This window comes from Ruditapes philippinarum, unplaced genomic scaffold (genome assembly GCF_026571515.1).
Source record: "Ruditapes philippinarum isolate M1 unplaced genomic scaffold, ASM2657151v2 ctg1349_1_1_1_1, whole genome shotgun sequence".
Lineage (NCBI taxonomy): Eukaryota > Metazoa > Mollusca > Bivalvia > Venerida > Veneridae > Ruditapes > Ruditapes philippinarum.
In genome coordinates, this window is record NW_026852031.1 from 386,269 (window position 1) to 443,654 (window position 57,386).

Below are 57,386 nucleotides of genomic sequence, written 5' to 3' on the forward strand. Positions count from 1 at the left end.
TTGTGGGTGCGTGTGTATTTATGCTTGCCTGACTACTAGTATACACGTGTGTTGTTATTTTTTCTCTGTAATGCAATTTTAAATGGAATGATTCAAATAATAAATATGTTGCCGTAACATATACATGTACGTTTTATAGATCTACGTGTAATTTATACGTTTTGTATATGAATTTTAGTGCGGATACTTCTAATGAGTTCGATTTTTTTTATCTCATTTACATAAATTAGAATTGAGTTACTTATTTATATTCAAACATAATTTTATTATTTAAAGTAACATCGTTTAGCAGTCATCAAACATATCATAACAACAAAGTACAAAAATGCTTATCAATTTTAAAAATATCGACATTTTTTCCAGCTGTGTTCATGTTTCAAATTTTGTATATGTACTTATAAGTTATACTTATAACAAAGTTACAGCTATGGCAATGATTCAGGGATGGTATGATGGTCTACTGAAGTTCCAAGATGAAGTACCAGACTTCAAGAATCTTCTTAAAGATCCCCGAAGAATGTTCAACAGATATGAAAGTGGTTTTCCTTTATCTTTGAAGACAGGTAAAGTTATAGCAGAGAAAGGGGCTCGTCATGTCTATCATGTTACATCTAGTAACAAACAGCAAATCACTGGTTTACTTTAATGCGTTCGGGGATTATATACCGCCGTTAATTGTATATATCCCGGTGAAAGGTTCGAGACACTGATATAGAAGCTTTTCCTGCAGCTATCTATGGACATACCAGCAACGGCTGGATGGATAACGAACTTTTTGTTGCTTTTTGGAGCACTTTACAATGCAAATATAACAAAGCCCGTGATACTTTTTGTGGACGGACATACAACTCATATGTCTCGTGCTGCAGCTATATTCTGTGTCAATAATGGCATCATTCTTTACTGTCTATTACCTAACGCCACTCGTGTTTGGCAGCCGTGTAATGTCGGTTTTTCTTTTCCAATGAAATCAGCATGGAAGAAAAAAAATGAAAAAATGGCAACTAGAAAACATTGGCGAAACTCTTACAAAACGTCAATTCCCTGCAGTTTTTAAATCAGCCTGGGAAACTGTGAGCACCTTAGAAAATGCATTCCATGGGTTTATGCGCTCGGGCTTGTTTCCACTTGATGTAGCTGGAATTGATAAATCGAAATTAGAACCCTCCAAGATTGCTTATCCTCCAAGAGCTCTTCCATTTTCTCAGAACAAGGAAAACCTTGGAATAACTTCTATTTTTAGCCCAGAGCCCAGTGTTATAAATATGTTTTCAGATTTGGCCACAATAGCTCCCGGAAATGTTTCTCCTGTTACGACAGAGTCATTTTATGTTTCCTCTAGCATTGTTTCTGATAGCCAACATTTCTTGGAAAGGCAAGTTCTTTGTGTTGTAGCCGTCCATTATTATCGTATACGGAAACAAAATCTCATCCAGAAGAACCGCTGGCGTTATGTCTTTCATCGTTAGTTACTCGGAAGTCATTTGTCTCACCAGCATTCAGGTCTCTTTCCATTCCTGAACCAAAGAAGAAACGACATGGTACTAATTTTTACACCAAACTTCCTAAAGCAGTTTCTGGCTCTGCAGCTCTCAAGATGGTTGAGCAAAGGGAAGCAAGTAGACGTCAGAAGGGAATACAACAAAAGAAAAGAGAGAAAGAGGAAATGCAAGAACGCAAAAAGAAGGAAAAAGAAGAAAAGAAACTAAAAATGGATGAACAAAAGAGGATTAAACAGTTGGAAAAATAACTGAAACGTAAAGAGACAGATGATAGCTTTGACGAGAGTAAATTGTGTCCTGGCCGTCAGACAGATGATGTTTATGAAGACAGCGATGAGTGGGTACAGTGCGTGAAATGTCCTCGTAAATCGCATGTTTTATGCACTGTTGATGACGTATGACTTTGACCCTAAAATCAATAGGGGTCATCTGCTGGTCATGAACAATCATCATACCAAGTTTGAAGTTCCTAGGCCTAAGCGTTCTTTAGTTATCACTCTGAAACCGTTTTTACCTACAAGGTCAATGTGATCTTGACCTTTGACCCCAAAATCAATAGGGGTCATCTGCTGGTCATGAACAATCATCAAACCAAGTCTGAAGTTCCTAGGCCTAAGCGTTCTTTATTTATCACTCGGAAACCGTTTTTACGAAGGTCTATGTGACCTTGACCTTTGACCCCAAAATCAATAGGGGCCATTTACTGGTCAAGAACAATAACCATTCCAAGTTTGAAGTTCCTAGGTCTAGGCCTTCTTTAGTTATCACTCGGAAACCATTTGGTCTACGGACCGACAGACAAATGCAAAGCAATATACCCCCTCTTCTTTGAAGGGGGGCATAATTATTTCAAACACATCCACACAGAATGTTGACACATCAATCCACAATTATGTGTCAGTTTATTATCTGAAGTTTTATCCACAGGCGTCCATATATATATCAAACCTTTTATTTACAAACAACACTACAACAACAATTTTTAAAATTTTATTTGAAAAAAAAAGAAGAGAAAAACAATTCCCACAAATGTTCACATACTCTATGAGAGGATTTAATCATACAAAATGGTGAGATATCTATAAAGCTGTGCTTCTCATACATTCTCATCATGATTTTAATGTTGTTATATGTTCATGTTTTAATGACTAATCGTGACATTAACAGCCAATTGTCATCTTGTGATTACAATCATAGAAAAATAACTTCACATACTTTATTACTCCTATGCTTTGTATTTCTATCACTTTATTAATGAAAACATTCAATTTCAAATTAATGTAAGATGTATATGTCAAAGAAATATAAAAGTCTGATGTACAAGTAAAGTGACAAACTTTGTAATCTTAACTATTAAAGCTATGATATCTGAACCTAGATAATAAAATTACAAGGGAATCTTTTAACTGCCATTTTTTATATCTTCAAAATTGTATCGTAACAAATTCTTAACACAGAAAAACTTTAAAAACTTTCAAACACAACATGATTATTATAAAAAGTATCAAACGAACATAAATATTAGAAAAAACACAACCAGTAACTATAGTAACTCTATGTCAAAACTTTTTTTACATTTTTTTTTCATCATCACTAGATAAACGTTTTGAAAAAAAAACCACAAGAGAGCTATGATGGCCTAACATCATTCACCAGATTTAGTGTTACATTGGTTTTCAAAATGAAGTTTTTTAAACCTCTATTTTAGCCCTTTATGATCAGTCCAATCTATTATATAAGTATATTTTTTTAGCTCTGAGGGTCCAATACCTTAAACGGACAAACAAAATTAATTTACAACCTCCCAAAACTACAACCAGAATGTTGGGATGATTAATCAAAATTGGTTAATGAGAGGATGAATACAAATATTTTCCATTGTTTATTCCTGTAGCACCATAAAATGATCCAACTAGAAAAAGATGAGCAAAATGCAGTTCAAATGTAACATTGGTGCCACAAATGAAATCTCAAGTATGGAATACCTAAACAATACTGGTGAAGACTGATGGCACTGGTTGTCATAGTAATCCCCCTTTACATATTAATATAGGTCATCCTAGAACTTGTGGTCAAGGTAAGATAATGAAACAAGAGAACAGGTAATGAAAACATCTGAATATTCAACTTTTAAACAACAATTAAATTTGAAATATAACATAACATTTTTACATTCAAGATTAAATACTGACCAATATAAACACCTTTTTTCTGCAGTTGTAGACAGAATTAACAATTTTGTACTTAACATTTAAAATTAGATAAAATGTACCTGCTTAACTATTGCAGCAAGACAAAGGTTTAAAATCAAGCCATGTTTTACCATTCAATAGTAAATTAATGTATAATTACAAAAATTAGGAAAACAGAACACACATAATGGTATTTTGTGTTGATAAATGGTGTAAAACTTTATTATTTAAGTCTGCTAACAGAATTAGTATACTGATAAAATAAGATTCAGCTTTTCAACACTTCTCTGAAGTGAACAACTATTAATTTACATGTAAATCTATGGCCAGCACTAACTATCCTTAGGACACTTTAACTATAATCATATATCCTTCATTTATACATGATTTTAGGTTTTATTCTTACCCATATACTTCAACTTTCAATACATCAATGTAGTGTTTCTTCCATTCTATAAAATGATCAGTATTTACTTTAAACACATTATCAAATGAGCTGTGTCACACAAAAATTTTTCTATCATGCTTAATTTTTATGTTAATGTAAAAACCTGTTCAACAAGTTGGATACAATTTACGTCTGTCACTCTGTGTATATACAACAATACCCTGGTATAAAACACTGCTTAACCAACTTACATACATACATTTACTGAAGGCAGTTTCTTTACGAGAAAACACATTTGAATACAAATCTAAAATTCCTGTGTATGCAAACACAAGTCTTCAATTCTTACAACTTTCTGTCCAACAGAAACAATGCGTTCTCTCTCAGAGTATTCATTATCAAATGTCTTTCATTACAAAAATACAAAATTATCTTTGAAAATGTGAGTAGCAATATACTATTTAAAAATGTGAACTGAAAAACTTGAGAATAAAAGAACTAGAAATTAATAAAAATTCACATTTCTATCAACTTTTGAAGAACAATCAAGACATTCTTCACATAATTTCAAGATTAATAAAATCTTGATAAGGAGATCACACAAATTGAAACATAATATACAAAATGCTTAACTTATTTTCAAGTAACAGTCTTGTATCAACTGTCAATACTAAACATTCAAACATACATTATATAACTTCAGTATATTAGACTATATATAGTTTGTTTTTGTGGTAATATTTTTTATCTACATGTACGTGCTAGTTTTTGCTGTAAGTATAATACTTATATATTTTCTTTACACATATACGTAGCAAATATCACCTTGATATAATCTAACTTACATAGTGGTAATTAACTAATGTTGAAAATCATGTCAACAAACATTTCTATCTACAGAATACAATATAACAGAATCTTAGACATTAAGAAATCTCCCTGTCAAAGAGAGGATAATGGGAGGATCTAACAGGAGAACAAATTAACAACTGTACACATATAGTATATAAAACATTAAGAAGGGGAGAGAATGTCAGGATCATTGCTTCACTAACAACAGAGTAACTACCCTTTCACATCAAAGTCAAGGCAATGACTCCAGGACACTAAAATACCTATCCTTTAAATACCCTCTCTTCCTATTACAGTTTCACATTATTACTTCTACTTTAAATGAAAAAGTTTAAAATTTCAAGTACTAAAGAACTTCTCATCTTAAAATTAAATTAAAATCTGTATTTTTGGTGTTTATTTCAAGGAAAAGTTAAAGGTCAACTTATCATTATTCTGAATTTCACGAACTTCTTTCAAAACATACATACATATCACACAACTTTCACACTGTAATAATCATACAAATTAAGAATATAAAAAGAAAAGAAAACAAAATTAAACTGTAAATTAAATAGTATGCACTTTGGTATGAACATATCCAACCAATAAATAAGATATAATAATAATTTTGCAAATGTTAACACATGATTTATATAATAAATACAGCCTCTCTGAGACCATGATGTAAAAACAATGATGTATTCCTCCTTGTTGTATATATGATGTGGTTAATGATGAGGATATTTTATATGATGTGCAAGATTCTGCTATATTATACTGCAATAATTTATACATATACACATGATTACTGTCTACTGCATTCAAAGCAAAATGAACTTACTGTTTGCTTAAATTTTGGCATACACAAGCATCTAAATAAAAAAAGCATACATAAAATGTGTATGTGGAGATAGTACTTTTACTTTTGACTATGGGAAAAACAAATAAAAGTTTTAAAGAAATTAAAGAATGAACAATAAAATCTACAGCATGAAACATTGTATTGTAGTATGTATGACATACTACTGTCAGTAATAACAAACATTCACATCAGTATACTGTAATAACTCTTACCACACCAAATATCTTAAAACAGATTTGTCCCATCTTTCAATCTGGACAAAACCATTTAACTATTTTTAGAGTAAATCTTATAATGTATATTGACTAAATAGCCACCAGTTCAGACCATGTACAGACGGCTGGGATGCGCAGATTGATCTTGATGTGTTCAATTCACATGGCTATATTTATTTATACAGCTGGCATGGTAAATTTGTTTGTTTCGGGTTTTCCGTCACATCGAAACAGTATAGGTTGTATCGCGACATTCCAGCTTTACTGGAGGAAGACCTCAGGTGTCCCTCTAGGCATGGTAAAGGCTAATACATTAAAATAAATGGAAGCATACAAACTGTGTAATAAACATATATACACTGTACAGTTACCTTAACAACTGTGTAATAAACATATATACACTGTACAGTTACCTTAACAACTGTGTAATAAACATATATACACTGTACAGTTACCTTAACAACTGTACCTGCAGTATTCATATATTTACACAAATACAAAAATATCAAACTTTGGGATACTAGGTGAAGGTGGATAATATAATCATTTATAATATAATTCTTACATGAATTATCAATTCTTTCACTGTTTGTTGTGTAACCATGGCAACCTTCAGCAATTAAGGTAATCCTGTATATGTTTATGATTTCTGTATTTCTATTAGAGTTTTCTAACCTTATACAGCCAAAACAAAAATATTCTTTTGTCAATCTTAATTTCTTAAATTTCAAATCTGATGAGTCATGCAGTCAAGTGTAAAACCATGCCATGCACATTAAACACTACAAAATAACAGAAATATACAATCTATTGTCCTTTAATAATCTAGAGATCTTAATAAAAAAAATAAATGAGAACACTGCAACTTAATCAATATATGGTATCTGAATTCAAGTAAATGATGGGATGATTTACTATAGCAACTAAATGTATAAAAAAAACTAGAAAGCACCTGATTTCAATAATACTTTTATATAAGTGAAGAACGTTAAAGCAAACATATAAAACAAGATGATGTTGTAAGTATGGCACCTTATGATAACTTACAAAAATTAACCACTATACAGTTGTTTTTTTTATCTATATCTAACATAATTAATTGTTCACTAAAACATTAAAATTTGTCATACTCTCAGCAATTAGTAATACATTTGTCTCCCTTTTTTAAATTGTTAAACTAAATTTCCTTCCCTTTTATTAATTGTTAAGCTATATTTCTTTAAAATATTTTCCTTAAATGAATTGTTAAGCTGTATTTCCAAAAGTTGTTTCCCTTTTATGAATTTTTAAACTATATTTCCTAAAAAATGTTTCCCTTTTATTATTGTTAAACTGTATTTGCTGAAGTTGCTTCCCTTTAAACAATTATTAAATTGTAGTTCCTAAAGCTCATTGTTTTTAATCTCAAACCTCAACATTTGTGTTGTGTATTTAACTTTTTAATATCTGCAAGGAAATCCATCATGAAAACTTTAGTTATTTTTTTCATATTGAACTAAAATTAAAATAAGCAAACCTGTCATTGACTTTACACCGGCCCCTTGTCAGCTATCAACTTAATACTTTGTTATAACAGAAACTTATCTTTTATATATTAGCAAAAATTTGCTGAAATTACAGTTTATAAAACAGAATTCAAAAGCAAAAGGTAAAAATAATTTAATTGTCTTAATTTTTGATATCTAGCCACTAGCCAATACATCATCATCATCATAATAACTTGTAAATAACTTAATTTCTGTTTAGTTAAAATAAGTGTTAGTTGCGTGATTGAACTAAATAAACTGGGTCATTTTTTTGGACATTAGTACAAGCCTGTTATAACATCTATAAAAGTTTGTGAATATACAATGTTGAAGTATTCCATTTATTACAACAGATGATAAGGCACTTACAGACAACCATTTTATAGCAAATCTTTAAATAAGAAAACTGGCAGATAACCTGCATACATGTGACAAATGAAATGGGCCAAATCTGGATTTTCAGCTGGATTTTGAGGCTCAAAACTGGATTTTTCATCGACTCGAATTTCAATGCGTGTTTGACACATTTGGTTCAAAGAATCTATATTACCCTCAAAATCATTAAATGATTATACTTTTTATGATTTTTTTGTTGATCAATATTAATTTATTTCACCAAAAAATAATAAATAGATAAATAAATAAGTGTAGTCATACAGGCTATTTCTAAAACAGTCACATTTTTACATTTCATTATTTTCAGTTTGAAAAATTATATCTGTCTTTTCAGTCATTCAATATTGGCTACAAGCTATTTGAAAACGTGCAACAACTATTCATGAACATAAGACTATGACAGTTAAATTACGTAACATAAGTAGAAGACTCAAAATAAATGCAAGAATCGTTCCTTTAATTAAATCCACATTTTTGCCTCGATGATTGTGTCATTCCTAAACAAAACAGAAAAAATACCCACTCACTAAAAATAGGTTAATTAGACATCTCGAACAGGTTGTTGAATGATCCACTTTAAATGATTCTGCTCACCTTTTATCTTTATCAGTGCGGCACTAATCAAAGAAAATGAAAGGTTGAGCCGAATTCATACATGTAAATTTACAGGGTAGTTTTGATGACGTAGCGTGTAATACCTACTGCCAAATTACAAAAGAGGTCAATTGACTGACACACGACACGTGTTAAGTTAAACATGTGAGAATAACTTTGGGTATTGGAACTGTTTATTACGTCACCTTGCTGTCAATTAGCGACTCAACATTTAATCCGCTATAATTTAGGATATGGACAGATAACAATCAATGCCCGGAGGCACGGTTTACATTTTAGATATAGGTGCTGTGTTTGTTTTTTTTTTAAGTTGATTTTATTTTTAAATATCGGGAATTCAAGCTGTAATATCGGGAATCGGGATCAGTGTCGAAATATCGGGATTTTTTTAAATCCCGCCGGGATGTCACATGTATGAACCTGTCTTAGAAAGCATTCAAGATTTTTTCTAAACTAAAAGTCAAATAATACAGAAAAGAATATCATGTTACACCTTATAGGTATAAATTAATTTTTGAGATCAAAAAAAATATTGGTAACGCAATCATTGTTTTTTTTTATAAAGAGAGGATATTTGTTTGTATTCAATAAATTTGGATTATATCTCATTGAAATATGAACATTTAGGTATACGCACAAACTTCTAGCCTTTGAGAATCAATAAAAACATGAAAGTTGAACCAATTTGATGTGATATATATCATAACTCACCAACAAATACTTGTATTTCATTGATAAGTATAAAATAATGATCAGTAATGTTGTAATATCATAGTTAGAGTATACAGTTATAGTGTTGGTAGGTTGTTGTTTTTTTATCTTGCTTTACCTATCAGCTTATATACCAATAGATTGCTGACAACCAAGAATAGTCTGATTAGATGAACACAGACTAGTTACAAAATGGTTGACAAACTTAAATCTATCCCACACTGAACACTATAAGGTGAGACCTGATTATAAACAAATCATTTTTTTACTGCATACTGATTGGTGTAAAGTATTATTTTATATAATTATCAAAGTTGATGATGAGCAAGATGTTTTCATTAGTTAATTATCTACCTATCAGTTTACATCAATAAAGTTTTCTCTATTTCAAAGAACCTACAAACAAAGAAATTACTTCAAAAGCAAATTAACAAGGCAATATGACTTGTTTTGTTTTACCCATGATTATACTTTTTTGCCTTGTTGAAAATATTGTAAGAAGACAATTTTTTATTGAATTTAAGTACTAGTCTTTCAGAATATGACACATGATTAAATGTTAATTTACCATACATTAATCTTTTAGGATATCAAAAGTGCCAGACTATGATGTTAAAATAAAGAAGAAAAAACATCTGAATAGATTTGTATTGAGATTGCATCATGATTTTTTAAAATAAATAGGTACATTTAACATCTTGTCACCACATATATGACATAAATAAGTCTACCCTAACATTTTCCTATGTTACATTATCAAAACTCAAATATATTATAACCACCAGACCTACACTTACAAGTTTTGAATGTCATGTTAAAGTCACTCCTTCGTTAAACAGGCTCCACTGGGTTTTTTTTTTTTTTTTGACATGACAGGACCAGAAATGATTTTTCAACATTAATATTCCATTTGATGTAGGTCTAGACCAAAAACTTGTGTGCAAAATTTCAGATCTTTCACTCTCTCTGTTTTTCAAATGTATTTTTTCTAATTGTGAAATTAACCAAAACTGAAAAGCATTGCAACGCTTTTCACTTAAATCAGGCTAAGAAAAACACAAAAATACAATCTGCGATTTAATTCTGAGTATATGTTTTAATTATCATTCACAAATCTTTCTGTTTCAAGTGCCTCAGTTGATAAATGTAAGAAATTTAAAGTTCATGTGTTTAGGATATTGGACCGCAGTGGAGCTCCTTTAAAAAGAAAAATTAAATTCTTATCAGATTAACTGATTGTTTAGAATAATCAACAACAAAAATTTAACACTTAAATATTTATACAAAAATGCCAAGCTACAACAAAATAAAAAACAAAATTTTAGTTTCTTTTTGGAACATCTAATATTTGCCACAGATTATTTAGCTTTCCTTTAAATATTTAGATCCGGGTATAGATTATATAAAATGTTTGTTAACTCCCTTGAACAGTATTCTACTGAAAACATCAATCACCTTGACAATATCATATCAGTAGTTAATCACATTATTGTAATTTATTTTCACTTTGAAATATACAGAGCTAACTTCTGATTTAGAAACATAAAAGCACCTTAAAAACTGATACTTTCAATGAAAGTGGAACATTGTGATCTGTGAAATATTGACAAAATACACATCATAGCTTTCTAATCAAACACAGATAAAAATCACAAGTGCAGAGTTTAATTATTTAAAAAAAATTAAAAAGACACACAATGTGGCAAAATGTATTGAGCACTGTCATAGAGTAAATCTACAAAAAGTTTGTTCACCACGCCAGTTTATATTTTAATTAAAAAACAAATACAAACTTGTAGCACTATAACCAATTAGTGGTGTTAAGTATAAACAAGACATAGAAAATGTCAGTGTAATTTTACATAATGTTGATGATGTTTTAACCTGTATTCTTTATAAACTTACCAGAAATTACTGTTCATAAAAAATTCATACATGAATCTTACTCCATTCAAAAATCTGGCAACAAAAATTGAATCTTGCCACAGAAAAACAACTGCATATTCTAAAATGACTTTATAAACAAGTTGTCTTTAGTTTTCTTATAAGAAAAGGAAAAGTTAATTGATGAAACATATCAAAAATAATTATGTCCTTCTCAGAAGGTGTTTAATTACCAGATAATCATTTTAACTTTTACATTACCCTATTTCATTTTATTAGTACTGTAAGTACTGTATTTCAATACTCCTGATAATAAACAATCTACAGAAAAATTTGTCGAGGTTACCTCTGTTTCACAGATTAACATTTTCACTTCTAAAATTCATTGAACGAACATTTTATTGTAAACAGCTGAAGAAGACTTGATTTTCTCCTCCACACATCAACACAGGATCTGTTTCTGTATCTCATTGTTAGACAATGTTTAAACATGTTGGATTTCTCCTCGCAATATTTACAGCATATATTTTATCACTCATTGATTCATATATAAAGCACTTTTAGTGTTCATTTATAAGATTTATCATATAAAACAACAGTTTTTGCTGGTCAGTAGGCCGAGCCCCGCTCATTGCCATCTGAAATTACAAAACAAAAACATGTCTTATCAATACGAAAATTAATTAAAATTGATGAATATTAAGATGTAACATAAGTAGAATATAGATCATTGTTTAACTGATTCACAGTATATAAATAAAATCACTGTAGCCTGTCTTGCGAGCCTATACAATTCAATATGTACCCTGTCTCGCGAGTACAAACACATTATACTTCTGATCACTGTACCTTTCTTGGGAGGCTATATATTTTTACTTGTATCTTTCTTGCGAGTACAGGAAGTAGACAGGTTTATAAACTGTGTGATTCAAATTTTACATCTCTAATGTAGGCAGTGTGTTGAGACCATGTGAATATATCTATGAATAGTTTAACAGAGCATCAGAGAACTTATAACCACTATAGCCTCAAATCAATGCTATATCTAATGATATACTTTTATAAAAAATTATAAACAGTAAAATTATGTTGTTTCTATAATGTTATGGTTGTAACATAGAATGTTATTTCATACACATGAAATATTCAGAGTTTTAAATGTTTGGCAAAAATTTTGAGCATGCACCATCCGCTCTTAAAGAATAATACAAATATAGATCTTTCATACAGGTATTATGGAATTAGTTTTTTTCTAAAAGCTAAAAGCTAAATGGAAAAGAAAAGTACATGTACATGAAGAAATTTCAATAAATAGTTTTTTTTATTGAAAACTCTGACAATCAACATTTAATATCCTTGTAAATAAGTGTATATTGTTATAATTATGTATAATGTAAATGTATATTTAAAATGTGACATGAGTATTTCAAAACTCTCCCAAAATTTTAGTCTTGCCATGTGTCTAAGAAATAGTAGGGATCAAATGATTTTCTTAGACCACATTTGAATTTAAAGCCACACAAATGCAGATCATGACTAATCAACCCAAGAAATAGCATTTATAGCATTACTTTGTTATCGTTACTTTAAAGGTAATAAAATCTGAAGAATTTATTTGTAAGAATAGGAAGTATTGACTTTTATACCTGATCCAGCCAAAGCACATTCTGTGACACTTCTACAGAGAGAATCTAGTCTTGCATTGATCTCGGTGTCTGTTGCCTGTGACTCCGTCATAGGTATACCACCGTACAGTGCACCGTGGGAACGTAACGGGGCAGACTGTGTACGCGTCACTGGTTGCTTTATTGTTTGCTGAAATATCAACATAAATACTCCATTACAATACTGAAATATCAACATAAATACTCCATTACAGTACTGAAATATCAACATCAATACTCCATTACAATACTGAAATATCAACATAAATACTCCATTACAATACTGAAATATCAACATAAATACTCCATTACAATACTGAAATATCAACATAAATACTCCATTACAATACAGAAATATCAACATAAATACTCCATTACAATACTGAAATATCAACATAAATACTCCATTACAATACTGAAATATCAACATAAATACTCCATTACAATACTGAAATATCAACATAAATACTCCATTACAATACTGAAATATCAACATAAATACTCCATTACAATACAGAAATATCAACATAAATACTCCATTACAATACAGAAATATCAACATAAATACTCCATTACAATACAGAAATATCAACATAAATACTCCATTACAATACTGAAATATCAACATAAATACTCCATTACAATACTGAAATATCAACATAAATACTCCATTACAATACTGAAATATCAACATAAATACTCCATTACAATACAGAAATATCAACATAAATACTCCATTACAATACTGAAATATCAACATAAATACTCCATTACAATACTGAAATATCAACATAAATACTCCATTACAATACTGAAATATCAACATAAATACTCCATTACAATACTGAAATATCAACATAAATACTCCTTTACAATACAGAAATATCAACATAAATACTCCATTACAATACAGAAATATCAACATAAATACTCCATTACAATACTGAAATATCAACATAAATACTCCATTACAATACAGAAATATCAACATAAATACTCCTTTACAATACTGAAATATCAACATAAATACTCCATTACAATACTGAAATATCAACATCAAACTGTTCTCTAATTATCACTTGTACAAGCTGTGGTCTATGGAAAAACAGAAGGATGTTGTAACGAAATGGCACTTGTGAGATAACCTCATTGTCTTATTAACAACATAAACCCTTGACTAATGATTAGCACCAAAAAAAATTACTGTTACCTATAGGCCTTACAGTCATCTAAGAACCTATTGTTCTGGTACTAAGGACTGATGTGCAAAGCAATACAGACTTTCTTCTTTAATGACAATATTTATAAGTATAAAAGAAATTTTTTTTATCTTTTTGTTTTTACATTTTCTCCTCATGGATACATTTAGAATTTCACATATTATATAATGGCAAAATAATGACAAAAATCATGATGGAAACACTGAAGATGGTAGATATTTATAACTGTATTACCAGGGCTTCTATCAACCTTACTGATCAATTATTGTCTTTTATTGTATATAAATAATTTATGTCAGAATGTCTGGTTTACAGCTCTGATTTGGTAACCCTATAAACAACTTACTTCTAGAACAATATAAAGTCATCATCAAAAACAACAGTGATTATTTATGACTGATATACACACAGGCTACTGATTTCCATCTATAAATTGCTCAATTAATATCATCTAAAATATCATCAAGGGGTTTAGCCAGACAAAGTTAATTAACCATCAACTATCTAATGTCTACAGATTATACAAACAAACTTCAAAGGTATGTCTAGCATTATTTATGACATGTAACATAATGTTGAAATTCCCCTGGTGGTTCTCAAGTTTTCTAGGGTTGCAGAAGATTCTGAAATTTGAAACAGTTTACAATTAAAATGGTTACATCTTCTTGCAGCAAGAGTTAGAGCTGATCATACATGTATATGTATGACCACTATGAACCATTATATGTCCACCAGTCTATGAAATTACAGTGCATTTATCAAAACTATATTTTACTATAATATACCTACTATCAATATACATATAATTAAGGCGATTCCAATTTACGAAAACACATTAATGAGAGTTGCCGAACTTAAGCTATGGACCCCAAGAACCAGCTGTCCAATCACTGATCCATGCTGTTTCGCTTTAAGTTAACCCATTTATAAGACGACTAGAAATGATACTAAACAGTATGGCCAACTGATAAAGACAGTAATCTCATATAAAGGCTTTACCTCTACAATTCCTGGACGTGAGAAGACAGCTGTATTATGAGAGTTGTTTCTCTGTAACTGTAAATGCCCTGTACTGTTTGTACCACCTACTAGAGACCGCTTAGCTCCAAAACTCCACTGCATACCACCCTGCTGCTGCTGCTGTACAGGCGGTTTGGGTGAAGTTTTTACACCCATTCTCTGTATAGGACGACTATTAAATGTATTACCCATAGGAAATGTATTACCCCAACTGAAATACAAGACAGTTAATCTCAATACTTACTTCGTATAAAAAAATCTTACTTCTATTGCCATTACAAATCATTATATAATGCTTTATTCAGCTTTTAAACACATGCAGTTAAAAATATTGTATAATCATACAATACAAAATAATTCTGAAACCTGATACTGTCAATCTTTGTTATATGTAATTTTCTTAAGTGATTTATTTCTTTTTATGCTGGAAGAAATCAATCATTCCTTCCTGATACAATAAAAACACTTGTGTGAGACAATTCAATCAGAAATTATATGTTTTTTTTTTAGATCTTTAGTTACTGACTATAAAGTAACAAGTAACAATACATTATAATACACAAAAAATATGTGATTTTTTTAGCAATGATTTAAGATTCTAAGGTTTTTATTGATTTATGTACTGGGTTGAACTATCACAAAACAGATTGAAATTTAACATTAGTTAACATTACAATATAATCAGTTGTCACTAGACAGGTAAATTATCTCCTTTTTTCTTTAGTAAAAAACAATGCAGTATTTATTAATCTAAACTTTAATTATGAACAACATACTGATGTTATTGTTTAATAAAATCAAACTGCCCATGAAAAAATAGAACTTTCTATAATGCTGGCATTGTATAACATTACAACCAATATTTAAAGGATTTTATTTTCATAAATTTATCATATTCAATCACCACTTTATTTTATCACCACTTTATTTTACCTATCTTGGCATACAATTTATGTTGTTTTTAATAATGTCTAGTTATAATTGACATCATTTCCATCTTATTATTTCTAGAGGCTAGAATGAAACTTCAAGAATTTACCATTTACAAATGTTGTATAAATACATATAAATATTAAACCCTAGGACAGACATAAGGACATACTTTGGTCTAGGTTTTTTGTCATAACTGTATTTAACAGGTGCTGGTTGCCAGATCTTCCTTGCCTGTTGTTTAAATGAGTCTAATAACCTCTTCTGTTTCTGTGAGAAAGCCTGGAAAATAAAACAACAACACATTTTATTATGTATGCATAAAAAATAGATTCTTAACTCCAAACAGAAGTTCATTGAAAGAAGATTCACAAAATGAGTCAAATAAAAATGGAATACAGTCTATCATCAGTCTACTAAACACAATCATCTATTAGACACAGTCACATTGACTAAAGCTTTCACTTTGTTACCTTACACGAATACTTTTAATATTCTAATATAAAATAATGGAAACAAAAATACATCATGTATTCATTTTATTTATTCTAGTCAAAATTTTTTTGTGTTTAGTACATAAAAATATTAGTGAATTAATGACAGTTTACAGTATGAAATTTTATCTTAGATACCCACAATAATCTAGGTTTGCTTGTATGTTTTTATGAAGAAGGATTTGAAACTTTTGTTTACCTCATGATTAATGCATTTATCAATGAGTTGTAGGTACATGTTGAGTCCCTCATCATCATAGGGGCTTGTCAACATTAACTGTGTGAACACTGTAAATATAGATACGGATTTGTCAACATTATGCATAGGTAAACACAGAAAGTTTTTTTTTTGCATGCAGTATTAATGCTTATATGTAAAAAATTTAATAAGGGCAAAAATAGTTCTTTCAGAATTATGCCCCTAGTCTCACACCTGCACCTTGTCATGATAATAAAGTATTCCAACTTTTATGTTGATAACTTTTAAAATCTTTGAATAATTGGCTACATTTAAAGTTTTTGTATGATGACAACCACTTGCCCGCAGCGACAGTAAATTAGCTCAACTTTTTTCTTTAAAACACCCTAAAAATGAAAGTGTTTAAACTTGAATTATTTTTTTGCCTTACACAAGGTGAATTGCCACAATGGACAAATTTGACAAAACCTTTACCTTTAGTCATAAGTCTAGTGAACTGGCCAGGAATATCTCCCTCCTGTATGGTATTGTCAGCATCACCAGCGGAGCCCGGAGAGTTGAGGGAAGCGGGGGTATCTGTGTCTACCTTGTGGAACGCTTTAAGTGGAGTGTTGAGCATTAACCTCATCTCAGTGATACAACTCTTGATAGAACCAGCCTCTGTTATATCCTGATAAATATAGAATACTGATAGAACCAGCCTCTGTTATATCCTGATAAATATAGAATACTTATAGAACCAGCCTCTGTTATATCCTGATAAATATAGAATATAGAACCAGCCTCTGTTATATCCTGATAAATATAGAATACTGATAGAACCAGCCTCTGTTATATCCTGATAAATATAGAATATAGAACCAGCCTCTGTTATATCCTGATAAATATAGAATATAGAACCAGCCTCTGTTATATCCTGATAAATATAGAATATAGAACCAGCCTCTGTTATATCCTGATAAATATAGAATACTGATAGAACCAGCCTGTTATATCATGATAAATATACAATATAGAACCAGCCTGTTATATCCTGATAAATATAGAATGTAGAACCAGCCTCTGTTATATCCTGATAAATATAAAACAAAGAACCAGCCTCTGTTACATCCAGATAAATATAGAATATAGTGCCAGTCTCTGCTAATTCTGATATATATAAAATATAGAACCGGCCTCTGTTATATCCTGATAAATATAGAATATTGATAAAACCAGCCTCTGTTATATCCTGACAAATATAAAATATAGAACCAGCCTTGTTATATCCTGATAAATATAGAACCAGCCTCTGTTATATCCTGATAAATATAGAATATAGAACCAGCCTCTGTTATATCCTGATAAATATAGAATACTTATAGAACCAGTCTCTGTTATATCCTGATAAATATAGAATACTGATAGAACCAGCCACTGGTATATCCTGATAAATATAGAATACTTATAGAACCAGCCTCTGTTATATTCTGATAAATATAAAATACTGATAAAACCAGCCTCTGTTATATCCTGATAAATATAGAACCAGCCTCTGTTATATCCTGATAAATATAGAACCAGCCTCTGTTATATCCTGATGAATATAGAACCAGCGTCTGTTATAACCTGATAAATATAGAATAATTGTAGAACAAGCCTCTGTTACATCCTGATAAATATAGAATATAGAACCAGCCTCTGTTATATCCTGATAAACATAGAATAAAGAACCAGCCTCTGGTATGTCCTGATAAATATAGAATACTGACAAATATACAACCAGTCTCTATTTTATCCTGATAAATATAGAATTCTTATAGAACAAGCCTCTGTTACATCCTTATAAATATAGAACCACCACTGTTCTATCCTGCTAAATATAGAATACTTGTAGAACAAGCCTGTTACATCCTGACAAATATACAATATATGACCAGCCTCTGTTATATCCTGATAAATATAGAATATTGAACCAGCCTATGTTATGTCCTGATAAATATAGAATACAGAACCAGCCTCTGTTATATCCTAATAAATATAGAATTCTTATAGAACAAGCGGTTAGCCTCTGTAACATCCTGATAAATATAGAATATAGAACCAGTCTGTTATATCCTGATAAATATAAATTTATAAAACCAGCCTCTGTTATATCCTGATAAATATGGAATACTGACAAACATAGAACCAGCCTCTGTTACATCCTGATAATTATAGAATATAGAACCACCACTGTTATATCCAGATAAATATAGAATACTTGTAGAACAAGCATGTTACATCCTGACAAATATAGAATATAGGACCAGCCTCTGGTATGTCCTGATAAATATAGAATACAGAACCAGCCTCTGGTATGTCCTGATAAATATAGAATACAGAACCAGCCTCTGTTATATCCTAATAAATATAGAATTCTTATAGAACAAGCCTCTGTTACATCCTGATAAATATAGAATATAGAATCAGTCTGTTATATCCTGATAAATATAAATTTATAGAACCAGCCTCTGTTATATTCTGATAAATATGGAATACTGACAAACATAGAACCAGCCTCTGTTATATCCTGATAAATATGGAATACTGACAAACATAGAACCAGCCTCTTGTCATATCCTGACAAATACAGAAATACTGACAAATACAGAACTACTGATAAATACAGAATACTAACAAATATAGAATACTGACAAATATAGAATATTGCAAATATAGAATATTGACAAATACAGAAAACTGACAAACACAGAAAATTGACAAATACAGAAAACTGACAAATATAAAATACTGACAAATATAGAAATACTGACAAATGCAAAATACTGATTACAGCAGCAAATCTACATATACTGACACAGTGAATCAGACATGTGAAATTAAGAATATTGAACAATATATCTTAAATACTGAAAACTAGTACAGTGTTATATTTACTTTATTAGCACAGCCAATATAATATCTTGATAAAACTTTTGTCAATATCTTGATAAAACGTTCTAAGAATTTCTATTGTTTGCAAGGCCACTCAAGTTTTAAATATTTTAGATAACATAATTATCCTTTCTTGTACTTTCGAATTGAAGAAAAAATTATGCAGAGAGATCAGAACAGTATAGTTTAGTTACTTCAATTACTGTATATGAAATCAGGGGAGACAATCATGTTTGGACTAAATTATCTTATCATACTATGGCAAGATGCTAAACAGAAACTATTTATAAAGATGATTTAACAAGAACAAGAACAACCATATTTCTCACTTTTAAAACATTATTTAAATGATGATACTGATGATATTAAATACCAATCATATAAACATATAGGAGGATATATTACACCACCCAGTAGAGAGTAACCTCATCACTTTTTATGACATGACATTTATTCATGTATGAAACATTATCAATATAGACCCAAAGTTTTTTTTATTTATCATGACATTTTTTACTCAATACAGGCAGTTCTGCTCTGATACACTTTAAATAATTAATAGAGGGTGAATGAAATATTTAAACTTGTAATGGGGTAACACTACAATATATAGCCTGCTGGCCAGTTTTTCAACTAAATTGATAAAATGTTGGAAAATCATGCTGTTAGGCAAGTCGTTAATCCACAGACAGTTTCATTTTAGCTACATAATTATACAAATGTAGTATGAACTAGAAAGGGGAAATAATCATCCCACAGATCTATATATTATAATAAGACATATGGAAGCTTCCTGAATGCCAAGAACCATGAAAGTTACTTACATACCAAATATTTTAAACATTGGTCAGTGAATGAGGGCTGTTTGAGCAAGTGTAAAAAATATATTCTTACTATGGCTGACCTTGACCTTAGTGGCAACAAATTCCAGCCAACAAAAATATGAATCTTCCAAAAATGAAAGACACTGGTCAATGAATAAAGGTGGAATCAGCCAGTATAAAAATCTATCTTTTAACACAGGTGACCTTGAGACCAGTGACCCCTTACTCATCCTAAAGTCAGAGAACTATCAAGTGTATGTATCTATTGATTATCAAAAGACATCAGTTACTAAATAAAAGTTGTATGAGCAGAACTATAGGTTAGTGCCATTGAATTATGGAACACATACCAGTACCTCTATTAATCATAGTAGACAAAAAAAGTAAATTTTTCAAGGAGCATAATAAAACTACTTCTGTACTGATGCTCATATCACAAGTGGTAATAGTATTTTATATTTTGACAAGTAAAGCAATCATTGTTATTCTAATGAAAGTACAAGAAACCTGCACTGTGTGACAGAGAAGTCACAGATCTGTAGAAATAGTTTAACTGGAATAATACAGCATGTTTATTTTCAAGGATACACACTCATGAAATAATATAATATGCTGATTTGGTAGCATTGATGTGTAACAGAGTGTGTGATATAATAAAACTGCTAATAAATCTAGTCTATTCGAGGGGAGAGACCATTTCAACCATTTTTACCACACATCAGTATACACCAATCATTGCCTTCAGTACACCTCACATAATGAATATTTAACAATGCCACAGTTCTGTTAGTTTTCATTACTGTATCCCAGTTACTGTATATATATAAAGTATTTGTGGTATTTATAATAAATTTACCCGTTCTAGATTGCGGAGTACATCTTGTCGTTCCTGAAGTTTTTTAATACTGAGAACAATCTTGTTTCTGGCACCCTTGGTTACATTCTGAAACAAGAATAACATTAGGTATGATGGTAGGCCTGTAGTTACCTAGTACAAACAATAAATAGTCAACATTCTCCATCAAACAAACACACCAGTATATGATAAATGCCATCACCAATAACAACAAGAATGTTACCTACATTATAACTCAAGGTAACATAATTACCTAACTATTATAACAAAAAACCTTTCACTTGTCTATGCTCTTGTCATGGGCAGTTTGTGCTCAAGGTAAATGACTAAGAAAGAAAATTTCTCAATTAATTAATGACTTATTTTTCCTACAATTTTTACCCTCCCTTCATATACTAAATTTATCAGTACAAAACATGGAAGTGAAAAACTTGTTTATTAACAAAAGCTCTCTGAAAAAAGCTACTTTACAACATTAAAAATGATCTAAAAAAACAACAACAACAAAAGGATAGCTTTTAAAGCAATTTTTTTAGTGGTCTTAAATTACAGGGTAGACCGAGTGAATATCAAAATGGAAGTCTATCAGTATATCATTTACCATGTAATATTTAAATGATGAATTAACTTTCATCATAAAAATGATAAAAAGAAGAAAATATCCCAGCTTATGTTTCAGATAGCATATATACATTTTTGGCAAGTGTTTTAATGTCATAAATTTATGGCATGCTAAGAAGTCAGGACAAGTTCTAACAGTATTTGATATCAAAACTTTTATTTCATTGCAATGATTTAAAACTTGTTCAAAGGCAAACGTAAATAACTTGATTCCCCTGACATGAACATATTCACAAATCAGACATTAAATTTTATGCAACAATTAAAGGCAAATCTTACACTTGTGAAGAAGGATCAATATTAGCTCCTAAATAAAGTACAAGTTCTGTATATTTATGGGTACACCACAAATATAGGATACACGAAGGATTTTATTAGTTGGTGAAAGAATTTTCCTTTGAAATGAGATTTTTTTTTAATATTTCAACATTGTTCCAGTAAATGGCTAGAAATAATTCAATAACATTCCACAGTCAGGGAAATTCTCATTTTCTTTTCTTATTGTTGAGTGAATAAAAAAATAAAAACATCATGAGTTATATATAAACTACAATGTCACTTGTAAAAATTCCTTTAACTCTTCAGATTTTACATCAATATTAAATTGCAATATATTCATCATAGTAATACAAAACTTTCTTTAAATAGAAACTTCAATAAAACTTTAACAATATATTATTATGCTGTAACAGGGTTATAAATAACACAGGAACATGAATATGGCCTTTTAAGTACTATCAACAGGGGCTGCTATACCAGTTGTCTGTATTGCCAAGGTTGTCTAACAGTCTGTACAGACAAGTGAATTTTTCCACAATTTACATTATATTAAAATAGCATATAGGCAAGTAAAGCTGTAATATAGTTAAAACAAAAAATCAAGTAAGTCAGAATCAAAATTTTGCCACCCCTGATCAATATTTGTGCGGACTTAAAACAGAACATCGGTATGCACTATCTATAATCTAAGATAATAATACAGTAATTCATGATGACATGTCATATATAGTTTATAACCTCAAAACTCATTATATACTTTGTGATGTGAGATTGTTGTGTTTGGTCATGTTAGACATAGCAATACAGTAAAGGTTTGAGTTTAGGTGCCCACTTACGCCTGTGGTAAACATAAACATAACAAAAGGGCACCTAAAGGATTTCATCACCAGCTGAGCTGGAAAGTTGCCATGTGACCTTGACAGTCTTGGTGTGACTAAACAAATTAAACCCAACAAACAATCAATTAATTTAAATACAGAAAATCCTCAGGTGCCCGTCCCTGGTCTGAGCCCTCATAGTCCTTGATGGGTGTCAAACCCAAAAGTAGCTTGAGAAAATGATTTGAAATCAGTAACTGTAACCACTTCGTCACAGACGCTTCTAACTTTGTGATAAATATAGATGAATGCTTACATGAGAAAAAACATTTTTCTCTGTAAGAAACTGCTTAAATTACGAAAAACAAAATTTGTTATCACACCTGAAATAGTGTAATCAGTTTCTATGATATTGTGTACAACAAAAGTGTACAATACATTAGCATCTGACAATCTGTGACATTTACAAGTATCATATCAAGATGATAAAATCACAAATGTTACCATTTTCATTGTCTCAGGATAAACCTTACAATTTGTCATGAAGCCAATATAATATCTCTTGACCCAGTAGTTATGAAATACTCTTTATCTAACTTAATAAAATATTTGTTTCTAAGAAACTCCCCAGCATCCCCAAGTCATCTCCTGCTAATCATGATTAACATTAAAACATGGAGATTTTTAATGTACTTCAATGACAACCTGTTTAAACTCAACTTACTTTATATATATGGTTTAAAGTAATAGAATAGGTGTTGTGACAATGCCAAACTCGTGACATTTCTGTAAAGTTAATCTCAATCAAAATGTGACAAAACTACATTTAGTGGCCAATAACACACAAGAGCTTACAACATGAAATGCATGCCTATAAATACTGTCCAATTATTGACAAATTTACACAGTAAAAATAAGCACATATAATTAACTTCGTACTTTCACAGGTAATGTATAGGTTGATTTTTCAAGTCAGCTTTTGTATGTCATAATAGAAACTTAATTACTTTCCCATATCTACCTTTACCTTGGCATTATAAGAATCATTCCTAGAGAAAATTTTCTCTGTTGTAACAAATCAGAACTATTTTCTTTGAGATGTAATTATGCTGCAACTTGCACACCCAGAACTTGTGAATTATTAATCACTAGCCGCCTGTTCAACTAATGATCGTATTTCATGAATAGTAAATTAGTTACACATCATTTCTCTTACTCTTTCTTATAATCTGAAGTATGGTATTTCAAAAGCCATTTTAATACTGAAAGCACTGCCATTCTCCATCTTTTAACTACCTCCCCCTATGCTACCTCTATCCCCGGTCTGTCTGTCTGTTCATATATCTTGTTTAAGTACACCTGACACACATAAAGTTGTCAGTGAGCAATGCTTTATATAGAGAGTTATATGTCCTACAATCTTCTAAAACAGATCAGGAAATATGTTCAAATCTGTAGCTCATGTACATAATAACAAGACAACATGTTATTCATGATGTGTTAATATATATGTACATACCTGATGTGTTAACATATATGTACATACCTGATGTGTTAACACACATGTACATACCTGATATGTTAACATACATGTACAAATGTACATACCTGATGTGTTAACATACATGTACATACCTGATGTGTTAACATACATGTAGATATGTGTCGTGTAAACATACATGTACATACCCAATGTGTTAACATATATGTACATACCTGATGATCAGGTATGTACATATATGTTAACACATCAGTGATGTGTTAACACACATGTACATACCTGACGTGTTTACACACATGTACATACCTGATATGTTAACATACATGTACAAATGTACATACCTGATGTGTTAACATACATGTACATACCTGATGTGTTAACATACATGTACATATGTGTCATGTAAACATACATGTACATACCTGATGTGTTAACATATATGTACATACCTGATGATCAGGTATGTACATATATGTTAACACATCAGTGATGTGTTAACATACATGTACACACCTGATGTGTTAACATACATGTACATATGTGATGGTTAACATACATGTACATATCTGATGTGTTAACATACATGTACATACGTGTTGTGTAAACATACATGTACATACCTGATGTGTTAACCAGTCTTCATTGATACTCATCATTTCCTCATATGTCATTTGCTGGAACAGGTAGGCATACTTGTGTAATCTTAGGCTCTTCAACCAAAGAGGAACATCTGAAATATACATAAAGTTTATATTTAGCAGACAAACCAAACTGAACATGGGAAACAAAAGGATCAACAAATTAATTAAATATATCAGTTGGCACTGATATTGTCAATGCCAAAAACTCTGCTCTATCATAGAACAAATGCTGAAAACATGAGAAAGAAAATTTTGTTTACATTTGTGATAATCAAAGCTGGTAATTTCAACATGGAACCAACTGATTTTAGTATTAGGCACTCATCAATTTGATTTTTGAAGTCATTACTGGCCTTGCCAGCTTTAAACACTATCTCATGTTACAGGTCCATATAAGGTGCCAACAAACCAAATATACAAACCAAATATATATAATACAAGTGAGATAAATAAATGCACTATAAACAAGAATAACATGACTTACAAACAAACACATTGTTTTCAAATTAAAATTTACCACATTGGCACAAGTTTAAAAGTTTGCTTGTTTATCAAAGTATAGAGAGGTTGAGTTTTATATTTGAAAATGTTGATATATGATATTACCACTACATGCCATGATGATCAATATATCAAAATTAAATCATTCAAGGATCACACATTCAGCAGTTTTTAATACATTTATCTTATACAAAATACACATTGGTGTAATTTAATAGTTTATGATAATAAGAATATATTAAAGCGATAATCATATAAATTACATGTAAAAAATACAAACTTAAATGTTTGCCTTCTGAAAGAAAATCGGGATTTTTTATTTCTTTTATAGACAGCTTAAATTCAGTGATGCATGGCTCGAATTTAACTTTTTTGGTCACTAGCAATTTGCTAGTGGACAAATTTTTAACTAGCAAAAACTGAATTCAACTAGCACTTTTTACGACAATGATTTTTTAATTCAAAAATTGTTTAAAATTGTAATTTATTTGGACGAGTTCGAACTGCCCGTGGTACGAATCAGCAACGTAACTTTCTACTCAAAAACTTGATTTAGGGAACAGGGATTCTTATCAAATATCAATCTACATGTAAAAAAAATAATAATGCAATATTGTCGCCATACCGACGATGTCTGGTCAGGATTATGCGCACAACAATCGGCGCAAAATATTTTGGCAACATTTCCATCGTCATTGAGTTAGTACGTAAGACTGACATGCAGTTCTTTCTCCCAATTTTTAACCTTTTTAACTGAAGGTCTGATTGTCTTTCTTTTGATAGACTGTGAATCATCTTCTGTACTCGGAGTATTGTTATCGGAAGACACATTTGCTTCAGTAAGTGGGAAGAAGTTCGTTATTTTTTGTTTAGACATTTTATTCAGATCACGCTTGATTTACACGGACAAAATGACATTTGGACTGGTTTAAATTTGTGTACTTTTTTAAGCGAGGTTAAGGTATAGAAAATGTAAACCAGACAGCAAGTGCGGGCATAGTTTATATCTCGGCTACCTGCGAATATTACGCCCCATTTATATTTCAGATTTTCCTGACGAGCGTATTCAATTTTTTCTTCAACTCGCAAAAAATTGCGAGTAGTCATAAATCTAACTCGCAAAATCATTTTTCAACTAGCATTTTGCGAGTTTGCGAGTGTTAAATTCGAGCCCTGGTGATGTGAAGGCAATATTTTCTTATGCCTTAAAAAGATAAAAATAAATTTTAAAATTATAACTAGAAACACCAGCAAGTCTATACATTAACACTCCACAGTCACATTCCATTCAGAAAAAAAATTCATATACTATTATAGTAACTGTACACACATTCTTTAATCTACGGTTATTCTTTATGAGAAAAGTTGGTGATTCAAAACTTGACAAATATCAGCCATTCTGCAGGTGCCTGATAACAACTACCAAAATTCAAAGTCATCGCAAGAAGAATATCTAACTGAAACATGATATTATATTTTGTATTATAGCAGGGAACATATCATATATAAACATGTACGAGGAACCAGTGTATTGTTTTCTTATATCATTGTAATGCATAATTATGTTTTATGAATAATGTTTATCAATTTAAATACCAAAAACATGCCTTAGGTGAAGTCAAGTTAACCTTTAATAGCTGTATCAAACTGTTTAAAAAAAAATCTAGACATAAAAAACATATCAACATATCTAATTAAAACTTATGATGAAATGTTACATAATTAACCAAACCTTTAAAAACAAAACAAAACAAACAGTTGGTTGTTCTTGGCATTTAACTAACTGCTTCATTAATTAAGAAGGTGAGTAATAAAGTAAAGTATGTATGTCCGTCACTGCGCGGGGCATAACTTTGTGTCCCTAGGCTACCATGATAACACTTCATCATAGCTCTGTAAATAATGTAGGTGGTAAAATAACGTATATTGATTTAACTTTATTACCACACTCACTGTTAAATCTCACTACTATAAAGTATATATAAGTTAGATTTGATCAATTAAACAAATTTGAACAAATTTTCACTGTTTTAATTTCTTATCTTCTTACAGATATAAGTAAATCATTACCTACTGTGACATTTATAACAAAATATGTGCTGATATAATGAAAACATGATGACATTCTGGTTCCAACACACGAAGTTCTATAAGAAACAGTAATGTGACGAGAGAAAATTCCAGTATAAACATAAAAAAACAAAATATTTGAGCTAACCTCTCATGCCGCTGCCCTCCTCCATGAATGTATTTCTGACCGGGTGAGGACCGTCTTCCCTATGTTCATCACTACCACTACCGGATGATGCTGTACTACTCTGTGGAGACAGTGGTGCGTGGTCGGACAAAACAGATCCTGGTCTACCAGGACCGTGCATTAAATGGGCATCGTTAGATTTCAGCCATTCTGAGACAGAGGAATTGTTTATAGGCAGGCTGTTAGGTGGGGCACATGAGTGCATTCGTCGTAAAGGTGCATGATGAGTTGCTGGCTGGGCTGGGACGGCCTGGTTTTGTTGACTAACTGCTGAAAATAATCAAAGTGTCAATATAATAAGAACTCGCACATTTGTCTACTTTATGAATTAATTGTTCTCTTACTATATCTCACATTATCTTAATTACAATTCTGTTTTATAGCAGTAATAATAGCTGCTAAAATGAGCACATAGCAATGCTGTAAGGGTGAGTGGGACATTAACTTACAAATGCAAACATTGTGTTTGTATGAAACCAGTTAAGCCAGCTATCCAGTTTCTCAAATCGTGACACAAGTGCGTCAGATCTACCTCTACATGGACAGTTGACATTAGATTTTAATGGTGATTTATTTACCATGTCTCACAAGTACACAAGATTAGCTATGGTAATATTTACCCTCGCTATTTACAGGTGAATTGTATCTCTTAAATACCTACTTTAATCTGTACAAGTATAGGCCAATAAACACTGGTCATTTATTGTGTTTTATCAGAATTAAACAAATGGTTATAAGACTGCCTTATTTCCTGTGATACAATCATATAATCTAATCTTAGTATGTGTAAAATATTTAACATCTTAAAATTCAAAATTACAATTCTCATATATCTGTGTAATGTTCTTGTATAACAGTAATATGTCATTTTTTCAAGCTGGTTTTCACATTTATAAACCATAAAAATAGTATGAATTAAACATAAATTCTTTCGAAAAAAAATTAAAATATATGGACTGCAAATGTGCAGTGATACCTGCAATAGTAATACCAAGAGGTACTTTAACAATCATAACCCTGCATGTTTGTTCGTTTATTCTGATTTATGTCCTAAAATTCTACAATATCTAATAATTTACATGTATAAATAAGTTTTAAACATGTCCAGTGCTTTTTTCACTTCAAGGGGAATGATGTCAGGGCCCTTAGACAGAGGAAAAGTGCACCATGGAGATGAAATTATATGAAAATAATCACTTCATTTTATGTAACACTTCCTTAAAGCACAACACCTTACAAAGAAATGGCCACTCTTATTTGGTAAAATGAATTTAAAACACCAAGGGTTCAAACTTTCAAACCCATTCGATGACTGGCAAATAACTGAAAAAAGTAAGCTACTAGAGCATGTACAGTTAGTTAACTGATACATGTCAGCAGGCATACTGGTATCTTGATTTATATAATTTGTCCAAATAAACTAAATAGTATAATGTCACATTGAAAATAGGTCAATATTGGGCTACCCCAGTTTTGTATACAGCAAGACCACAAATTAATGCACCCATGAAAATGTCCCTGTTTTGACAAAAACACAAAATTTCATGCCAACAAAGTTAAGTTAAATCACTGTACCCTCTTGTCTATTTAACACATAATATTTCATTACAATAGTCAGTATTAAACTTATGTTATATTTATAAATGTGTACAGAAAATATCAGAACTACATACAATGAAATAATATAATACAGATTATAAAACATGCCAATTGTTGGTTGAGCCTGTAAATTATCAATACATTATACTTGTTCTTTCATAATTATAGACTTGTATCTTAATTAATGAGGAAAATATTATCATAATATAAAATACTATATAATAATATTAAATTATTTAATATAGTCTAGATATTAGGTAATATATATATCACAACATTAATCTAAATATAACTAGATCATTGTACATGTATGCAGTCTTCGACTTAACCCACTCGACCGACGACCGAGTCGAGTAAATTTGCGGATGGTCGAGTGAAAATTCCAAGCAGGTAGCCCGTCTGGTCGAGGGCTTTTTTCATATCCAAATTAAGAAAATGTTGGAAATATGCAGAGCTCCAGATAGCAATTTTTTGGCTTAATGAAAATACAATATATTTCTGCTGTATTGGATGGAAAACTAAAAGTACTATTGTCAACACTGCTGTAAGTTGAAAACGAAAGTAGCAGGAAGTGACATCGAGTAAAAAGGGAAGGTAACTCTTGGGAGTTTCTGAAATGAAATTATTGATAAAGTTAAATTTGGTGTTATCATCGTAGGACTTAACCTAATATTCAATTTGTTTAGACATATATTATAATATATAAAGAAAAATGTTGTAGTTGCCACTTTAGTTATTGGAAAACATATTTCTCCCTTGCCATCTGCAGTTTTGTACTCAATATTTTCGTACCAAGTTTACAGTTACGGACAATTTCCTCAAAGACTAATTCTTTGTGTATAAAAGTTTTAATTCTATTATATTTATTTTTCATCAATTCTAATTTCAATTATAAATAATCAAAACCAAAGAACAGCACTAAAATGTAGTCTGTAGAAATAGAGTATGAATAAAGCCTCATGCTGACCATGTAGCTGATTTTAAAAGAATGTGACACATTCAAACAACAACATGTCAGCAACAAAAAAATGAGTCTTGTCATTAATTTGATGTGTACTAGTCTAGGAAAGCCTGCCTTAACAGAGCAAGTTTTGTATTATTTCACATTGAATCAATATTTTATTATATAAGTCAGTCTGATTTATGTAAAGAAAGGAACTTTTTAGAAGGCAATGAAATTTGATAACAAAACAATGCAAATTCTTTTTATTAATTTTACCCCAGAATTTTCATTTTACTCTAGATTTTGATGGGTAAACCACCTTGGCCCTATAAACTATTTGCAGCTTTATTGAACTTAAAACGCTTATGAAATATTGATTGTTAGACATTTATTAGGCGTCATCTCATGCTTCGCAATATGTCTTTTCTCTTGTATTTTGAAGGCACTAAGCCAAAAAGGAACACACCAAAAAAAAAAAAAAAAAGTAATACGAAAAGGAAGATAAATATGTTGTCAAAGCATGTATCAGCCGACATGGTTGTAGTAAACAAGGAGAAGAGTATTTTCAGTTTTTAAACAATTTTTTTCAGTGTCTGTGGACAATGCCACAGAAATATCAAAATATCTTCTTTTCATATGTAGTTTAAACTCTTCTTATTTAAATAATGAAAGGAAGAAAAGTTGATTAGTTGATATTTTAATAATGTTAAATGGTATATAAAACATTTAGAAAGTGTTATTTTTGTACAAAATGTATGCAAAAAATATCATTTTGGTTCGGGCTAGTTAAAATGTTTTCGGGCTAGTGAAATTTGTAAGCTGCTAGCCCGACTGGGCTAGTGCTGATAAAAAATTAAGGCGAAGACTGTGTATGTAATGAGGTTAACATGTATTGTTTTGTAATCTATATATACTAGTGTAATTAATACAGTCTGTCAGACGTATATAGGATATACAGTTGTAGTAAATTAAGACTTCTCACAAGTTAATTAGCTATATAATCACTGGTTTAATATTGAGTGAGAGACATTCTTCTTGTTAACCAGTTACTTTTCATGAAATATAAACCTAATTATTTCCTCCAAGGTCATCGCTCTCATTCTGTTTTGGGAGCCTGTAGGATGGAGAATTTTCACTTTGTTTTCCCTAGTAGGGGAAATTTAAGGCAATTTTTGCTGCACAAAAATTCAATTGTGACAATGCTCATGTGCATAACTTACTTTGCAAAAAGCAGCCTTCAAAAGTATCCTGTTTTTGGAAGATTGGGACAGAGACCAATAGAATCTTTGGACAGAAACTAATATAAATTTGGGACAGAGTCCAATAGTACTGAACTCTGTAAAACCTTAATATAGAAGAGCCACAAATAGAATCTTAGAAAAAAGAAGAATAAAATTCTCTCAAGAAAAGAAGAATAAAATTCTCTCAAGAGACAAAGACCAATAGAACCTAAGGACAAAAACCAAATGTCTACAGGCTGGCAACTTCCTGTTCTTTACCTTACAAATCAAACATCAGTAAAATCATGAACAAGGAGCCTTAAGGAGGCCTCTGGCTCCAAAGTTGCTCATCTGAGGATAACATGATATTAGTGGTCAGTGACTTTAACCTGTGACTATTTTGATCTCAACACTAAAATAAGTCATTTAAAGTCTGGTTTTGATTTCTTCACTTCCAACTCGTTTTAAGAAAATCATCATTTTGCAATAATATGAGATAAATAAATATACATGTATATCTAACATAATTATATATACAATATGTATAAACATATGGAGAAATTAAACCATCACGACCTGTGACCTACATAAACATCAGAGTTAATAAAATTTAATACTGTATTATCAAGGTTATAAAACTTTGAAATCATTTATTATTTAAGAAGTGATCAATAAATATTTTTACATCATGGTAGGATTTACTGGTTTTATGACCGATGATTGACCTGTATATTTGTTAAAACCTACACAATAAAACAGATTAACATTACAATCTCTAGACAAACAAATGAAAGATTTGAACACAAAAAACATTTTGTTAGTTTATACAGTATGACCTATCCACAAGTCACGATCATAGAGATTCATGACAGTTTTCCCACAAAATTAAACATTACATGCTTAATATAGAATTTCTCACACTAATTAAATTAAATAACACAGGTATGATTTACAGCTTTGATGGAAGGAATGCCACAATAACAACCATTTGTCCTTTTGTTAACAGAACTGTACCAGGAAAAATGATGGGTGCAGATAAGTGAATTTTATTACATGCTTTTCGGTGGTTTATAGAAATATATCAGTGATATAAAACTGGTAATTTCACTGTTTGAAACAGTGAAATTACCACTTTGATAATTTCACTGTTTTGAATTTAAGCCCCTTACTTTTTTTGATAATTTCACTGTTTTGAATTTAAGCCCCTTACTTTGTTTCAGTGAAATACCAGCGTGCACAGTACTGGGTACCAACTTAATGACGTGACGTCGTAAATGACGTCACGTTCTATTATTATTTGGCGCGCTTTTCATTCAGTATTAGGTATAATGTCTTTTTAAAACGTTTCAATGCATATAATAAAAAGAAAATTTGTTTAGTTTAGTGTAAGATCGAAATATATTTCACCTTGTGAACATCAAAAGTTCATATTTCACTCGTGGCTGCGCCACTCGTGAAATATACCTTTTGCTGCTCACTCGGTGACATATATTTCGATCTTACACTGAACTAAACAAATATCCTCTATATATTAATTTACATTCTGTATCATGATTATTTATCAATACCAAAAATAAATAAATAATAAAACCTAAACATGTAATATATTTTTTTTAATTATATAATTTACAGCTGTACCATTATCAAACAACTGAAGGTAAATCTTTTGGAGGTATTGTAAAGTTAGTAGCATCCATAACAACTCCAATATATTTTCAATGACAAGATATAATTATTATATATTTTATAAACAGTTCGCTGTTTAAAGATAACATCTTGAAATTATGAACACTTTATGATAAAACTTTATGATGCATTTAAAAAAAAAGTTTATAAAAAAAATTGCAACCATAGCAATAAACCAGTTTTTCCTTCCCTTGAAATGTAACTTGATAAATCTTCAATAGTGAAACTGCATTAAGTGTGCATATTAACAAATATAAACAAATATAATAAAGGGATGTTAAATAAAGGTACTTACATGTAAGTGAGGTTGGTGGCATGATGGTATTGAAGTTAGGTGGGGCAGACAGGGTGGCCTGTAGTGGCATATGACCAGATATACCGCTTACACTTGTTTGTAAGTGTTGACCAGCTTGATGTCTTCCGTTACCATGGATATTAAGATGACTTCCAGTCTGACCATGTCCATCAAGGCCATTTAAATTTAGTGATTCACTAGACTGAAATACACTGCTATTCCAGCCATTTATTTGTGCATTTCCTATAGAATTTGTCTTTGTAAGAGTCACATTTGTCCGTAACGAGTTCCCGCTCTCAGGCTGATGTGAAAAAGGCACCTGACCTTGAATGTCATCAGGTTGACCTTGAGTCTGTTGTGAAGGTGAATGAAACTGACTATTACTAAACCGTTCGTCCAGGTGGCCCAGCCACATGTTGAACTTTGACCTTTCCTCACAGGTAATGGCAGGATGTATGAGAGAATAAGACAATAGTTGACGACTTTCTTCAATAAAGACGCCATTTTCAATGGAATGAGAAAGGATATGGGGAATAAGGTTAAGGTACTCGTTTTTGGCTTGAGCGTTTCCCGAGTGAAGTAATGGAAGGTGTATCAGTAGTTCCTGAATTGCCTTTTCCTTTGGTTCTTGTTGAAGATTGCAAATGTATCCTGAAATATAAGAGAGCCATTCATCACAACAATGTCATAAGTTTGAAAAATATATGTTCTGTTCCGTTTGAAGAAACTTAAAATATACAAATTTGAAATTTCACTTTCCAACATTATTTGATATACCTTTTGTAACAAAAAAAGCAAACAAATATTGTTATATTTAATGATATTAAAGTACAATGATGTATATCGTTCAATTGAATTTTTTCCTATAGATATAAGAGATTGTCTCATCTCTAGGATCCTATAACTATAATATCAGATAATGAATAGCACACGTCTATACAAAATTAATCAGTTAATCAGCATGGAATGATGTGGGATAATCAGCACGGAATATATCAGACAATATTATTATAATAACAACCAATAATCCACAAGGACCCCGTGTTTTATTAGCCAGAATTTGAGCATTATATCTGCTACAAGATGCAGGCATTATTCACATGTTATGCCTGCTATATTGGTAATGACAGGGGAATTACTGTAAGTTACATTCCAGGAAAACAATATCTCAATATTCACAGCCTAGCACATGTTGAAAGTTATTATGGCTGTAATTCTCCTATAAGTTCAGTAGCACACTCACCTCCAGTACAACATACTCTATAGTGTCTTAATTTGACATTAATTAATATTACTGATATATTTTATTTAATAGATTTTGTATATTACTCTGATTTTTCTTCTTTGGGACAAAGAATATTTATAATGACAAGTAATGCATTTTCTCATCTTATATTGACTAAATGTATCCTCATATCCCACTAGTTTTACTAACCCTTTGCCAGCTGATGCCAGGCCAGTGAATCTACTAATACAACCAGTGCTGACCCAGACCAGATGCCTGATCAAGATCTGCCCCTCATTATTAAGTCAGTACATACCGGTATTTTAAATTTGCCTCAAAATGATTTAAGGTTTTGTCCTCATTGAAAGATAGACAAGTGCATAAAATAATTTTAAGAAATTTAGCATGGTACATAGAGTGTTTTAATGATCAAACTTCAGTACCTAACAATACACTGTTTTTGGTTTAGTTTTGTATGTTATATTGATTACATTTTCTGTTGTTGTTTTTTTTTGTTTTCAGTTAAATGATACTGTTACTTATATTTATATATATATATACATTGTATACACACAATGACATTACATGTCATCTTGATATTAATTTATTATGAAAGTAATAAATATGTGAACAATGTAAGGAAATTATATCAATATCAGCCACAAGTATGTAAGTGATGACATTATCTCAATATTTTCTATTATCCAACTGTAAAAAAATATTCAACTGAAAGAATCTATTTTACTGACCCCTGACCTTACTTATTTTTGTAACCAACAAACAGCTGGTTTTAGACTGGGTAGGCTTACTTCAGTCAGGGAAATATGGGATCAATGAAACCATTTTAAATGATATCTTCCTGAGAAAAAAACTTCAACCAAAACCTGAAAAAAAATTCTATGAACAAGCCTTTATTCATAAACTAACTTCCCATGATCTGGCTATTTTGGTAAAAGACTTATGGGGCAAAAAAGCAAAGTTTCATGCCCCTAATGCTTGTTTTGTCCATAAGTTCTGTTGTTCTTTCTATACATAAAAGTAAATTCCAGGAATCTAACATTTGGATTAAAATTCAAACTATTTCTACAAGAGTAATCTTTATTTTATTATCAAAAAAAATCTTTATTTTAAGAAAAAAAATCTTAATATAGCTAGGTGCAAAACTTTGCCAAACATTTTTCTATTAAGTCAACACTGAGTAAATATGAACAGCAAGTTTACTTTAGACTTTTTATCACTTTTAGCCTAAATGTAGCTCTTTCAATTCCATTTATAGAAATCCTTATCAATATTTAGTGTATAGGTCAGTAACATATACTTGCAATGTAATGGATTTTATGTTAATTTGTCACAGTTTTGTTTGAACAAACAGGCAATCTATTGAAAAAGTATAAAGGAAATGTAACTAAAGAGTAAATAAAACTTGAAGAATCAAACTATTAGAATTATAATAACCTGTAAATATAAAATAAGAATTAAATTTGACATTTAATAATCAAATTTTTTTAGAAGCATATCACAGAAAGTGACAACATACTGTATAGGAGGAAAAAATTAGCATTTTTTTCTAGATCAAAGGCTTGTATATACTGAGTTAATTAACCCTTACCACACTAAATATCTTAAATGAACTTGCCCATCTTTCAATCTGGACAAAACCATTTATCATTTCTAGGGGGAAATTTCAAAATATGTATTGGCTGAAAAGCAACCAGTGCAGACCATGATCAGACGGCACAAACTGACCTTTGTCTGCACAAGTCACATGGGTCACAATCAGTTGCAGGCAATAGCCTTAAGTAACATTTTAAATTTTATTCAATGATAAAAATCACTAATGATTTCAAACTTCTGAGCATTACTTACAATTTATTATCAATTTATATAATTTTTTTATCTATTTATTATTTTTAACATTGGAATTTTTGAAAACAACATTTGGCACTTTGGGACCTGCAAATAATTGGAACCTAGTATGTGTACCACAACCTAAGAATTTTTCAGAAAAAAAAACAACCCACATTACTAAAGCCCTCAAATAATGAAATAATATCCCTTCAAATTTTCGAAAATCTAAAACAGGTAAGGAATTTTGGGCTAAATATTTAACCTCGTATTTCACATCTTTATCATTTACATTTCACACATGTAACATCAGTGATTTTCCTACTTATATAACAGACTCCGAAAAAGGGCCTCTTCCCAATTGAAATTTTCTTTAATATCATGCAGTTTTCCCAAAAATCTGAACATAAACCTGCTTTTTTCTTCCCAAATTAGCAATTTTAGCAATAATTTTTCCCAAAATCAAGAGGCTAAGGCCTCTTCCCAATTAAGCGAGAAAAATCACTGAACATGTTTAGTGTTTTAATAAAATAAAATTCTAAATTTCATTAACAGAATTACCATGGTAGTTTTTTATGTATTTTATTGGATGTACTGACAGAATTATGCATTTAATTCTGACAATTTCCCTATACATTGTACAACAGTGCTGTTCTGTTATAACCATGCTGTTATAGTTATACATGTATATATTTAAAAATTGTTAGATTCTTTGATCCCTTTAATGGAATATTGAGAAACAAAATATGTAGCCTGAATAAATAAACGCTTCAAGCATGATATATACAGTAACACTGTGAGTAATCTAGATGAAATGTTGTGACACATTGTACAGAACACCAGTGTGCTAACTAACAAATATAGTTGTACCCGTGCCAAAAAAACTTCCCTCAAATAAAAACAGGCTTTAATATGATTGAAATTTGTTCTTTTGCAAATTCGGTTAAACTGTTGAACTGAATATTTTACATGAAACAAACCTACTCATGGGTATCAGGCTCAACTAAACAGAATATTATCAATTCAAATAATCCCACAAAATTGGCAAAAACTTTTTCCTATTTCTTACATTATGATTTCTATAGCACATGAAGAAAGCAGCAATAAATTAAGGACTTAACTTTTACAAAACCTTATGATATATAACACTTTATCATCTTAACATAAACAAGATATGTTTGTAAAACATGTATGCCCCCTATCAGCAGCCAATTAGTCATGTGATAAGGTTATTATGACTTCTGACCCAGTGATCAAACAATTAATAAGGGTTATCAAGTATCTACTGGTCATGACCTTAACCTTTGACCCCTTGACCCAAAACTCAATAGGGGTCATCTGCTGGTCACGACCAATCATCATACAAAGTTTGAAGTTCCTAGGCCTCAGCGTTTTTAGTTAATTGATCGGAAACCGTTTTAACATACAAGGTCAATGTGACCTTGACCTTTGACCCCTTGACCCCTAAATCAATAGGTCATCTGCTGGTCATGACCAATCACCATACCATGTTTGAAGTTCCTAGGCCAAAGGGTTCTTAAGTTATTGATTTGAAAGCATTTTTACCTACAAGGTCAAAGTGACCTTGCCCTTTGATACCTTAACCCCAATATCAATAGGGGTCATCTACTGGTCATGACCAATAATCATACCAAGTTTGAAGTTCCTAGGCCTAAGGGTTCTTTAGTTATTGATCGGAAACCGTTTTTACCTAAGAGGTCAATGTGACCTTGACCTTTGACCCCTTGACCCCAAAATCAATAGGGGTCATCTACTGATCATGACCAATCACCATATCAAGTTTGAAGTCCCTAGGCCTAAGGGTTCTTTCATTATGGATCGGAAACGGTTTTTACCTACAAAGTCAATTTGACCTGGACCTTTGACCCCTTAACCCCAAAATCAATAGGGGTCATCTGCTGGTCATGACCAATCACCATACCAAGTTTGAAGTTCCTAGGCCTAAGGGTTCTTTCGTTATTGATCGGAAATCGTTTTTACCTACAAGGTCAATGTGACCTTGACCTTTGACCCCTTAACCCCAAAATCAATAGGGGTCATCTGCTGGTCATGACCAATCACCATACCAAGTTTGAAGTTCCTAGGCCTAAGGGTTCTTTTGTTATTGATCAGAAACCGTTTTTACCCAAGAGGTCAATGTGACCTTGACCTTTGACCCCTTGACCCTAAAATCAATAGGGGTCATCTACTGATCATGACCAATCACCATACCAAGTTTGAAGTTCTTTAGTTATTGATCAGAAACTGTTATTGCTTACAAGGTCAATGTGACCTTGACCTTTGACCCCTTGACCCCAAAATCAATAGGGGTCATCTACTGATCATGACCAATCACCATACCAAGTTTGAAGTTCCTAGGCCTTAAAGTTCTTTAGTTATTGATCGGAAACCGTTTTTGCTTACAAGGTCAATGTGACCTTGACCTTTGACCCCTTGACCCCAAAATCAATAGGGATCATCTACTGATCATGACCAATCACCATATCAAGTTTGAAGTTCCTAGGCCTTAAGGTTCTTTAGTTATTGATCGGAAACCGTTTTTACCTAAGAGGTCAATGTGACCTTGACCTTTGACCCCTTGACCCCAAAATCAATAGGGATCATCTACTGATCATGACCAATCACCATATCAAGTTTGAAGTTCCTAGGCCTTAAGGTTCTTTAGTTATTGATCAGAAACCGTTTTTGCTTACAAGGTCAATGTGACCTTGACCTTTGACCCCTTGAACCCAAAATCAATAGGGATCATCTACTGATCATGACCAATCACCATATCAAGTTTGAAGTTCCTAGGCCTTAAGGTTCTTTAGTTATTGATCGGAAACCGTTTTTGCTTACAAGGTCATTGTGACCTTGACCTTTGACCCCTTGACCCCAAAATCAATAGGGGTCATCTACTGGTCATGACCAATCACCATACCAAGTTTGAAGTTCCTAGGCCTAAGGGTTCTTTAGTTATCACTCGGAAACCATTTGGTCTACGGACCGACGGACCGACAAGTGCAAAGCAATATACCCCCTTTTCTTCGAAATGGGGGCATAATTACATGTGATTATCAGATATAAATAATTAAAGTTCTTACAACTACTAATAGTCAATATCAGATTATATCATTTAACAAAATGATCATTCTTCCAATTCACTTATACATACACAACTTGTTTGTAATTTCATACAATTATGTGCATAAACTATAAATGGTATAAGAGAACACCTCTCTCTTTTTTTTCTTGTTAAGAGGAACATGGAATCGGATGGAAACTTGTATGATTTCATTAACTTATTACCTTTAGTTTATTTTTTGAAGACCACTAGTAGATGTCCTAACTAAAGAGGAGAAGGTAGGACACCAAGGAAAAGGGTACTCGACTTTTTGAGCCCCCAGAAGCTTGGCTTAGCTTAGCTTGGAAACAACAGTCCCAATTAGGGCTACATCCTTCATTATCTTCACAGGTTACCTGTACATCAAGGTCTAATTAACCGCTGCACAGAAACCTACTTTCAACTCAAAATTCAGCTCTATGGCTAACACTTTGTGGAAACTGCTCAAAGGTATTAAACTATGGCCACTTTGAGCTTCAAGATAAAACCTTTGACATATACAGGCTCTGGACAGACTTCTTTTTGTGCTTTAACAGGCAGATGGACCTTCATTTATCATAAATTATACTACAGGGCTTTTTTTCACAAGTTGGGGAAGCAGCCCAGCCCTTAATTTTGGGGAAAAATTAGGCACAGGCTAAAACGCAGATGCTTATGCAGACAATATAGGATATATAGTAAAACGCAGACAATATAGATATAGAGTGTATTCACAAAACGCAGACAATATAGAATAAGAAGGGGTAAATTACACCCTTCAAAGCTGCTTAGATTTGTAGTTTTAAGATCAAAATTTTCAGATATTAGAGATTTATAGGTATTGATATTAATTCAAATTAATTTAATTAAAATCTAACATAGAATAAAACAAGAAACATGGCAATGCCATGAAACCAGGTTTTCAATTATCACCATTGCAGATAAATATGTTGTATTTGAAATACAAATACAAGCAACAAACAATGTAACTATGTGCAATGTAAAACATGAATAATGTAGGAGGAATTGCCACTGAAGAAGTGTTCACTATATATTCTGTATAAGGAAAAAAAACAAAGGGCCATAATTAGGTCAAAAATTATCCAATCAAAAACCCCGACAATATGTGCCAGGGTGCTTGGTGACAAAGCTTCTGTGAAAGTTTGAACAAAATCCGTTGAGAAATGTAGGACAAGTTCAGCACAGAAGAATTTGTTCACTATATATTCTGTATAAGGAAAAAAAACAAAGGGCCATAATTAGATCAAATATTATCCAATCACAAAACCCTGACAATATGCGCCAGGGCACATGATGACAAAGCTTCTGTGAAAGTTTGAACAAAATCCGTTGAGAATTGTAGAGGGAGTTCAGCACAGAAGAAATTGTTCACTATATATTCTATATAAGGAAAAAAAACAAAGGGCAATAATTAGGTCAAATATTATCCAATCGCAAAACCCCGACAATATGCCGCAGGGCACCTGGTGATCAAGGTTCTGTGAAAAGTTCAAATTTTTTAAAATTTTCAAGTTACAAAGTAGACATGAAATAATATATCATATCTTTTTTAAATTACCTCCAAAGATGATATGACCTTTGACTGCCAAATCAAGTTAAAATCATGTAAACAGGATTTTCAATGTTAATGTCACTGTGACCTTGACCTTGGAGCCAGCCATGCGGAACATGCGTTCTGCACGTCATCTTGATGTGGTAAACATTTGTCTGAAGTTTCATCAAAATTCTTCAAAGGGTTGAAGAGTTACAGAGCGGACAGGATTTTCAATGTTAATGTCACTGTGACCTTGACCTTGGAGCCAGCCATGCGGAACATGCGTTCTGCACGTCATCTTGATGTGGTAAACATTTGTCTGAAGTTTCATCAAAATTCTTCAAAGGGTTGAAGAGTTACAGAGCGGACAGGATTTTCAATGTTAATGTCACTGTGACCTTGACCTTGGAGCCAGCCATGCGGAACATGCGTTCTGCACGTCATCTTGATGTGGTAAACATTTGTCTGAAGTTTCATCAAAATTCTTCAAAGGGTTGAAGAGTTACAGAGCGGACAGGATTTTCAATGTTAATGTCACTGTGACCTTGACCTTGGAGCCAGCCATGCGGAACATGCGTTCTGCACGTCATCTTGATGTGGTAAACATTTGTCTGAAGTTTCATCAAAATTCTTCAAAGGGTTGAAGAGTTACAGAGCGGACAGGATTTTCAATGTTAATGTCACTGTGACCTTGACCTTGGAGCCAGCCATGCGGAACATGCGTTCTGCACGTCATCTTGATGTGGTAAACATTTGTCTGAAGTTTCATCAAAATTCTTCAAAGGGTTGAAGAGTTACAGAGCGGACACAATTTCGTTTGACGCCCGCCCGCCCATCCGCCCGCCATACCCCAATCTAATAACCAGGATTTTCAAAATTGAAAACCTGGTTAAAAACCCTTTCTTATATCACTATTTATATATTTATTGTTGATATTATGATACTAATAAAACATTTAAATAAAAACATTTCTAATCTCTAATTAAAATGTTATTTTTGTATCAAATAATAATTCTTATAAATCTCTTATTTTATAAAGTTAATCTGGAAAAAAAAGTGGTGACAAGCAGTTAAGAGTCTAATTCACACCTTCTATTTCTATATCGTCTGCGTTTTGTGAAAACACTCTATATCTATATTGTCTGCGTTTTACTATATATTCTATATTGTCTGCATAAGCGTCTGCGTTTTTGACCGGCCCGAAAAATTACATGGTATATTTGCAAAAGGGGAAGAAAAAACTTGATGTAAATTCAATATTTGGGGAAAACTGCATGATTTTAAAGAAATTTTCTTTGGGGAAGCAGCCCTATACCGGCCCCTGTAATAGAGGGTAAAAAGGCCCTGTACTACTACTACCAATAAGGATTATGTGTAAGAGGTCTGTACTTGATAGCATAACACAACTTTTGTGACTCCATTAGGCAAATGGACCCTGATTACACATAGATAAATGGGGTACTCTGTGATGAACTTAAAAAAATACACTTAAATATACTGACAAATATGACAGTTTTCAAACCATCTATAAAACAGACAGACTGACAAAATTTGATCAGATAGAAAGTTTTTTGCCAAATGTTTCTTTTTTTTATCTACTAAGAGTGCCTTACATCAACATCTGAGCCCTATATTTTACAACATGTCCAAACCCATCTAAAAAACAGGTATCCTTTGAACACACAGAAATCCAGACTCACTGAGTACTTATCTTACATACTGTATCAGGGTAGTGTTAACTTACCAATTTTACTGTTAAAATGAATAAATAAATAAAACTGTCAATAAAAGTGGCCTTCAAGAAAAACTTTTACAATTTCTTTCATCTCAATAACTTTTGAGTTTTTGTGTTTGACATTTTCAGTTTGATACTGTATGGTATTACCATATTGTAAATTAGTGAAAGTGAAGACACTATGGAATTTATTTATAGCAGAAAGTGTTATTTTTTATGAAGATGAAGAAATTATTGTTGCACACATCTTGGAACAGTGCCATAATGCTAACAGTTTTTCTATTCCTTTTTTTCCATGAAATTTTGAGCAACATGCATGAGAGTATGTGTGATAGAGATTACATAAACATATCTATCTTCATACCCTCTAGTTTCTCTCCCAGTAAACATTGTGACTGTATGAGACTGTGTCACACTCTCGTCACGTCACATACATTTAAACATGTATGACTAGCTTGTAAGAAATTATGTAAAGTCCATCAATTTATATGCATTTTGTAAACGTGGGATTCTTAGTTTATAAAATGTCCTTTTGTAACAAAATCATAACTGCAAATGTTTTTGCCATTTCACACATTTATGAACTCGCTGATAATATCTGTGCATGAAAATTACCCTGATTCTAAGCCAATATCATAACTTTTTATTCAGTAAATAAAAAAAAGTGTTCGGAAATGATGCAAATAGAAACTGGAGCTACATCAAGGTGTGTGTGTTTTTATAATCTGCATTTATGCTTGCATTCCTATCAAATCTACTAGATTACATGCCACTTTCTAGACACAAAACTTCTTAGATTAAAATTCTGTTTTAAGATGCTATTTGCACAGAAAACCTTTTCATGTTGGGCCAAATGCAAATCAACCTTTTAATTCATGTTGTTTTGATGAATGCCAAGATGTCAGATACTTATCTTGCAGCTATACTTTGGTTCACTGAATGTTTCAATTATTTCATACAGTTAATTAAGCTGTTTGGATGACAATAAAAACTTACAATTAGCAGGTATCAATTTTACTATAAATTTACTATAGAACTATTCCCTATAGTAATTTCATAATAATGATAAATTAACAGGGATATCAAATAACAACTATAATTATTTCTTTATGAAAGCATTGATTTTACTAAATAGAATCTTACTGATATGAGGTTTCCTGTTCTGTACCATCTACTGAATACAAGTATCATAACTGACTTGTCTACGTATGTATCCTGTACTGTACCATTTACTGAATACAAGCATCATAACTGACTTGTCTACGTATGTATCAACACTGGCTTGCCTATGCCAGAATCAACACTGGCTTGCCAATGCCAGAATCAACACTGGCTTGCCTATGCCAGTATCACCACTGACTTGCCTATGCCAGTATCAACAATGGCTTGCCTATGCCAGTATCGACACTGACTTGCCTAAGCCAGAATCAACACTGACTTGCCTATGCCAGTATCAATACTGACTTGTCTATGCCAGCAATAGTACTAACTTCCTTTTGCCAGCATTAACACTGACATCACTATGCCAGTGTCAACACTAACTTGCCTATGCCAGCATTTACTTTAACTTCCCTATGTCAGCATTAACACTGACTTCCCTATGCCAGCATTGATACTGACTTGCCAGGTATGTCAGCAATAACACTGACTTCCCTATGCCAGCATTAACTTTAACTTGCCTATGCTAGCATTAACACTGACTTGCCTATGGAAATAGTCGACTGTAATCACTGCCTCTTCATACCCACATAATAGCAAAGTCTTTAACCCCTGGTAATACTGCAAAACACCTGCCATGTGTACCTTGCTAAGTCCTATCAATGCAATTTGGACATATCTTCCTCCATTTTTGTGTCAGTTTAGTAAAAAGCACAGTATTGACCTGGCAGTGTGAGGACAGACAAAAGGTACATGCTTGGCTTATTTCTCTCATATATAATAAGTCTTGGTTTTTTAATGAGTGATGCATAATGTCATTAATGTGAGACAATTATTCCTGCACTATAAGGAAGTGTGTAAAATTGTGTAAGTATTTACAAAGAAACAATAGTTACCTGGATCATTTGCTTCATCTTCTTGTATTTCTACATCTTTGTCATCAGTTATTCTCTGCTGTAACATCTGCACTAAAAACCGACAATGACGTGGTGGTATCAATTTGAGTAGTGAGTACAGAACTACAGTCTGTTCACAAGTGCTCCAACTCCCAAACCATGTTGTTACAGAGTTCACCTGATCTCGAAACATATTGTTCGATTTCATCTTCATAGTCTTTTTGTCTGTACCTCTAATGTCATTGTAATGAAACTCTTCCCAACTACTTTTTCATTTTGTCTCACTTGTTTATAATAGGATTACAGCAAGGTTGAAGGTATTTTTTATCTGCATTTCATGACTCGTCTTTGGTTAACATGACTTTCTGCAAATAGAACATAAAGGATGATGTAGTCAGTACATAAAAACCGTGATCTTTTTTCATGTCTACCTGCGGCATAATTCAATCAACAATATTACAACTCATGAAAAATCTGTTGACAGATGGTATATCATAGTCACAAGACAAAACATGTATGTAAACAATTATAGAGAGAATAACAACATTCTACCGTACATTCCCCCTTACATTCAGATTGTATGTTAACTGGCAACGACACTAAATGTTTGTTTGGTTTGCCATGTTTTTGTGTAAATATCCTTGAAGCTGATTATTTTCTGTCCGACAAAAAAACGTGAAGAAAATTGCACATGGAGAAGTTAACGTAGAAATCTGCAGCAGTAACAGCAGCGCTAGATTGACAAGATTAATTTTCTCTGTCAATAGTCTCAATGCTGTACCAACTGCTGCATACAATATATCTCATATTAAAAATCATACATTATATGAAAAAAACCTTCTGGGGATAAAACACAACTTTTCTGCTGATTAAAGGTTTATCAAACTATTTTTCCATTAATAACACTGAATTAACTTCTTTAATAATCTAATAGTATTAGTCTTCACCAATCACTTTAACTAAATCTTAGGACTGTATGCACTTTATGGTAATTGGTCAAATAATGTTTTTGTGTTAAAGGCCACAGTGACCTTGACCTTTGAACCATGACCCCAAAATCAGTATGAGTCAACTAATAGTCACAAACAACTTCCACATGAAATCTTAAAATTATTTAGAATATTCCATGTGAGATTAATGTATTAAAAGCTGTTCATACTATCCATATTTTCATCTTCCACTATTTTAATGTAAAGTGATTTTTGGCCGATCATTTAGAACTTTTAATGTGTCTACCAATGAAAGAAGATGAAAGGTTTTCCACACAATTTATATTAGAACAGTTGATGACAGTTTTCTCTAAAACTGAAACATTTACTTAAGTCTTGCACACTATATTTGTTTATGGTTTCAAGTTTAGAGGCAGAATAATGCATGCATTAATTAACATCAATGATTCAACTGTAATATATTCATTACTCAACATTCAGATTGGGATATTCACTGTATATATTTATTACATAACATTATAAAAACTGGTACAGAATAAACCAAACCTTTGTTTATTGTAGGAATTTGGCGTGCAAGAAATTGTCAAGAAAAACCACATCTATCATACATCTCATTTACACCCAGCAAAAACAATAAACATATAAATGTTAGTTTTAAATATAAGTAATTTCAATCAAGTTTCTTATTTCAAGGACAGTTTAACTATAAATCATCATAAATTATTCACTAAACATAACTGTTACATTTGTAAACACTTTGCTCTTAAGTATTTTGAACTGTGCACGATATTGTATTATTTCAAGTGACAAATATACAGTATGACTAATACTAGGTAACTGTACTTTACTTATTATATCGTGTGTTGAAAAACCCATTAAATTAATTTTAAAAAGTCAAAGGTGAACATGTTTAAGAGCAAAGTTTTATCTTTTTCAGAACAGTTGTTTCTTTCACAAGTTGTAACGTGAAACCTGCATGAAAACAATGACGGGCTACTATGATTGTTATAGTCATTTCAATGTTTAAACATTTATCAGACAATAATCTAAAATACCCCCCTATCTTTGTATAAATGCCCTATGGTGCATTGAAAATAGGACTTCCAAAAGATTAACAAATGATAACTCAACTACTGAATAAAAACCCTTATTAGCACAATATTATAGATAAGTGACCCTATTCAAGTATCGAAGCTGAACTAGTGAATGGTTGAGTGAATTACAACTTTAAGTTTTAGGTCAAACATGTTTATACAATGTCCTCAGTATTCGTATAGTGTTGTCCTGATAGTGATTACCTGTATTATCCTGATAATAATTAGCTAATGATAGGTCCTTGCAGACTCTATGATTCTGTTAGATCTTTTATAGTTAATTGTTTACTTAAAGTTTCAAGAGATCATTATGACCTAGCCAGACATGTTTTAAGGTTAAATTAGCGCTTATTTAAAGAAGAATTTTTAAAAGTAGTGGACAATAAATGTTTTTTCTTATTTTATTTTGTTATATTCTATTTGGCACCAATACTGTTAAAAAGTCAGATGGCAACTTTTCAGCTTTACATGTGCAGGCCCTAACCAGCACATGTATAGAACCAAGCCCCTCCATGCATTATTTCAAGCCGGAACCCGCACCTGAAATTGCATTTTAAAGTTTTTCAATAGCAAAGTTATTTTCAGTTGAAATTGTAAGTTATCACTCAACAAACTTCGAGAGGATCAGATAATATCAACACCTACATAATATTTTCAATCTAGAATTTTTTTTTACAAAAATCATTTAACCTTTTAAATTACTAATTATCAAACTTGAATGACTTGCATTACCAAACTATGATGTTTATAAAAGTGAAGTTTCTATTGCTGTATCACTTGGCAACGGAAGCTTACAATGAAGATAAGGTGTACAATATCAAATTTAATCTAATAGACAATGACATAAAATAAAATTTGATGAGTCATACTGGTTACATGGTAAATTAATAACATAGCTTCATACTAATTGCTGGAAACCCAATTAACCACAATGTCAATTTAAGGGAAGTTAATTTAATTATAAACAAATGATGTTAAAGAAAAATATTGTTCCATCTATAAATTAATTTATACTAGTATATGTGATTCCAGTAATGTGGACTGAACTTCTTTGGCTCAGTGTAACATAGAGAATGTAAGCTATGTATGACCAATCATTATATAAACCTAGTATACCGCATATCATTTTGTTTGATTTGTTAATATATGGGTTATATTTTTAATGTCATATGACAATTTTTCAGCTTTAGTGTTGGATTAAGGCATCAAGAGCCTGTCAATCATGAATGTATCATATATTAAGCACAATTAATTACCTGAACCACTGACCTTGTTTGAGGTAATGTATATATTGTATATTCAGATGAAACTTATGCATAATGATGGTGATGATTAGTAAACAATAGGGATAAACTAACTGTAAACCACTAACTGTGGAGTAGGAATTGAACTAAATATGACAACCTTATTACTAAATGGTTAGTCAGACAAAGGCTGACATGATATAAAAGAAAGAATAGTAGTCACAGAATGATTATAATCATTTTAATGTCACAGATATATATCAAACACTTGTGAAAAAATCAACACAGCAAATCTAGCTGGACAAAATCAACAGCAATTTTACATACAAATGGGTAGTACATGTATATACTTAGTTAATATCAAATAATTTACTACCTGTATTCATTATCAGTTTGACATCATAATTCAACATCAAAATTTCTGTATTACTTCTAAGTATAAATAATAGATAATACTATGTCAAATAGAAAGTCAGATTTCTTTTAAAATGATGAGGACTGCCAGCATATATTTTTTTACAAAACAAATATAACAAAATAAAATAATACAAAAATATTTTTTAACGACTTAAAAAAATATTTGTGAAATTAAACAAACGTCAATATCTCCCGAAGTCGTTACTTTCATTTATGTTTATAGAACTGCTATACATAAACAAACAATTTAAACATAAACAGTTTTTTTTTAAATATTAAATAAGAAATTCTATACCTGTACTCTACAGCTATTTACTCCATTAAAACTCTACTTTTATTAACTGACTCTTTTAACTATAAACTGAAATATAATCCTTGTTTTGTTTTAACTTGGCTATGAAATACAAGCTATAATGTTTACAATTTTTGTGTAGGACAGATAATCAGCTACATTTTTCTGTTATCTCCATGGTAGTTCAGCTTGAGTGAGTCAAGTATGAATGAAAAACATTTAGCAACAGATACAGTACAGTGTGTATACAGTTTTACATAGAGACATGATTCAACCTTAATCAATATAACACGCTGCTATGTTATATATACTAAGGCACTAAAACACACTTCTTGTGTCAATATAAATAAAACACAGTTATTGTTTTGTATATTATCAACAGTACAGAACTTTGTCCAGTAATTGAGAGGATTATTGGGGTTAAAATAAATACACTAGTTGAGGATTAAAGTCCTGTAATCAATAATTTCATACACATCGTAACCTTACAATACAGAAATAATGTTTGCTTAAATTGGCTCAGAATCAAGTAGAGAAAAAAAGTCTTCCTTATTTAACTTTCTTAAGGAAACAAACTGATGTTGAATGACTGAAAGTTACTTTATTTAATGTAGATCTCATCTAAAATATCACTTTATTTACCAAATACTCATAATATCATGTGATGGATTTATTACAGACAATGAGACATTTTCTAGGTATTTACGCAACAAACATGTCTGATTTAAGAATATATTGAACAGAAACAGGTTTGGTAAGTTGAATGACTAAATACTGACTGCTTGTCATATGATATAAATATATATTAATCTGTCATAGTCCACTTACCATGAATACATTATCACATTATGTCTGTATGAATTACCTCCCTTCTATATGCAATCAACATGATTATCTTAATTAGTAAACATGTTGTGACATAGTTTATTGATATAAACTAATGCCAAACAATAGAAGCTTCAATGTAATAAACATTTATAAAGGTAATTTATAATAATTATACAATACTTTATGCTACCATTATTGAATACAATTATGACACAGAGCCGAGTTTCCCTAACTTTGATTTTAAATTCTGTAAATAAAAAGGAAACCCATGATAATAATGTACAACAAATCAATATAAACTCTATAGGGCTGTCCATCATAATAAAGATAGATCTGGTTTACAACATAATGGTAACAAGCTTTTTGTAAGCATAAATTACATTTTTTTTCTCAAAAACACTCTTTCACAGTTTCAAGGTTATAAACAGTTCATAAATTCATCAAAGTTACAATAGGAACAAATACATAAACATAACAGAATATTTAGTTCAATGGCAAATTGGACACAACTTATTTCTGGCTTATATTACGAAGACAGGAGGACTTTGAGTTATGTAACAGACATATGATAATAGTCCCAGCGTTTTTTTCTCTACTTTGGGAATGGTACCGGTACCAGACTGATTGGGAAAAAAATGCGTTATTTGACTTAAATTGGAAATTTTTTTATGCATTTTTTCAGCTACAAATCAGATTAGTCATGATGAATAAAGATAGCTAACAGCTTCTACTGTCTAGATAGAACTATTGAGTGGTGATTTATATAAATATGTTGGATTTAAATGATTTCAAAGAAATCACTTGGCCTTGTGGGAATTTTGAACAGCCATTTTGGGAATTTAAACATTGGAAATTGGGAATTTTAATGTCTATTTTCTATTGGGAACAGTACCGTTTTAGGGTAGTAGTTATATAAAGAAAAGAAACACTGAGTCCTAGGTATCAATTTATCAATTAACCATTGTCCATACTTCAAACATTAGTAAGTTTAAAGTAAAGGGACATAAACTGAGACATCTCTTACAAATACATTTTCACAAGGGCAATGATACCATAAAACTTTTTATAAAAATAAAATTGATTTACAATGAGCCGGTGAATTATTGCCGAAAAACTAAGTCCTTAAAGTTGTTGCTTGACTGTTTCAGTAAGTGATTCAGTACCTGTAAAGTATATGTGGAGATGCAGAATATCATTAGCCAATCTGAGAATACCTTTCTTATGAGGGCATGTATAGATCATCAAGCTACTGTGAAATAAATTTGTTTGTGTCTGACAAATCTATGCATATTTGTCAACCGCATACTTCAAATATACTACAAATTTATGAACTTTCGGACTTGATTTTACCCCCACTTTTCCAAGGAAAGGGGTAAAAATACCCTAATAACAGGCAGTGGGTACACTGGTTGACCTAACAAATAATATTTATACCAGGCCAATTTGTTAACCAAAGTAAATAATCAGTTGTTTGTTTCAAATATTAAAAAAATAATGGTGAAAAGCTTTTTAATTTGAATTATACTGGATGAGAACATTTCTCAATTTTGTCAAAAACAATTCTAGGGGTAGGATTATATTCTGCAGATCCCAAAATGGTAAGATAAAACTTATTGAACATTCAGCCTTGAATTTTAATATTTACTTTTAAATATTTATTAATAACCATATAATATTTACCATGGAAGAATAAGAAAATAAATAAAAATAGAAAGTTTTGGAGACAACCTAGTCTCAGAAAGGAAAGAGGGCGTTTTTATTGGCATCTGAACTTATTCCATGTTTCAAATGCGAAAGAAAGTTCAGCAATTTCCTGGCTATATATCTGGAGTAACACTTGATTTTAAATATAATTAGAGAAAACGGAATGAAAGTAAGGTATATTCTGGTTGAGACCCTGGGGTCTATTCAAGTACTGGTTTTCCAGATAGTTCAGCGTATTTTTTCTCTACTTTGGGAATGGTGCCGGTACCATACTGATTGGGAAAAAATGCGTTATTTTGACTAAAATTGGGAATTTTTTTAATGCATTTTTTCAGCTACAAATGAGATTAGACATCATGAATAAAGATAGCTAACAGCTTCTACTGTCTAGATAGAACTATTGAGTGGTGATTTATATGAATATGTTGGATTTAAATGATTTTAGAAAAATCACTTTGCCTTGTGGGCATTTTGAACAGCCATTTTGGGAATTTAACATTGGAAATTGGGAATTTAAATGTCTATTTTCTATTGGGAATGGTACCGTTTTAGGGTAGTAGTTATATAAAGAAAAAAAACACTGTAGTTAATCATCAAAGTCTACTACCAGGGCCCTCAATCTACAAAGTCTGCTTTTTTTCCCTTAAACAGAAGCAAAAATTCCCTCAAAACATAATATATAAATTCAATTAAAAAAAGTTTGAAAAGTTATGCTGTTTTTGACAATTAAAATTGATCTGTCTTTTTGTCAGTGGAATAGTGCATGTTTACACCGTTTCACATCGTTCGATCATCAATGTTTGTTCTCAAAATGTATCAAAATAGCAGGTTGTATCATAGTTCTGGCATCCATAACTTTATATGTTGCTTTTATTTTTACGTTGTGCAACAGTAAAGTTATGGGTCAACCCTATTTGCAAAGGCTACCAGCATTTGGCAGTTTGTGTGCCGTACATAAAAACCTATTAAAATCACCCTTATTAATCAAATTTGGGTCAAATAAAAATACCATTTGATTAACAAATCAATTTTGAATCAATTCATGTTTTTTTTTTAAATGAAACTTCAATGACATTGTGTACCCAACTATTTGTAAGGAAAATATGTAGAGAATGTTTACCAATATGGAGTCTGCTTTCAAATGAAATCTCACAGGACTTCAAGTTTTTGGAATTCTAGCATCTATTTTTTAAAGTAAGTGTACGATTTTAAATAAAAACAAACAAATAATTCATGAATCATCACTCAAAACAATATAAATCCAACATATTTTTGGTACAATGTCTGTTATTGAATAAATACACCGTTATTCATAATTGCAAAGCCATGTAGCATTTGGGTCACAGATCACCAAATGTCATGCAAAGGTATCTAAACCTAAATTCTTGCTAGTCACGTGATAATTAGGGCAGCAATGGTGGTGAATTTTATGAAATGTGAACTCACTGATAAACTTTGAGGCATTATTTCATCAATCTAACATTCTGTGTTCAAAAATATAGACTACAGAGTCCCAAATATATCTAACTACCTGTATTAAAAAAGCTTTTGTCCAGATCACACAAATTTATTGAATTACAGCATGACATTAATATGTCACAGTTCTGGTTGACTTTCAATACAGGATTGGCTTCAGCGAACAGGTCTAGTATAAAACCTGTTCGTTGAAGTCTCTTAAGCTAGTCGTATCAGAAAAAACCACTGATATTTACCTGGTAGTTTATTGATATTTTAAAAGGAAATGAAACAAAATACCCCCAGGGCTTTTTTTCACTGGTTGGGGAAGCAGCCCTGCCCTTAATTTTGGGGGAAAATACACAAAATATTTGTCAAGGGAAAGAAAAAACTCGATGTAAATTCATTTTTTGGGGGAAAACTGCATGATTTCAAAGAATTTTTCTTTGGGGAAGCAGCCCTATAACGGCCCCTGCTATAGAAGGAAAAAAACCTGCCCCCACACACTAAAATTCCCTGTTTTGGGTAGCGAACCACTTCCCCCAAACTGGATTGAGAGCCTGGACTACATTGTGCATGATGTAGAAATATTTTATAATAGAATAATTAAAATAAAGAAAAAATTTCATAAGTCATTATGAGCACAATATATGGTTACAAATTTTATCACTCGTAATAACTTGTAATCAACAGAAACCAAGTCATTATTGCAAAGCAATTTCAATCTGAGACAGGTAGGATCATTTTACCTTGACACCGTTTCAACAGAAGCACACTATTTTGTTTGTATTTTTTTATGAAATACGCCTACTTTAACAATTTATGTCCGATTTTTTCACATAAAATTCAACAAATACAATAAAAAGTATTAAATTTATAAATTTACTTACATCTTGAAACATAAATATATCAAAATTCACATTTTTCTACATCATCGGTCATCTTGTTTTGATTTCTGACACTCGTAACATGATGCCCAGCTATTTTTAGCAACCATCGTCACGAAAAGCATGCACCGTGATTATATATTAATGCTTTCTACAACTTTTATCATAATGCAATATTTCACATTCGAATAAACTTTAAAAACTTGAAATTATAAACAGAAACTACTTACACCGCTTTGCACATGTGAAACTAGCATTTCGTGTGGGCTACCAAAATGTTAATGAATAATGTGTGACGTCATATTACGCGGTATCTGGAAAGCCCTGTTTTGACACGAAAGAGGCAGACAGGGGTGTTTTAGAGTTTACTTCCCGCCACTTTTTAAATATGGGCACCATCTCTAGCATGTTAAACTCAAAATTGTAATTTGTCCCAAATATTTTCATTAAATTTTTAAGTATTCGAAAATATTCGTGCAGGTGACCATGATGTTTTAATAATTTAAGCTTATTATATCGATTCTATTAAAGAAATTTGGAAGATAATCATGGAGATCTAAAACTCGATGTTTAAAATGGCGTTGACTCTAGGACATGGACGAATTAAGGGCACCGACGACTAACCCTAATCCTAATATCATAACCCTATTTAAAAAAGATAGATCTAGATCTATACTCACTACTCAGTAGTCACAATATTAATGTAAAATAGAGAAAAACAGAATCCCTAAGGAACGCCAAAAACGACAAAATTGAAAATGTAGGCTTGGTTTGATTGAACCTGTTCAGAAAGTGCAAGTTACCATCCACGCCCCCTAGCACCGGCTCTTAAGCAGAATTCAACATTTAAACATGAAAATGGTGAAATTTTGAATGTAGAAACATCCGCATATTTGTTCATAAGGCGGTTTATCATGGAACCTTCAATGTGACATGTTAGTGGCATTCCATGAAAAGCGGCGTATGGTCCTCAATTAAAGAAATGCGTGTGCCCTAAATGAGAAAACAATGCGCGAAACTAAATAAAATGGAATTTTGAAAGGGGATCTGAGGTTATGAAGCCTGCATATCACAGATAAGACGTCAAAAGACAAATTTAAAAAGCAGGCAACATATCCTAAGGGTGATTATACAGTATTGATAATTCAAGTAGGAATACTGGAACCACCCAAGTTGAAAAAGGCCAAATAGAAGAAACTAAAAATACCACATATCATGCATACACAACAATAATGTCGTGCTGAACGATCTTCAATGATCGAAAATATAACATCTTTGATTATATGTACGGGGCGACTTTTTACAGCCTCCACACGGCACAAATAACACTGATGTGGCAATAAAATAGAAAAAAAAAACAGAACCCCTAAAGAACGTCCAGAACGACCAAATTGAAAACGTTGCAGACTCGGTTTGATTGATCCTGATCAAAACGCTAAATTTTTAAAAAGCAGAATCCCTAAAGATAGCTATAGCCCAACACGGCAACACTGAAAGTGTTGCTAAAGCACGGTGCGTAATCGTTTCGGGCTGATTTGGAATATTTCCCCGTTCCTGAACTGATTTGGATTTATGACACCGGATTGATTAAGATAAAGTGGATTTTGAGCTAGACAAGGTAAGAACATTTAAAAAAACACATTTACAACTGATATTCTTTGAATATTCTACTTGCACGGAACATTGCTATGTTAAAAGAATTCGTAACGGTATACAACTTTATAAATATGATAAACAAGATCAACAAGGAAATTCGGCGTTCAATGAACTCAACCACCACACGACCTAGCAACAAGAACCATAGGCAAGAAGCCCAGGCGGACCCCAAACAAAAACAGGACAGGACACAAGGCAGAGTACGGACAGGCTAATCACTAAAATGATAAATAATTTGAAGCTGACGAGGAACTCAAAGAAAACTAATAATTGATCAAATAATAGGAAATAATTTGCACCTGACAAGGAATTGAAAGAAAACAAATAAATGACTGAAAACAGGCAGACATACGACATAACATGTATACACAACAATTATGTAAAGCTGAACGATCTTCAAAGATCGAAAATATAACATCTTTGATTAAATGTACGGGAAGACTTTTAACGGCCGCCACACGGCACAAATAACACTGATGTGACTATAAAATAGAGACAAACAGACTCCCTAAAGAAAGCCCAACACGGCCAACCACCAAACTAGAAAAAAAGACCAAATAGAAGGAACTATAAAAGTATCGCAGCAAATTTTGTAGTACTGAACGATCTTCAAGGATTGAAAATAAAACACCTTTCATTATAAGTATGAGCGACTTTTTTACGGCCGCCACACGTCACAAATAACACTGACGTGACCATACAATGCAGAATCTACTTAAAGACAACCTCCTTCCAAATAATGGTTAGAAATTCAAACATAGGGCCTATTATTCAAATATCCCTACTTATTTATAAAATTAAGTATAAAGAAATAAGGCAGAGTTCTATCATAGCTCCTTCCAAATATTTTAAAGATATACTATGCTCATCTTTTGGTAAAATACTTTTATTTGCAGACATTTATTGAAATCTAGTAAATGCTTCCTTATATGTCTAATTTGAATCAGTGAATGTATATAAACTATGGTTGGAAAGCTGCAATTTCCTATTACTTGCAAAGTTAATTTGGTCTATTCTTATAAAAAAAAACTGCCATTTTTTTATGACACTTTGCAATCATAATGTGATTACCTGTAGTGTGTAGAGTGTAAACCATTACCTACCTTCAAATGATGTTTGTTTTACATTTCAAATGAGAGTGTAAAGTAAAATTTTACTATTTTTTTCAAATTTCAAATTTGAGCATTATATAACTATATATATAAATATCCATTTAGACAAAAACACATAGTAGTTCTAGATCTAGAATTTAATATGATGTTTGTGTCGCCTCTACAGAGTAGTGGCGACATATAAGGGTGACCACCGTCGTCTGTCTGTCTGTCTGTCTGTCTGACTGACTGACTGTCCGTCGCAAAACTTGTCAGGACTACTCCTCAAAAACTACTGGTGTACTTTCATCCAAATTTTACAGCTAAAATCAACAAGGAAAGGCGGCGTTCAATGAATGCACCCCCCACACACGACCCAGTTCCATGAGCCCAGGAGGCTAGTCGTGCATATCGTCGGCATTTTCCTGTATTGATTTTCTGTTAGAGGTATGGCCCTTTAATGATTTTCATTTTTTAAATTTTGTCAGGACTTATCCCCTTATACCACTATTCACTATTGCAATTTCAATGAAACGTTACAGGATTAACTCAAGTACATTGTACTTGCGCATATTACACGGGTTTTCCGCTTGAATGATTTATATTCGAGTTATTGCTCTCAGATAAAAAAAAGAAGGTGTT

At 31.6% G+C, this 57,386-nt stretch overlaps 1 protein-coding gene across 4 annotated transcripts; it reads right to left on the reverse strand.

The window, feature by feature from the left end:
- Positions 1 to 2,478: 2,478 nt before the first annotated feature.
- On the reverse strand, positions 2,479 to 54,305 carry LOC132747409 (protein Smaug homolog 1-like). Of its 4 annotated transcripts, none has more exons than XM_060736801.1 (13): positions 54,228 to 54,305; positions 45,127 to 45,491; positions 33,610 to 34,260; positions 27,828 to 28,136; positions 25,088 to 25,197; positions 21,249 to 21,335; positions 17,127 to 17,322; positions 16,653 to 16,741; positions 16,132 to 16,241; positions 15,009 to 15,240; positions 12,772 to 12,940; positions 8,951 to 11,763; positions 2,479 to 7,937 (listed from the first exon to the last, which is right to left on the reverse strand). In XM_060736801.1, exons 2-12 carry the CDS (start codon positions 45,338 to 45,340, stop codon positions 11,735 to 11,737), a joined length of 2,196 nt encoding a protein of 731 aa, XP_060592784.1. In that variant the 5' UTR covers positions 45,341 to 45,491; positions 54,228 to 54,305; the 3' UTR covers positions 2,479 to 7,937; positions 8,951 to 11,734. The 4 variants fall into 4 exon arrangements, with proteins under 4 accessions (XP_060592784.1, XP_060592776.1, XP_060592793.1 ...); XM_060736793.1 differs by lacking the exon at positions 54,228 to 54,305 and adding an exon at positions 54,001 to 54,205; XM_060736810.1 differs by lacking the exon at positions 54,228 to 54,305 and adding an exon at positions 49,127 to 49,484 and having other exon boundaries at positions 27,828 to 28,133.
- Positions 54,306 to 57,386: the final 3,081 nt, after the last annotated feature.

Coding starts and splice junctions, on each gene's coding strand:
- LOC132747409 (XM_060736801.1), bottom strand. CDS start 45,340: ATGAAGATGAAATCGAACAATATGTTTCGAGATCAGGTGAACTCTGTA. Junction 28,137..33,609: donor GCCACCAACCTCACTTACAT/GTAAGTACCTTT, acceptor GATTATTTTCAG/CAGTTAGTCAACAAAACCAG. Junction 16,742..17,126: donor CACTAGACTTATGACTAAAG/GTAAAGGTTTTG, acceptor CTATATTTACAG/TGTTCACACAGTTAATGTTG.